General features: G+C 38.3%; 4 protein-coding genes and 1 long non-coding RNA gene across 7 annotated transcripts in view; 3 read left to right on the forward strand and 2 right to left on the reverse strand.

The window, feature by feature from the left end:
• The first annotated feature begins 13461 nt into the window (after positions 1 to 13461).
• On the forward strand, positions 13462 to 18277 carry LOC113527710 (homeobox protein HMX3-A). Its single transcript, XM_026915789.3, has 2 exons — positions 13462 to 14005; positions 17558 to 18277. The coding sequence occupies exons 1-2, from the start codon at positions 13750 to 13752 to the stop codon at positions 18172 to 18174; spliced, it is 873 nt and encodes a 290-aa protein (XP_026771590.1). The 5' UTR covers positions 13462 to 13749; the 3' UTR covers positions 18175 to 18277.
• LOC113527711 (uncharacterized) lies at positions 16779 to 17707 on the reverse strand. Its single transcript, XR_008302883.1, has 2 exons — positions 17618 to 17707; positions 16779 to 17020 (listed from the first exon to the last, which is right to left on the reverse strand). It is a non-coding gene; the product is annotated as an uncharacterized LOC113527711 (long non-coding RNA).
• Positions 18278 to 21409: 3132 nt separating the features above from the next.
• On the forward strand, positions 21410 to 28487 carry LOC113527709 (homeobox protein HMX2). The gene is made up of 2 exons (XM_026915788.3): positions 21410 to 22038; positions 25598 to 28487. Exons 1-2 carry the CDS (start codon positions 21702 to 21704, stop codon positions 26116 to 26118), a joined length of 858 nt encoding a protein of 285 aa, XP_026771589.3. The 5' UTR covers positions 21410 to 21701; the 3' UTR covers positions 26119 to 28487.
• Positions 28488 to 29349: 862 nt separating this feature from the next.
• On the forward strand, positions 29350 to 37572 carry bub3 (BUB3 mitotic checkpoint protein). Of its 2 annotated transcripts, XM_034309056.2 has the most exons (8): positions 29350 to 29501; positions 30876 to 31070; positions 31185 to 31254; positions 31917 to 32068; positions 32166 to 32324; positions 34562 to 34739; positions 34830 to 35046; positions 37238 to 37572. In XM_034309056.2, the coding sequence occupies exons 2-8, from the start codon at positions 30876 to 30878 to the stop codon at positions 37245 to 37247; spliced, it is 981 nt and encodes a 326-aa protein (XP_034164947.1). In that variant the 5' UTR covers positions 29350 to 29501; the 3' UTR covers positions 37248 to 37572. The 2 variants fall into 2 exon arrangements, with proteins under 2 accessions (XP_034164947.1, XP_026771588.1); XM_026915787.3 differs by lacking the exon at positions 37238 to 37572 and having other exon boundaries at positions 34830 to 35050.
• A 26295-nt stretch (positions 37573 to 63867) lies between these two features.
• Positions 63868 to 72089, reverse strand: part of si:zfos-911d5.4 (uncharacterized) — a 44075-nt gene continuing 35853 nt past the window's right edge. The window contains exon 7 of one of the 2 annotated variants that reach the window (XM_034309114.2): positions 63868 to 68586. In XM_034309114.2, coding sequence (XP_034165005.2) covers positions 68419 to 68586 — 168 coding nt within the window. In that variant the 3' untranslated portion in view covers positions 63868 to 68418. The remainder of the gene's footprint in view (positions 68587 to 72089) is intronic. The other variant, XR_008303072.1, reaches the window with a different exon arrangement.

A 72089-nucleotide genomic window follows, 5' to 3' on the forward strand; every position in this document is an offset into this window, starting at 1 on the left:
GATTTTTTGTTACCATTTATGATTGTAGACGACCATAACGTGAAATATACTGAATAAACATCTTACATCTGTGTGTGGCCTTTTAAAGAGGAATAAAATACAACTAACTGAAATTTATAAATGGATTTGTGTTCTGCGGAACTGCTGATAACCTGGATATTATTATTATTATTATTATTATTATTGTTATTATAGTAATTACATTTCTATATGCATAATATACAATAAATAAAATAATTAAAATAAATAAATAATAATGATAATAAATAAAACAAATAATGTATATTTCTATCTACATATTCTTCTTCTTCTTTTTTCTTCTTCTTCTTCTTCTTCTTATTATTATTACGGAGGGAATTTCTCACTCATTTCATTTCTCAGTGACTTTATGAGGTAAATAAATGAAACCGAGCTCCTAAATCTATATATTATTAAGAAAATAAATTGAGATTCATTTCCATATCAGTACCTTTATGAGGTAAATAAATGAAATTGATTTTCTGTAGTCTATAAGTAACTTTATTAGGTCAGTTAATGAAACGGGGAGAAAAAAATTAGGTCATAAAAAAACTGTCATGGTGAATTTCTGTATCAATGCGTGTTATTATGTTCTGTGTATAAAATTACACACTGTGGTGTGCTGTTACAGGAAAATAATCCACCCCAGGGTGGTGTGATGCTAAGCTGAGTTACTGTTAGCACCCTGAAGTTTTATTTTCCTGTAACAGCACGTCCTCACGTGTTTTATTTCCTCTTATACCACTGCAATGAGCCAAAAATGTGCCAAATTTTCATTTATTAAAGAATGACACACTTTTATTCTTTTTACAGTTACATTTCATGTTGTGGAACATTCTCAGAAGTTAGTTCCTGTTCTCACTTACGTTATAGCAGCTGTAAACACTCATTTCCTCACCAACATCTCTTTATTCTCTCTCTTCAAATTAATGAGACAAAAAAAATCATCAGCCGAGAAACTGCAGAGAAACGTAAACTCCTCTGTCCTGAAGATGTCGAAAAACGTAAAGTTACAGCTTTACCTCTGACTGTTACAAAGCGCTGACACTGGAGACTCCTTCCATTAATGTTACATAAACATCTCATTACAGAAAACTTCACCATATGAAGGATTACACACATTTTTAATTCTGTGTATGTGGAGCGTCCGCTGAACACGTCCCTGTGAATGAGCTGTTACTATAGAAACAATAACATAGTAGAACGATTGCATTAATATAAACCCGTGATCTCCAGCTGCACTACTGTCAGAGCTGCTGTTATAGAAAACTCATCAACACCTTCTGACCAATCATCAAGTGCAAACGTAAAAGCAAATGTACTAGAAAATGTTAAATGGAAATAGCGGAAATAGGATTCAGATTTTTGGACTGTATACTGTCATGTTTAATTTGGGATGTTTTAGGAAGTTCTCAGTTTTTGTTACGTTTTTATTATTATTAGAGTGATGTATAATTTACGAGTTTCTCTCGCTCTTTGTCCTCGTTCCTCTTTCTCTGATTTGCACCTGTTGGACCTCATGAGCTTATTCACTTCATCTGATTCCCATTTAGATGAGAAGTCTCTGAAAGCTCGTAAGTGTGTGTGTGTGTGTGTGTGTGTGTGTGTGTGTTAAACGGCTTCATTCAGGCCCCTGTTTGCACTCTCGCGCTGCACAAAACAAATCATTACCATGTGAAAAGCAACGAGGAATTAATTTGGCAACCGCCTGTGGTGTATTCGGGGCCGCATGAGGTGTGTGTGTGTGTGTGTGTGTGTGTGTGTGTGTGGACATGTTCTGATATATTTATGGGAGCCAAATGTCCCCACAAGTGTAGGAATATCTGATTTGACTTTGCGAGGACATTTTAGTCCCCGTGAGGAAAATTGTGTTTTTTTTGTACAAAAAAACCTGCAGCTTTTATTTAAAAAGCTGAAATGGCTATGGAAGAACCTCACAAGAATAGTAAGGCAAACGTGTGTGTGTGTGTGTGTGTGTGTGTGTGTGGGATATCACTCCTTGGAAAGTGTAGCTATAGTAACCGTGGTGCGCTCCATCATTTCAGGGCTTTAAAGAGGGCGTCATTAATTTTGCAGCTTGTACACGGACCCCTGCACGAGCCGAGTGAAAAGGAGTGTGAGAAAGAGAAAAAGAGAGAGAAAGAGAGAGAATAAAGGATTAAGGGATTAAGGTTTTTTTTTTCTCCTCCCCTTGTCCCCTGCCCACTCGACTCGCTAAGCTAACACACACCATGGCCAGGCTTAATGAGTGTAATTGCTGGCTTTGATGAAAATGGTATTATCCAGATCACACTTTAATCGCACAAACACACCGTCCCACCTCTCCGCCGCCCCTCGCCCCCCCTCGCCCCCCCTCGCCACCCCTCCAGACTCACACTCGGCCATTGAGCCCCTGATTACGCAGAGAATAAGTGTTCAGGAGAACAAGTGGGTGTTCATTACAGAAAAGCTGAATCCAGTCCTGCTCTCTGTGTCGCTTTTCTGCATTAATGATAAAACCAGAGACACTTAAACACACAGTCTTAAGCTACGTCTCTCTTTACTTTAGCACTTATAGTCACACTGATAAGATTTTTCTCTTTATAACACTGTTGTGTTTTCAAACAGTTTCTTTATTTTGCTTTATTCTGATAATCACATCTTACATTTACATGCCATGTCACATTTCACACATTTTTTTGGTGTTTGTAACAACTCAGGTTTTTATTTTTAACACTTTCAGGATATCGTTCACACACCGGGCCCTTGGAGAGTGTGTGAACACGGGGTGAAAGGACCTGAGTCGTTATAATGCAGTTTATTAGATCTGAACATCAGCCATGACAGAGAGACACATTACAGCAGTGAATTATAGCGGGTGATTTGTGACCTTTGACCTTTCATTGATCCAGTCTCCACGGGTGAGTGTGTGTGCACTGTGGCCTGGACTGACACTCGGCAGAGCTAGTTAGCGGTGTAGCCGTGAGCTATTGATTAGAGATGATGTCCTGATGATGGCTGTGCTGGACCTCCATCCATTACACCAACAGCACTGAAGGCCAGAGCACAGCGGCCCAGGGTTCAACACCAAACATCCTAAACACCATCCACACCAGGTCTGGTACGTAAGGGCACACACACGTGAGTGACGCTGCGGGAAATAAAGGAGTTTGGTATTTGATGGTGAGTGTTGGTGTTTAATGGAGAAGCTGGGGAGAAGGTTAGGGTTTGATGGTGAATGTTGGGGTTTGATGGTGAATGTTAGGGTTTGATTGTAAATGTTGGGGTTTGATGGTGAATGTTAGGGTTTGATTGTAAATGTTGGGGTTTGATGGTGAAGGTTAGGGTTTGATTGTAAATGTTTGGGTTTGATGATGAATGTTGGTGTTTAATGGTGAATGTTAGGGTTTGATTGTAAATGTGGGGTTTAATGGTGAATGTTGGGGTTTGATGGTAAATGTTGGTGTTTGATGGTGAATGTTGGGGTTTGATTGTAAATGTTGGGGTTTGATGGTGAATGTTAGTGTTTCATTCTGAATGTTAGGGTTTGATTGTAAATGTTAGGGTTTGATGCTGAATGTTGGTGTTTAATGGTGAATGTTAGGGTTTGATTGTAAATGTGGGGTTTGATGCTGAATGTTAGTGTGTGATGGTGAATGTTAGGGTTTGATGCTGAATGTTAGGGTTTGATGCTGAATGTTGGGGTTTGATGGTGAATGTTGGTGTTTGATTGTAAATGTTGGTGTTTGATTGTAAATGTTGGGGTTTGATGGTGAATGTTGGTGTTTGATTGTAAATGTTGGGGTTTGATTGTAAATGTTGGGGTTTGATGGTGAATGTTGGGGTTTGATGGTGAATGTTAGGGTTTGATTGTAAATGTGGGGTTTAATGGTAAATGTTGGGGTTTGATGGTGAATGTTAGAGTTTGATGCTGAATGTTAGGGTTTGATTGTAAATGTTAGGGTTTGATGGTGAATGTTAGGGTTTGATTGTAAATGTGGGGTTTGATGCTGAATGTTAGGGTTTGATGGTGAATGTTGGGGTTTGATGCTGAATGTTAGGGTTTGATGGTGAATGTTGGGGTTTGATGGTGAATGTTAGGGTTTGATGCTGAATGTTGGGGTTTGATGGTAAATGTTAGTGTTTGATGGTGAATGTTGGGGTTTGATGGTGAATGTTGGGGTTTGATTGTAAATGTTGGGGTTTGATTGTAAATGTTGGGGTTTGATGGTGAATGTTAGGGTTTGATGGTGAATGTTGGGGTTTGATTGTAAATGTTGGGGTTTGATGGTGAATGTTGGGGTTTGATGGTGAATGTTGGTGTTTGATGGTGAATGTTGGGGTTTGATGGTGAATGTTAGTGTTTCATTTTGAATGTTAGGGTTTGATTGTAAATGTTGGGGTTTGATGCTGAATGTTGGTGTTTAATGGTGAATGTTGGGGTTTGATTGTAAATGTTGGGGTTTGATGATGAATGTTAGGGTTTGATTGTAAATGTTGGGGTTCGATGGTGAATGTTGGGGTTTGATGATGAATGTTATAGTTTGATGCTGAATGTTAGGGTTTGATGGTGAATGTTGGGGTTTGATTGTAAATGTTGGGGTTTGATGGTGAATGTTGGGGTTTGATGGTGAATGTTAGGGTTTGATTGTAAATGTGGGGTTTGATGCTGAATGTTGGGGTTTGATGGTAAATGTTAGTGTTTGATGGTGAATGTTGGTACTTCATAGAGAATGTTGGAGTTTGATGGAAGATGTTGGTGTGTGTCAGGGAGAATTAGTAATTAGTAATTTCTGTGTTTCATAAAGAATGTTGGTGTTTGATGGTGTTGGTGTGTGTTGCTTTGTGTTTGTGGGTGTTTGATGGAGAACTATGAATGTTGATGTTTGTGTATGTTGGTGTGTGTGTTGGTGTTTGTTGGAGAGCATTGGTGTTAGTGTGTGTCGGTTTATGTGTGTATCAGTTTTTGATGGAGAATTATGAAAGTTGGTGCTTGATGGAGAATGTTAGTGTTTGATGAAGATCGTTGTTGGTGTGTGTTGGTGTTTGATGGAAGATTATGAATGTTGGGGCTTGATGGAGAACGTTAATATTTGATGGAGAATTTTGGAGTTTGATGGTGAATGTTGGAGTTTGATGGTGAATGTTGCTGTTTGATGGAGTATTATGAATGTTGGGGTTTCATGGTGTATGTTGATATTTAATAGAGAATGTATTATGGACTTTGGTATCTGAATGCAAATGTTGGGGTCTAATGGAAGGTGTTGGTGTGGGTGTTTAATGGGGAATGTTGGTATCTGATAGAAAGTGCTGGTGTGTATTGGTGATTTTCAGTGTGTTTTACATGATGTTGGGTTTTGTTGGTGAATTCTAGCTTTAATTCAGCTACAGTGTGTGGTGAACATTGTTGTCTGTTGGTAAGTTTTGATATTTATTGATGTTTTTAATGGTATATGTTAGTTTTTGACAGTAAATATTATGTTGGTTAGTGATGGTGTTTGATGATGAATGTTAGTGTTTTAATTTAAAAAAAGTTCATGCTTGATGGTAAATATTGGATGATTCTGTTTTGATGCAGAATGAGAGTTTGATGGCACTTTCATGGAGAATGTTGGTGTTTGTTGGTGTCTTTCTTTGAATACTGCTGGTGTTGGTTGAAAGGTTTTGGTGTATGATGGAATTTTTTTTTTTTTTATCAGTAGTGTTGGTGTTGTGGTTTGTGAACAATGGTATGTGTTGGTGAATATTAGTGTGCGTGGTTAAATATTGTTATTTTTGATGAATGTTGGTATTTATTCATGGTTAGTAGTTGTTTTATAAAACATTGCTGCTTCATGGTGAGTGTTGGCCTCGTGGAAGATGTCGAGTACAATTCTGCAGAACTAAAACCTCATCTATATGATCAAATTATTGATTATTAAATGATTATCAGTGATTGTACACACACCTTGAGCACTACTGGCATTAATGCAGCACACGATTGCACACTGATTAAATGGTTAAATAAAAACATTTTTTGAAAAACTTTATCCACAAATGTGCTGCAGTTATTATTACCAACATACAAACTGGATACAAAACACCTGATTATTGTTACAGATCTTTAGGACCAGATTTGTACAGCACACCAAGAGGAATCCCCTGCTGACAAATCGATCCATAATCGAGGTGTATGTGAGTAAAATTTATTGTTATAATTTTCCACAGTAATTCCCCACTCCCTCTCTCTCTGTCACTCTCTCTCTCTCTCTCTCAGCTACATTAATCAATATCCACCGAGAGAGCAAGAAACTGATCTGTGGTTTCTAATGTATTGCTCTTTGATTCTCAATTATATCTCATGACTTCATTTGTCTTCTGCTACTTAACCTAGTTGTGTGCAGTTCGCTTCTTTAGTTTCACGCTAAAGCTACAAGGCTAATGGAGCTAACAGGTAAAGAAAGCTTATAGCCTCCTGATTAGCATGTCTAACATTGCATGATCTCCTTAAACGACAGTACTTCAGTAACACCATTTGTACAAAAATCAAATATACAAATCAAGAGTTGTATTTGATGGTGAATGTTAGTGTGTGATGGTGAATGTTGGTGTTTAATGATGAATGTTAGTGTGTGATGGTGAATGTTGTTGTTTAATGATGATGAATGTTGGTGTGTGATGGTGAATGTTGGTGTTTAATGATGATGAATGTTGGTGTGTGATGGTGAATGTTAGTGTTTAATGATGATGAATGTTAGTGTGTGATGGTGAATGTTAGTGTTTAATGATGATGAATGTTAGTGTGTGATGGTGAATGTTGTTGTTTAATGATGATGAATGTTAGTGTGTGATGATAAATGTTGGTGTTTAGTGATGATGAATGTTAGTGTATGATGATGAATGTTAGTGTGTGATGATAAATGTTGGTGTTTAATGATGATGAATGTTAGTGTGTGATGGTGAATGTTGTTTAGTGATGATGAATGTTAGTGTGTGATGGTGAATGTTGTTGTTTAATGATGATGAATGTTAGTGTGTGATGATAAATGTTGGTGTTTAGTGATGATGAATGTTAGTGTATGATGGTGAATGTTAGTGTGTGATGATAAATGTTGGTGTTTAATGATGATGAATGTTAGTGTGTGATGGTGAATGTTGTTTAGTGATGATGAATGTTAGTGTGTGATGATAAATGTTGGTGTTTAATGATGATGAATGTTAGTGTGTGATGATAAATGTTGGTGTTTAGTGATGATGAATGTTAGTGTATGATGGTGAATGTTAGTGTGTGATGATAAATGTTGGTGTTTAATGATGATGAATGTTAGTGTGTGATGGTGAATGTTGTTTAGTGATGATGAATGTTAGTGTGTGATGGTGAATGTTGTTTAGTGATGATGAATGTTAGTGTGTGATGGTGAATGTTGGTGTATGATGATGATGAATGTTAGTGTATGATGATGAATGTTAGTGTTTAATGATGATGAATGTTGGTGTGTGATGGTGAATGTTGGTGTTTATTGATGATGAATGTTAGTGTGTGATGGTGAATGTTGGTGTTTAATGATGATGAATGTTAGTGTGTGATGGTGAATGTTGTTGTTTAATGATGATGAATGTTAGTGTGTGATGGTGAATGTTGGTGTTTAATGATGATGAATGTTAGTGTATGATGGTGAATGTTGTTGTTTAATGATGATGAATGTTGGTGTGTGATGATGAATGTTGGTGTTTAATGATGATGAATGTTAGTGTGTGATGATAAATGTTGGTGTTTAATGATGATGAATGTTAGTGTGTGATGATGAATGTTGGTGTTTAATGATGATGAATGTTAGTGTGTGATGGTGAATGTTGGTGTTTAATGATGATGAATGTTAGTGTATGATGATGAATGTTGGTGTATGATGATGATGAATGTTAGTGTGTGATGGTGAATGTTGTTGGTTAATGATGATGAATGTTAGTGTGTGATGGTGAATGTTGTTGGTTAATGATGATGAATGTTAGTGTGTGATGGTGAATGTTGGTGTTTAATGATGATGAATGTTGGTGTGTGATGGTGAATGTTGGTGTTTAATGATGATGAATGTTAGTGTGTGATGGTGAATGTTGGTGTATGATGATGATGAATGTTAGTGTGTGATGGTGAATGTTGTTGGTTAATGATGATGAATGTTAGTGTGTGATGGTGAATGTTGGTGTTTAATGATGATGAATGTTGGTGTGTGATGGTGAATGTTGGTGTTTAATGATGATGAATGTTGGTGTGTGATGGTGAATGTTGGTGTTTAATGATGGTGAATGTTGGTGTTTAATGATGATGAATGTTAGTGTGTGATGGTGAATGTTGGTGTTTAATGATGATGAATGTTAGTGTGTGATGGTGAATGTTGGTGTTTAATGATGATGAATGTTAGTGTATGATGATGAATGTTGGTGTTTAATGATGATGAATGTTAGTGTGTGATGATGAATGTTGGTGTTTAATGATGATGAATGTTAGTGTGTGATGGTGAATGTTGTTGTTTAATGATGATGAATGTTAGTGTGTGATGATGAATGTTGGTGTTTAATGATGATGAATGTTAGTGTGTGATGGTGAATGTTGGTGTTTAATGATGATGAATGTTGGTGTGTGATGATGAATGTTGGTGTTTAATGATGATGAATGTTAGTGTGTGATGGTGAATGTTGTTGTTTAATGATGATGAATGTTAGTGTATGATGATGAATGTTGGTGTATGATGATGATGAATGTTAGTGTGTGATGGTGAATGTTGTTGGTTAATGATGATGAATGTTAGTGTGTGATGGTGAATGTTGTTGGTTAATGATGATGAATGTTAGTGTGTGATGGTGAATGTTGGTGTTTAATGATGATGAATGTTGGTGTGTGATGGTGAATGTTGGTGTTTAATGATGATGAATGTTAGTGTGTGATGGTGAATGTTGTTGTTTAATGATGATGAATGTTAGTGTATGATGGTGAATGTTGTTGGTTAATGATGATGAATGTTAGTGTATGATGGTGAATGTTGTTGTTTAATGATGATGAATGTTAGTGTATGATGGTGAATGTTGTTGTTTAATGATGATGAATGTTGGTGTGTGATGGTGAGGAGCAGTATTAGGTCCAGTGCCACTGTCTGACAGTTTGATGTAACCACAAAGTGTCACCCTGAAATTTATATTGTGGATGAAAATACACTCATGAACACTAGGTGATTCGATCTGAGGCCAATATTATATAAATAAATATGACAGGATTAATACAGTCATCCTTTTAAATTCCACAAAAAGTTTTTTTTTTGCATTGAGCACAGCAGAGGAGATGTACTTGCATCAGGACAGGATTTTTACAGATAAAATTATGAATTAATGTATAGTGAGTGAGATGATTTATATATGGATATATGGTACACTAGGTTAAACTGGTAGCTGTAAACATCCATTACTTGTTAGCTAGATTAGCCTTATGTGTCTAGTGCAAAACTAAAGAAACAAACTTCAGACAAAAAAAACATGTCTTAGTATTATGAACATTTTGTTTAAATTTGAATTTACTTCAGTTACTTCAGTTTTTAATTCAGTTTGTAATATACAGTCTATCGTGTATCTGCTTTGGATCATCTTTTTACACAGAAGTCTCCATGTTATCCCAGGCATCACTGATATTGCTGTTCTGTGAGGTTGTTTTAGTACTTGTGTAAATATAATATTATAAACATATCAACAATAATCCTTTTAAAGGTTACATCTAGCAAATTTAGTAATTATATCAGTATTATAACACGTTTTATTGATTTTCTTTTTTAGAAGTATGAGGCAAACATCAGGAAGCAGGAAGCAGGAAGTAAATGGCTCTGGTCATGTGACCACATCAAAACATTCATATAAAATCAACAAAATCAACATGCTTTAGAGCTGTACAAGCACATAACTGTCCATGTCTCAGTATGTCTGGAGAAAATAAACAGAAACCTGTATAAACGCTCATAATGACATGCATCAAACTTTATAAAGCATGAGTGTATGACTTTATCATGTTATAACACATTATAATAACTAAAGAACATGATATGAACATTATAGTCATATTATGTTGTGTTTGAAGACATAATACTGATTACTTCTTAAAAATAATAAGTTAATGCTTCCTAAATAAATCCTGTGTTTGAATTATGAATGTGTTTATAACATGCTACATGATGTACATAATGCCTTATAATGCCTGATATACGATTGCAGAGATGCCTGTAGTTACACGCATAATGCTTCTTAAACACTGTAGGCTTGTGTTAGGTTTTGTAACATGTTATAATGCATCATAAAGGCTATGGATTGATAGGAAGTCATGTGAAAGTGTTGTGATGCACTGTAACACAGGCTCTGCTATTGTGTCTGTACTGAAGGTTATAACGCAGAGCACAGGTCGATGCGTCCGAACGTCAATACTGAGCTGATCTGTAGAGAATTTACGACCATAAGAGCTCATAAACCAGAGCTGCAGCTATGAAGCAAGCAGCAGAAGTGCTTTTCCAATGGGCCATGAAATGGGATTGGACTGTTGGTGAGTTCAAATATAATAATTCTTCAATAACAGATAAATCTATAGCTGTGCATTTCAGTTCTCAAGCTGTGTTTTTACTTTCCTCTGTTAGATAGATCACCGCTCGCTCGTCTGCGGTGGCGTTCGAGTGTTGTGCTGGAGTTTTCTGAGCTATTTAAATTGTCCATAAACTGATGAGTTAATTAGGTATCACCAAAATTAAAATCGACATTTATTTATTTGTTTGTTTGTTTGTTTGTTTGTTGATGAATTTACATGTAATCATTATGAGGTTTGAATGATGATGATGATTATTATTATTAGTAGTAGTAGTAGTTGTAGTGTTATTGTTGTTGTTGTTGTTAAAGACAGTGGTGATGATCACTGTAAACTGTTAATAAAGTTATTTGTTTATTTATTTATTTGTTTGTTTGTTTGTGAATATACATGTAATCATTATGATGATGATGATGATGAGTAGTAGTAGTGTTGTTGTTGTTGTTGTTGTTAATGTCAGTGGTGGTGATCACTGAAAACTGTTAATAAAGTTATTTGTTTATTTATCTGTTTGTGATAGTGATAGTGGTGGTGATCACTGAAAACTGTAAATTTATTTATTTATTTATTTTTATTTTTTCTTTGTCTGTTTGTTTGTTTGTTTGTGAATATACCTGTAATCATTATGGTGATGAATGATGATGATGAATGATGATGATAATTAGTAGTAATAGTATTGTTGTTGTTGTTGTTGTTGTTGTTAATGTCAGTGGTGGTGATCACTGTAAACTGTTAATAAAGTTATTTGTTTATTTATCTGTTAATAAAGTTATTTGTTTGTTTGTTTGTTTGTGAATATACATGTAATCATTATGATGATGATGATGATGATGATTAGTAGTAGTAGTAGTATTGTTGTTGTTGTTAGTGATAGTGGTGGTGATCACTGTAAACTGTTAATAAAGTTATTTATTTATTTATTTATATTTTTTATTTATCTGTTTGTTTGTTTGTTTGTTTGTTTGTGAATATACCTGTAATCATTATGGTGATGAATGATGATGATGAATGATGATGATAATTAGTAGTAGTAGTATTGTTGTTGTTGTTGTTGTTGTTGTTGTTGTTAGTGATAGTGGTGGTGATCACTGTAAACTATTAATATAGTTATTTATTTATTTATTTATTTATATATTTTATTTATCGGTTTGTTTGTTTGTTTGTTTGTGAATATACCTGTAATCATTATGGTGATGAATGAGATGATGATGATTAGTAGTAATAGTATTGTTGTTGTTGTTGTTGCTGTTGTTAATGTCAGTGGTGGTGATCACTATAAATATATTTATTTATTTATTTATTTATTTATTTATTACAGTTGACTATATTATGTATTAATATATTATGTGATTATTACTTATTGATTACATTCTAAACATTCTGTATTAACAGACCTTTTCCCTAGCTATATTAAAATTACACTTAGATTAAAGCTGATTTATTATTTACTTGTTTTTAAATTATTGAGCTGTAATTTTTAAAACCCCATTTTATTTAGATGCTAATAAATAATCAGTGAGTAATAAATACATAATATATAAATACATAATATATTCCAGTGTTAATAAAGTCATTTATTTATTAATTTATTTATTTATTACAGTATATTTAATTATAATAAAATTAAAGTAAACAATAAATCAGCTTTAATCTAAGTGTTATTTTAATAGAGCTAGGGAAAAGGTCTGTTAATACAGAATGTTTAGAATGTACAGTTTGAGGTTTTCATATGTGGAAAGTCCAAAATAAAATAAAATAAAATAAACTCTGATCACTTTAATGCATAAATATGAGATCCATCCTGAAATCCTGTCTCTGGAGTTTTTCTAGGCAGCGATATGAGCAGCAGGTGGCGCTACTGCGCATGCTCAGTGTTTCTCTCACACTGAGCGGCCAAATGGCGAGAATGTAAAGTGCATTAAATCTATAACCGTGTAAAATATAAATATTTAATAACGCCGCGAGGAAGACTGTGGCCTTGTTGATTAATTAGGAAAATATATTTAAAGACCTAATACACAGCTCACCTCATTTCCATTCATAAATTACAAAATGTAAAGTAAAGCTACAAAGATCTATTTCAATTCCAGTGTAAATGTTTAATCTGCACTTTAATATACTTTACATTATACTGCTAAGAGTTAAAGATGAGCATGGTTTGTCCAAACAATAATAGACAAAAATACATAAATAAACAATAAAACACGAAATTAAATTAAATATAGACTTGTACCAGAGACTGTTGATGATTTTCCTAAACTAGCATGTGTGAGTGTGAAATTACTAAATGAACATTTTTACAAAATGACTGGGTTTTAAATAATTACACGGATACAACAGTTAAATTATTTATTTATTTATTTATTTATTTTTGACCTGAGGGAAATAATATCTAAACATGCCAGTAAGTCTGTAATAAAGCATTCACACTAATCTCATTCATCACACTCGCTTTCTGCTAGTTTTAATCTCAAAGCAAGAAAATTCACTGGAATGAAAAATCGCTTGGATTAGACCTCAGACCCTGCCTTAAAAAGAAAAAGCTTTTAAAAAGAAAAAGCTTTAGAAATGAGCACTGTTTGTATGAGTGTGAAGTCTCTCGCCAGTGAGACCTGCAGCGTGACAGAGGCGCTGGAACTAAAAGAAATCGCAGCTGATTATTAATAATAAATTTATTTCCGTGTTAATGAGGGTGTTATAACGGTCACGTGGTCTTCTGTAGCCCAGGGTGGCGTCATGTCTGTTTAGGATGTAGTCTAATTGCTGCTGACTAATTTGTAGTACAAGACCAATAACACACACACAGGGCGGAGCATCACACACACACACACACACACGTCTCTCCTCCCTCTCTCTGTCTCTCTCTCTCTCTCTCTCTCTCTCTCAGCCGTGTTATTCCTCCTTAAATCCCATTTGCCATTGTGCTCAGAGCTCAGTGTCCGCATTTAACTTGGATGACATTTTGATTTCATCATTACCCTCCAGACGCGTCCATTCATCATCTATCTATCTATCTATCTATCTATCTATCTATCTATCTGGGTTTATCTTCTTGGCGTTATTTGGAGCGCGTGAGGAATCTTTAAAAGCTTCTTAAAAGCTTGATATTTTCCTCTCGAGACATTTCTGGAAAGAGGGACTGGGTGTGTTTTTATGGTGATCCAATGGCCGAGACAACGCCGGAGACTCGCCCGTTTAAAGACTCTCCGTTCTCCATCAAAAATCTGCTGAACTGCGAGAGCAAGCCCACTCTGATCAAACCCAAAGCCATCATGAACTCCACCAAAGGACTGCTGGAGCACGGCTTCTCTCTGGCTCGCGTCGGAGACTTGAGTTTTCCGCGGTTTGATCTGCCGGTGCAGAGGTTTGGATTAGCGGCTCACTGGTGGTACCCGTATGGACACTTACACAGAACTGCAGGTCAGACTTCATACACACCAGGAACACCCGGAATACACCTCACACTCATCCGAAACACCAGGAATACACCTCACACTCACCAGGAACATCAGGAATACATCTCACACTCACCTGGAACACCAGGAATACACCTCACACTCACCAGGAATACACCTCACACTCACCTAAACACCAGGAATACACCTCACACTCACCAGGAATACACCTCACACTCACCAGGAACACCAGGAATACATCTCACACTCACCAGGAATACATCTCACACTCACCAGGAACACCAGGAATACATCTCACACTCACCTGGAACACCAGGAATACACCTCACACTCACCTAAACACCAGGAATACACCTCACACTCACCAGGAATACACCTCACACTCACCTAAACACCAGGAATACACCTCACACTCACCAGGAATACACCTCACACTCACCTAAACACCAGGAATACACCTCACACTCACCTAAACACCAGGAATACACCTCACACTCACCAGGAATACACCTCACACTCACCAGGAACACCAGGAATACATCTCACACTCATCAGAAACACCAGGAATACATCTCACACTCACCTGGAACACCAGGAATACATCTCACACTCTCAGAAATAACAGGGTACTAGACTCTTTCCTTGACTCTGAGGTGGAACCATCAAGCGTTGCATCTTCGGTACCTTTAGTATCCTATATATCTTTTACCTGTAAGGTGCAGGTGCTGTACCTTTAATTAGTTTATTTATATAATATAATCATTTAATTGTTACACACCTAAATAAATTACACATGCATGCATCTTTGGTACCTGTCCTCTTCTCTGTGTGTGTGTGTGTGTGTGTGTGTGTGTGTGTGTGTGTGTTTTACCTGGAAAGGTGTACACTTTACTCTAAAGTGGTCCTTAAGGTCCAGTTATGTACCTTAAATCATTTTAAAGCTACACCTGTATACAGTAAAGGTACTAAAGATGCACCCAAATCAGTGACACGTAAAGGTCCAGTTTAGTGCTCTGTGTGTGTGTGTGTTTCCTGACTGTGCATTATATATTATAATTCTTATTATAATTCTTCATATTGTGTAGACTCTCTGAAAAAAGGTACTAAACTGCACCTTTTGGTACCATTTCACTTTAATTATATTTGTATCACAATTTTAAACACAATTTAAGAAACATAATTGGATCTTAAGGAGCACTTTAACACTTTATTCTACAAGATCATCTTTTTAAAAGCTACTCTCTCCACATGTCCAGGTGAAAGATAGATATTAAACATATAATGTGTACATAAAGGGTACAGAAGATAAAGGTACCACCCTGGTGACAAGGAAAAGTACAGTTTAGTACCTTTATTTAGTGTGATGATGATCTGAAGACTCTAGAAAAGACTGAAGTCTATTCTAAAAGACCACACTGTGTTACAGTCTCAGTGGAAAAAGGGTACTACACTGTACCTTTACTTGTCGTTGGGGATGGTACCTTTATCTACTACACAGTCTGTATCTTTAATATCTTTCTTTCACCTGGAAATGTGGATGAAGTACCTTTTTTAAAAAAAAAAAAAGATTTAAGGTACATAGACCTGAATGCGCAAAACCAGCGACAGGCAATGGTTCCGTTTAGTACCTTTTTTTCAATTCATCCTAATGTTGCATTCTCCAGTCTAAAGTCTTCAGTGGCTGTCTGGATCCATTATTTAAAACAAAAATGAAAAAGAGAAGAAATTAAAATGTAGAATTAAAGACGTGGGAATTTATTATCGCAGCTGAAATGAGACTAATTCCAGAAACCCTGCAAAATCACGTGATCAGAAATCTAACAGTTTAGCTGTAAAGTGTGAAATATGAATGCGCGTGAATTGTTTTATTTATAATAATAATAATAATTATAATATAAATTCAACACTTTGCATGATCTCTCACACGTGTGTGTGTGTGTGTGTGTTACATCAGCTTTTCCACCTGCAGTGTCTCCGTGTCCAGTTTTTTTTTTTTTTTTCCTGTCCGTGTGTTAAAATGTCGCGTTTTGATTAATTCATTATTAATTTAATCAAATGTAATAAATGATGCGTTAATTACTGACAGGGATGTTAGAGATAACCAGGTGATATTAAACAGTCAGGACAACATATTAACACAAGCACAGGCCGCCGTAATTAGCGGCTAATATTTATTTACTAGCTTCTCTACATTTTCTGAGATTTTCTTCACTAAATTTGATCACTATATTTTTTTAAAACTGCTTTGTGAATACTTTAGGCTTTTGTATTGTTGAGTGGAAAATATTTTATATGTTTTATTGTGTTTTAAATCATCCAAAATCGCTGACAGCTTTTTGGATAAATATTTAATATTTAAATATTTAATATATAAATCAGGCAAATTAGCATCAACAATTAATGATATATTTTTTTAAATCATTGGCTCCTAACATTTTGGATGAAATCAGCACTTCTTAGTTGAGCTTATGATCATGAAACACCAATTTATGCCTCAACTGAAGTGGCTAAATATATATATATATATCTAAAAATAGGCTTGGCTAATAATTAAACACTGATTATATTTAAAATGTCTAATCGGAGATATTAGTAGGTATTAATTCAAAACATGATTAGAGTCAAATTTACACTGAATATTTTTAATTAAATTCAACAATAAAGCAGAAGAAAGTAAAGAAACCCCTTTTTAATGGCGACTGAATTGCAGTTTTGGAAACAAAAAGGTTCCTTTAGAGTTCTGTAGATGGCTGAAGGGTGAAGATTTAAAAAGATCCTGCTTTTTAAACAACATTTCCTTTATTTTCTGAACAGATTTTATTACAAAACAAAACGCGTTTAGTTGAAATGAGAGAAACTTCCTCTGCTCTGTTTCCCAGAGGAACAAACTCGAGAACTGTGTAATGCACCTTTTTTAAATAGAGGTGTGGTGTTCTTGATGTTGTTTTAGGAGCAATTCATGGAGCAGAACATGAGCAGAACAGATCCAGGATCTCTGCTGGACAATCTGTAGGCCGCACTGTCAGAAATAAAGACACCAGTCAGGACCTGAGCCTCAGAGAGAGAGAGAGAGAGAGAGAGAGAGAGAGAGAGAGAGAGAGAATCTGGTGCTTTAGTGTCTGTCTCCTAGCTTTGGGATTAAAGTTTCATCACATGCACCTTCTGATTAAATGTGAAAAAGGTGAAGCTGAGAATGAAGAGTGCAGTTTGGTGCCTGTGTTTGTGAGCTTCTGTGTTTGTGAGCTTCTGTGTTTCTGTGTTTGTGAGCTTCTGTGTTTGTGAGCTTCTGTGTTTGTGAGCTTCTGTGTTTGTGAGCTTCTGTGTTTCTGAGCTTCTGTGTTTGTGTATTTTTTGAGCTTCTCTGGAGGAACCGACTGCAGAAAGCTTCAGGGTGATAATTAGATCATTTAGTTCATCTATCAGGAGCAAAACCTCCTGAATTGGCGCTGATGCATCAGTCTGAAGTCTCACACTGCATGTCCGTGTGTCCGGAGCGCGCAGTGTGTAGCTGCACTAACATTCCCTGTGTGTTTACCGGGTGTGTGTGTCGTTGCAGTGACAGAGAGGCCGGCGGTTAGAGACTCATCCCCGGCGTCCGGTACAGACAGAGACTCACCGGAGCCGCGGCTCGCGCTAGAACCGGACGCCAAAGACGACGAGGAGAGCAAAAGCGTGGATGAAATCCTGCTGGAGGAAAGCGACACGGACGAGCCGAAGCGGGATGACGCACCGGAAGCGGCGGGCGCGGCGGCGGAGAGCTCGGACAAGCGGCCGCCGTGCCGGAAGAAGAAGACGCGCACGGTGTTCTCGCGCAGCCAGGTGTTCCAGCTCGAGTCCACCTTCGACGCTAAACGGTACCTGAGCAGCGCCGAGCGCGCGTGTCTGGCCTCCAGCCTGCAGCTCACCGAGACTCAGGTGAAGATCTGGTTCCAGAACCGGCGCAATAAGTGGAAGCGGCAGCTGGCGGCGGAGCTCGAGGCGGCGAGTCTGAGTCACACAGCCGCGCGCCGCATGGTTCCGGTTCCGGTGCTTTACCGCGAGGGTTCAGCCGGTGACACCGCCAGCGCCGCGTCCAGCCACGCCACAGCCGGCCAGCCGCTCCTCACCTTCCCACATCCGGTCTACTATCCACATCCGGTGGTCGCCGCCGTGCCGCTGCTCAGACCCGTATGAACACCGCGCGCGCGCTCGCGCTCATCATTCATGAACGATTTATAACGCGCCACCGTCATCTAATGTTTCTAATGAAATAAAATAAAGAAAGGAAGAAAAAAAAACAACAACAAAACAATCGCTTGTATTGCTGAAAAAAAATCAGCTCAGGAGGTGCAGTCATTATTATTATTATTATTATTATTATTATTATTATTAAATGAGAGCTCCAGAATCGGTGATGGAAGCATTTCTCTTTTTTCTTTCTTTTTTTTTTTTTAAGTATATACATGTTTTTCATTAGAATTTGTCACTTCAGTGTGTGTGGAAGCTCTGCTCGGTGTTTGGCCGCGTTTATACACACACACACACACACACACACACACACACACACACACACACACACACACACAGAGTCACTGCAGTCAGAGCTTGAGTGTGTGGACAATCACTGATTAACACACCTGTCTTACACCTTTATACCAATGACGTCATGAATCTTGCGTTAAAACCATCCACTTTGCGTTGTTTTGTTTATTTTTATTTTTATTTTTATTTTTTTTTGGGAAGCCCGGTTCAGTGTACATATTTATATATAGATAGATATAAAGGGTGTTGTAAATATACATAAATCATGCTGGTGAGAAATGCAATGTTGTGTATATGAAACAGATTTTGATATTGTATTGCTGTAATAAAACTGGTTGATTGAATTTTTCCGAGTGTGAGATTATTATTATTATTATTATTATTATTATTATTATTATTGTTATTATTATTATTCCATGTCGAGAATTATATTTCACAACCATGAAGCTGAAATAATGAAAATAAGTCTGTTTACAAATAAACATACATCACTCATAGAGTTCATAATGACCTGCAACAAAATTATTATTATTATTATTATTATTATTATTATTATTATTATTATTATTAAACAATGTCCTCAATTTTGTAGAAAATTTAGAAATTTTGTTTTAATTAAAACACTCAAGTATAATGATTCACTTTGACTTCTGGTTATATTTTGTTGTTTGTGTGTCTCAGTTATAAAGAACAGATTAAATAAATAAAAAAAAATAAAAAAAAAAAAGAGCAAATAAATAAATAAATAAATAGTTAATAAAGTAATTTCAAAAATAAATAACCACATATGAAAAAAATCACTTAATCAATAATTTATGATGTTGTGCTATATGGTATTTATGCCTAATAAAAGAAATAACAGTGTAATAATAAATGTAATGTGCAGTTTTGTTATTACTGTAATTGTGTATATTTGATTTAAAAAAACATTTCTAATCATGTTTAAATCGTGTGTATGATCTGAAGATTAATATTTCACAGGAGTTATGATCATTGTGTTTGAAAACAGGAAGTTCATTTTAGTGTATTTGAGAATTATATATTATATATTATACATTATGATGCCCATGAGTCGAGCAACAACAACAAAAAACAACAACAAAAAACAACAACAACAAAAATGTTGTTTTTTTCTGTATAAAACAAAATCTATATAAAGTATAAAAATCAACTCATGATCAAACCTTCACTTTATCAAACACTTTAACATTTTAAACTGAAACTGTCAGTGAAAATAAAAACATGAGTGTTAAACAAATATTTAGATTTTTTTAAAAATATATAATTAATGACTTTTCCTCTTTTTTTTCTTTTTTTTTTTTTTAACACACAGTCACTTAAGTATAAATTTACCTGCAGGTTATAATGAGTGTGTAATCTGTGTTTGACTGAAAACTGGAGCTCCACACACTGAGATACTGAGATCAGTGTATCACACACACACACACACACACACACACACACACACACAGCTGCTGCACAGATATTGATTTCTGGACTCTAATGTGCATTTTCATCTTGTCTCCATGTTGCTCACTGAAGCTGTTTATTCTGTAAATACAGAACCACATCAGAGAAATCCACACATCTACACACCTCATAGTGCTATAGCCTAAAATATTAGCTTTAATCATCTTAAAATATAAATAAAATAAACACATTTGGCTCAATCAGCTGTAAGTGATGCATAAAAACACTGTAATTCCATCTTGTTGTTTGTGTGAAGAGCTGAAGCTGAATCATGGATGAGATTCTTTATGGTGGAAAAATTCTGCTTCAGGAAATAAATATAATAATTTATAATAATAATAATAATAATAATAATAATAATAATAAAACAGAAACTAGCTAGAAGGAAGAAACCTTTCTGCTGATACAGAGACAGCAACGAGCTTTACTGAGTTTTATTTCTAATGTGTTTGATTGTAATATATGTGTATATGTGTTTATTTATTCATACAACAACAACAACAACAACAACAATAATAATAATAATAATAATAATAATCTCCCATTTATTTCTTATTGTTGCAAGAATTCACTTTAAATCCTTCATCTAGTTAAAATTTCATGAGAGACCAGTTGTGTGTGCTAAAGTTTTTTTTATTTTAATTATTTGTTTGTTTGTTTGTTTGTTTGTTTTTATAATTTATGTATTTAGATATTTATAGCCTATTATCCAATGAATTTGGAGTGCGGATTCTCTCTCTCTCTCTCTCTCTCTCTCTCTCTCTCACACACACACACACACACACACACACACACACAGTGTAATAATAATAATAATTAATAATAATGACCTACGCGCGTGTTTTAATTGGGGGCGGTTTATTTTTATTCATCTGTGTCGAGAGGATTTGATCTTCAGGGCTGAAAATAAATAAATAAATAAATAAATAAATAAAGACAAAAACAACAAGAGCTTGTGCACTCAGGATGAAAACTAGCTTGTTTGCTGTTTTAATGAGTTAACTTGGACATTAAATAGCATGTGAGAGGTGTGTGTGTGTGTGTGTGTGTGTGTGTGTTTCAACTGAATTTTTTTTTATGAGATTTTGGGAAGCTTTAATGCTTTAATCACATTTACAGCAACATTTCTGGAGGCATTTTAAAGGATCTACAGGAAGAAGTCTTTCCTCGTGCAGGTTAAAGTGTTCATATATTTACCTTTTTATTTTATTATGTATGTATTTTACATTTATTTATACATTTAGAAGACATCTTTAGCAGCCGTGCTAGCTGTGCTGAAGCAGATTTGTGTCCTCATGTTGTCCTTGCATGAAATCCTCCCTCGGGTTGAGCTTTAAAGCGCGTTGATTGGCTCGTGCTTGGAGGCATTCCATGTTGCGCATTGCTTTGCATTGCATTTATCTACCTACCTACATGCATGCATGCAAAAAAAAAAAAAAGAAAGAAAGAAAGAAAATGAAGCATCACACACACTCCTGAGTCGGAGTGGAGAGACGGAGAGAAGGAGAGAAGGAGAGAAGGCACGCGCTCAGGAGGAAGAGATTCTCCATCCGGAGTCACGAGGATTTAGACTGAAAAATAATAATAATACTAATAATAATCATCTAAATCTCAAAAACGTATTTTTAGTTTTATTTTGTTTTGATTTATTTTCATCTTAAGTAGAAATGAGCGCGTGGTGAGTGAGCGATGAGGCTGAAGTGGTGGAGATGGTGATGGTGGTGGTGGTGGTGATGATGATGATGATGATGAGGATGAAGATGATGATGATGAATCAGTCTCCAGCCCCGAGCTTCACCATCCGCTCCATCCTGGGCACCGCGGCGGAGAGCGCGAGGCAGGACGGCGGAAGCGGAGGTGGAGGTGCAGGTGGAGGTGGATCGCGTGCAGCAGCAGCAGCATCAGCGGCGGCGGTGGTGTCGGTGGCGCAGAGGAGGCGCGCGCTCTCGGTGTCCTCGGACGGCTGCAGCGCTGAGGAGGAGGAGTGCAGCGGCACCGAGTGTTTCTGCAAACTCCAACACACACTCTGCTCCAAAACCCGCCCGAGTGAGTGCTTCTGATATTAATATATAAAGCAAAAAATATTCTGTTCTTTCAGTTCTTTCAGTCAGTGCGTTTTCTGTTCCATACACACACACACACACACTCTCTCACACACACACACACACACACACACTCGGGTGATTTTTACGATTTTCACCCCGACACTAAGATCCAAAACTCTGAGACCTTTTGCATTCTTTTCATTAGAAACGACCCACATTCACACCATCAGCTGAACAGAGTGAAGGAAAAGTAGAAGCTCTGAAATATTTACACCAATTTCAGAAAGGATTTTGTTTATTCTGTTGTTGTTGTTGTTGTTGTTGTTGTTGTTGTTGTAGTGACAGTGTGAACTCGAGCTCTACAAGTTTGTGTGAAACTCTGATATTAGATCAAATCCCCGAGTTTCCAGATGAGATAAGAGTCTTCAGATCTTAAAGGAGTTTTCATGATCAATATCACACACTTACTTTGATTTAAAAAAGAAAAAAATGCACAGAAAAACACAGAAATAGTGCAGAATCATGAATATTACATGTTTTACATATACAACAATATGAATCATTTCATTTCTTTTCATTTAATTGTTTAAAATTAGTAAAAATTATTTTTAAAAAATTCAAAATTCTGAAACTCTGGTTGTTTTAAATGAAAGAAAATCTGCAGATTTGTGTCCACTGTGTTCTATATATATTGTTCGTATTAAATGTAAAATAAATTCCTCAGATCCCCTAAACACAGATTTGATTTTTAAAGAAAATAATCCAACTTTTCAAATATGTTCATTATTTAAATATCTACAATAACAAACAATAACATTCTAACTACTTCCTGAAGCCAAAGCCAAACATATCAACATATCAGGTCTAATTATTTACACATTATTTATAGACTTGTTTTCGAGTTCTTGAGATTGAGATTAAACTCTTTCAGTTTAAAAGATCTCAGTAATAAATATATTAACGCTGATCTTCCGCCCGGTGATTTCCATCACTGGAGCTGTAACTAAATGTATAAATCACGGACCCCCTGGCTGTTCGGACCCTCGGGGTTCCCCGGACTCCACGTTGAGAACCAGTGCAGTGTGGAAGAGGAATTTTTTACATCGAATCCTGATCCGAAATCTCGGAAACCACAAAGAAATAGTTTCAGTTTTAGGAAAAAATTTAGTTTTAAGAAATAATTTGTATAAAAAAGTGTTTCAGGATTGTCAAGTTGGTCCAGACATACATGGTAGAGTTACCACTGTTCATAAAGCACACACACACACACACACACACACACACACACAGTTTTAATAGTAAGTAGGAAACTCATCACTCTTTAGAGAAATGCTCTACTTTGAATTGTCTGTTTTTGTTTATTTGATAGAATCCTCACTTGTTTTAATTCTGTTTTCAAAACTTACAAATGTGATATTATTATTATTATTATTATTATTATTATTATTATTATTAATAACATTCATATTAATAGCAACATGATTCTGGTGATCACTGTAAAGTGCGCTCTGAGTAATAAAGTTACTAAACTGTACTTTTCCTCGTCTCTAGTTCAGGATCATCAAGTGTAAATGTTTAGTGTGTATCCTTCACCTGGGAAGGTGCACGTGGTGCTTTTAGAATAAAGCTGTAAAGGTTTAAGCATCTTTACGCTCCAGTTAAGTACTTTAAATGACTATTTGTGGTACATTATATTCAACTCTTCTTGGTAAAACATACACACGAGCAACAAGTACTTTAGCATCAGGGACTTTATTTCTGAGAGCGGGCCATCAGCAGTCGGGTGTGGTTCACTTCCTGACTCAAAGCTCAACAATTTACAAACAAAAACCACATAAACAATATAAACGTGAATCTAACTGTAAAGTAATTTTAATAAAACTAGGAAAAGTGTTGATGGAAGATCTTCAGATCTTTCCGGAGTAACTGGATTGTGTTCTGTGAGAGAAAAAGATAATAATATTAATGATCAGGTTTTATTCAGAAAATAAATCAATTTGTAGTGCAGCAATAAAGAAGTTTAATTATTTAATCTTTAAGTACCAGTGAAACATTTGTATGGTTTGTTCTTTACTAATTTTTTTTTGCTGCCACGATGAACTAAAGGATCTTTTCCCATCGTAAATGTTCACATTACAATGAAAAGCTTTTCATGGCAAAGACAAATACGATTAAACAAAGCTGCACTGAAATGTTGTTTAAGAAACGAAACACTGTCAGTCTAAAGAACTGAAGAGGTACGAAATTAAGATTTCACTTCACCGAGTTCCCAAATCATCATTAAACACTAGCAGGCTGATTATCCTTCAGTTAAATACTATTTCTTAAAAATTTTTTTACTAAAAATGCAAACTGATTTTCCTAACAGTAAAATTAAACCACCACTTTTAGAGACGAGAATCATTCTCTAACCTACAACACGATATGTGGGACATTTTAACCCTGAAAAAAGTTCTAAAAGTGTTAACTGTGAAATTATTATCAATTTGTTTCCAATCTTTAAACGGTCTCCATTTTGACCGGAAATGATCATTTTGATCCTAATTTTAAAATAATTACGGTTAAAATAATTATATTGCTATAAAATCTAAAATCAGCTGGACTTGTGGTGATTAAACAGAACTGTAACAGTAACAGTGAGTGCTGATCGAATGTCCAAAGTCCTCGAGTAAACTGGGGACCAAAAGGGAACTAGTACCCAAGAAAGGGAACTAGTACCCAAGAAAGAAAGGGTACTAAAGCTGTATCTGTCCTTGTCACTGCGGTGGTACCTTTATCTTTTGTACCTGTGACGTGTAGGTTTACCTTGTAGAGTAACTCTACGTTCACACTCGCTGCTCGTGTCGCTTGTAGTTTGGCTCTTGTGGGCGTGAACTGACTGCTACTTTTGTCGCAAGTGGGCGTGGCCTGTCTAACATTTTCTTAGTTCAGACGAGAAATGGTTGTAGCTATACATAGCTTCCAAAGCTAATTAGTTAAAGACAAATTAAAACTAGTTTGATTGTGTTAGTTTGTTACGTGATCATCCTCGTACTAGCTTCACTCTCCAACAAGCTGACTATACTAGCTACATACACTCACCATACGCACAAACGATCTCTGCTACTTCCTTCCGAACTTTTTTTTTCTTCGTAATGTCTCTGTACACATTTAACGAGAGATCAGATATGACAGGAGAAGATTAAACTACCGTTATTCTTCCATTTTTATGGGAACTAATAGCAGGGGAATTGAAGACTACACATGACACATGACGTAGCATCAGTCCGAGGAATCGCTCGAGCCGATTGTTTGGATTTTGTCGCTTTACAGCGTCACCCCTAATCTGCGTAGAATAGAGAAAATCGCATGTTGTTTTGTCGCCCCCTGTAGTGTAAAAGTTGTAAAAGTTGAAATCTATGCTACATGTACCTCTCTAGGTAAAAGATTCGCTCTAAAGGTGCAGTGCTGGAGCTGAAATTTCTACTAGCGCCCCCTGGTGTTGTTGAACATGCAATAAATTTATAAAGACATATTATTAGCCTAATTATTTTTTTTTATTTCCACATCATGTCTCCTAGATGCTACAGTAAACAAACCCTCATCAGAAGGGAAGGAGCACACGCTGCACAGCTGCACCAACAGTAATAAAGATGACCAGCGATCAGCGAGTCCGTGCAGTGAGAAGCGCGCTGACGGCGGCGCCGATGACAAATCCAGCGGTGGAGACACAGCGAAGAAGAAGACGCGCACGGTGTTCTCGCGGAGCCAGGTGTTCCAGCTGGAGTCAGCGTTTGACGCTAAGCGGTACCTGAGCAGCGCTGAGCGGGCGTGTCTGGCCTCCAGCCTGCACCTGAGCGAGACGCAGGTCAAGACCTGGTTCCAGAACCGGAGGAACAAGTGGAAACGGCAGCTCGCCGCCGAGCTCGAGGCCGCACACGTGGCTCACGCGGCTCCTTCAGCCGCTCGGACTCTGGTCGGGATGCCGCTGGCTGGATTCGGTGTTCCCATGCCGAGATCTGCTGCTTTTCCGATGTATTATCCCGGAAGTAATGTTCCAGCATTTCCTCTGTACAGTCTTTACAGTAACATTGACTGCTGAGGTGGACGTTTGATGGATGCTGTGGTGAAGAGGGTGTGTCTGCAGACAGAGACCAGTGGGCGTGTCTTTGAGAGGGATCGATGGGCGTGTCTTTGAGAGGGATCGATGGGCGTGTCTTTGAGAGGGATCGATGGGCGTGTCTTTGAGAGGGATCGATGGGCGTGTCTTTGAGCGTGACATTTGCCGTGTCTTTTAGTGGGACAGGTGGGCGTGTTTGAATGGGAGACAGATGGGTGTGTCTTAGACTCGGAAAAAGATGACGCGTCTTTGCGCTCACGTGTGGACTCATGGATAAACCTTTCAAAAAACATTCTCTCAGGTCACGAGGTTAGCTCATGTTAGCTAGTTGGCTAACAAAATGTATACATGCGTGGCAATGAATACTTGAAGACTTCAATATATGGACACGCCTACATTCTCACCTATAGGTCTTAAAGACCGCCCACTCAGAGCTGCCCTCAATTCCATATATGGGCTCAAAGACACACCCACATCTCCACCTATAGATCTTAAAAAACCCGCCCACTCAGAACTCCCATTTTTCATATACGGACTCAACGACACGCCTTCTCTGGTCTAAGATTTGCAGACACACCTTATGGGCCATGGTTGCCAGGCAACCATGATGAACAATATAAAAAAAAAAACATCTAGAATATAACTAGCAACTCTACTTACAAAAATCATACCATCTTTAAATATGTTATAAATAATGGCTCTTTTCTGTCACTGTATTCAATTTTTAAAAATATTTTGAAGACATCTCACGCTACACCCCGTTTACACCACTCGGTGGGACGATCCGTTTCCATGGAAACAAAGAATCCGATGATTTTGTAAAAATGAAGACAAAAAGAAAAGGCTCATACTTTAGCCCCGCCCCTAAAGCTAAGCTTTACCTTTGTAAATTGCGGATTATTTTAATCAGACGAAATTCAGAATATTATAACAATAAAAGATATTTTCAGCAATAGTGTAGCCAGGAAGGATTCAGGAAACACGAAATAAAATCAATTCGTGATCTGTAATAATTCTATCGATACAAATTTGATCATTATTTAAGGCGTGATCTAGCGTCATAGCGTCTCACTATCTTAATAACGGTGCTGTAAAATAAATCTCTGTTACAATTATATTGGAAATGATTCGAACAAGAAGCTAGGAAAAAGAATTTAATCAGATAAATGAGATAAATCTTTTCCTCGTCCTGCATTTCATCAGCGATCACCTGGACATCGCTGAGTTCGGAGTGTAGCTAGCTAGCTAGCTAGTAGCTTAAAATGCATGATCCTGATTGGCTGATTCTGCATCTAGCCAATAAAGTGTGATTAAACGATATAAGAGACGTGACGTCCCTGGATCTTAAACGTGGACAAATTGTAAAGATGACTACGTTAACCTTTTATGAACTTGTAACATTATAGCGCAATTGCTGCGCAAAATGTTTTTTTTAAACACGTGCAGTTTGTGTGTAATTTTAAACAACTACAAATAAACATTTGGAAATAAAAACATAAAGTATTTGAGGATGATTCAAACCTGAAATCTCCCTCACTGACTTCCAGCGATTATATCAGCGTCATCTACAGATAGCTAGCCTGTTGTAGTTTAGCTTAGCTTAATAACATGGTAGCTAATGTTAGCATAGTTAGACTTAAGGTTCAAGTCAATCAGTATTGACTGATGCATCATTATAACAAGCTTATATATTTGATATATATTTATATATTGTGTGTTTGGCTGGAAGTTAACGTCACTAATAAATGACTTACTCTCTAAAAAATGGTGAAAATGAAATTTCCCGTGGCGTCAGTACCGCGTTCTCTCCACTCCAGGACGTTCTCACAAACACAGGAAAGGCGAAGCTCCTTGGATTAAACACTGAAATAATCTGTATTACGCTAAATCTGTATTATCTGTATTACTAGCATAAATACATCTCACCTCCTTTTATGCATTTTTTCTCTACATAAACTCATCTGTGTCTCGAATCACACACACGTGTGTCTGACACACAGACGCGTGTAGTGCAGGAAAGACGTTTCTTTGTTTTTTACATTCTCGCTTTTTACATAGTTCAGTGCTTTAAAGTATTTCTATATACTGATCTTATAGCTTAGCATTTTCTACATTAGCACTTAGCCTTCCAGATTACAGCCTTTAGGATGGTGGGATTTGAGACACAGTTCATCACGACGTAATATATTTTATTCTTAAAGCATGACACTTCCTTATATCCTCACTTTTATTATTATTATTATTATTATTATTATTATTATTATTATTATATACCAAGCAATATACAGCTTTAAATGCTCATTTGTATTTGTTATGTTACTAATCTGTAAATAAATCTGCTTTAAGAAGTATCAGGACTGTGTGTTTTATTCTTAACAACAGCTACAATGAAATAAAGAGTGTTCACAAGGTCATGTGACGTGTGTGCAATCATTACAAACAACCTTTATTTATTTATTTATTTTTACATTTTTTTTTTCATTTTATTATAATTTATTTTGCATGTCAGAATCAGTTGAATATTTTTTTTTGTTATTAAATTTACCATAATGCCCTAAATTTTGTAGGGAAAAAAATATAGTCTTTTTTTTCTTTGAATTTTTTAAATTCTTTTTTAAATTAATAAATTATAATTAATGGCATGTCTTAAATCTTCATTTATTTTTATAAAACTTTCAATTTAATTTTTATTTTTTAATTCTATTTTATTTAGTTTCAGATTATATCAAAGTTGGTTTATTTATTTATTTAGTTAGTTAGTTAGTTAGTTAGTTTTATTGTCATTTATTTTGTATATCAGTATCAGTTTAATTTTTTTTGTTACTAATTTTACCATAATGCCCTAAATTAAAAGTTAAAAAATGCCCTAAATAGGGAAAAAATACTATTTTGTTTTTTTTATTACATTTTAAAATTAATTAATTAAATATTTAAATTATAATTAATGTCATGTCTTGTGTACACATTTATTTATATAAAGTTTTTAATTACATTTTTGTTTTATTATTCTATTTTATTTAGTTTCAGATTATGTCGAAGTTGGCTTATTTATTTATTTATTTATTTATTTATAATACTCATTCTGTGTGTCTTATCTATCTAGCCGTTTCTACATGTTTCTCTGCGAGACCTGACGTAATAGGAAGTGGAATGTTTTCAACCAATCAAAAGCGCCGCGGCTACATTCAAATTTACAAACTGACCAATCAGGACGCGGTTTGGTTTTCGCCGCGTGAGACAGGGGCTTAACAGACACAGTAATACGGTTAGCGACGCGACTAGCCGCTGGAGCATTAGCTTAGCTTTACTGTTTTATTAATTCTTCACATTTTTAAATAGAAAATCTTTTATTAGGAAGTTCAACGGTGAGTAATGTATTACTGAAATGTGTGCTGAGACCGGAGTGGTGATTATTTATTTATTTTTTTTACAATTTTGTAGTTATGCTACCGGTTTGTTTTAGCTAGCGTGCTAATGCTAGCATAACCAGCTAGCAGTTACAAGCAGATGTTGACTAAAGCGTTGGATTAACCGCGATATATTTTTAAATATCTTTGTTATTTATCACAAAATTAGACAAAGAATAAATAACCACCAGCTGTATAGCCTGCTATCTACTACAGCTAGCTGGCTAAAGCTAATCCAGCTAACAGACAGCCATTTTAACTCGCCTTCCTGTATTCAGTGTATATATATTTAAATGTATACTACTTTTATTTTATAATTTTAAGTGTTTTTTACTCCATATTAATCCTGTGCACAATATATGTGCATGTGTAACTAATAATCAGGTAATTAAACCTGTTTTTTGCTCCTCTTTTGCATGAATCAAGCTTTAAAATATAATATTAGTTACAGATACAAACACAAATATATATTTAAAGGAGAGAAAGTTCTCTGTCTATCTATCTATCAGTTTATCTGTTAAATATAGTGATTATACACCGATGAAATGTTTTCTGCTTTTTATTTTGGTGTATGTTTTTCTTTAAAGTGGCCCTGCAATCAAAATCAGTGTTTATTATTTTATTTAATCATCATCGTATATCTAACGAAAGAGTTTGAGAGAAATCCTCCGATTAATATATTTGATGACTCATCCTGTACTCGTCTTGTGACCGTCCAATCAAATGCTCTCTAGAAGGTATATGTCCCGCCCTCGGGGGCGTGTCTTGCTCTACAGCAACAGCGCTAGTTTGTTTGCACGCTGTTCGCTTTTCCAGAAGGGGATAAATGTTTCATGCGTAAGAGGAATATCGCTATCGTGTTTATACACCGTCTCCGTCGTTTAGAGTCAGTAACGTCGTCGTAGCTACCACTCGGACGCGTCGGATCTCTCCCGGCGATGATCCTGCGGCTCGGACACGTTCGCCGTAACTCTGTAAAACGCACGGCATCTCGTCGTTACGAATATCGTCCTGGTTAAAGCGTGTAAACGAAGACGCCCGTTATAAAATGTTTAGATGTTTCGTAGCTCGGGTTTGTTTGGATTCCGAGACGAGGGGGTGTGGCTTGGCGTGTCTCGAACGCTATTGGCTGTTTTTGTAAATCAAACCCGATCACTCTGACTTCCTGTTTCAAAAGGTATCGCGTCAAAATACGGAATTGAATCGAACCTCTCGAGACGTTACGAAGAGGATTAAAAATGACTAACGCGATCGTACTGAGATTAACGTTTCCTCAGTACTCGTCGTGAGTTAGGGTTCGATGATGACGTTTCTTTCGTCCTGGTGTTCTAGATGACGGGTTCGAACGAGTTCAAGCTGAACCAGGGACCTGACGACAGCATCTCAGCCGTGAAGTTCAGCCCCAACACCTCTCAGTTCCTCTTGGTCTCCTCCTGGGACTCCACCGTCCGTCTCTACGATGTCGGTGGAAATTCGATGAGAATGAAGTACCAGCATCTGGCGCCGGTCCTCGACTGCGCTTTCTACGTAAGAATCCGGGTTTTCTCGGGTTTTTATGGGTGCAAAGAACACAAACAGAAAAGAAAAACCACACACACACACACACACACAGGATAAACTGACGTGTTTTTTTTGTTTCAGGATCCGACTCACGCGTGGAGCGGCGGCCTCGACAATCAGCTCAAGATGCACGACTTAAATACAGACCAAGGTACGTTATTATTTATTATTATTAATAATGTTAAAAACCGTCCATTTAAATGTAAACAAATATTAAAAGAGTAAAGAGTCGATCTGATACTTTGGGGTTTTTTGTAATAAATAAACGACCCAGGTTTAAATTGGCGGTGTTGCCTCTTTAACGCTCGAATCGCATAGAAACCAGAGATGTTTACAATTTCTGGACCGGTTGCCATGGCAATACGGGAGACACCCGAACGCTACGGAGAAAAACGTTTAGCCGAAGTGAACGCTTCTTTAATCAGACTTCTAATCAACGTTTTAAAAAGAGTTCCACACGCAGCACTGACATTATTTATTTAAACGTTAGTGTTGGGTCGTCGTCGTCATGGCAACTAAATGACTCCACCCCTAAACCCTAAAAACAGTTGGACGATTTTTGTGAAAATTTTTTTTTATATAAACATATACATGTATATATTTTTAGGTTTAAACGTATTAAAGTATTGTTTCTTCACGCCGATCGTTAGTGTTGCGTTGTTGCCATGACGACCCAAACCGTTTTCGCGGCTTAGGCTAACAGATCTAGCTAGCTAAGTGAAAGTATCGAGGTGTGTGTGAAAGCATGGTGTGTCGTACTGAAGTCACTCTGAACAGCGTATTGTGTGTTTGTTTTTTTTCCCCGCGCTATAGATACGATCGTCGGGACGCACGAAGCCCCTATACGGTGCGTGGAGTATTGCCCGGAGGTCAACGTCATGGTAACGGGCAGCTGGGACATGAGCGTGAGGCTGTGGGATCCACGGACGCCGTGCAACGCCGGGACTTTCACCCAGCCAGAGAAGGTCCCGAACGTTCTCAGATCTCAGATCAGCAGGTTCTGTCCTTCACTCTTCCACTCCTCCTTCACTTCACGCCCGCTCGCTGTGCCGTGTGTTTCAGGTTTACACGCTGTCCGTGGCCGGCGATCGTCTCATCGTGGGTACGGCGGGACGCAGGGTGCTGGTGTGGGACCTGAGGAACATGGGATACGTCCAGCAGAGACGAGAATCCAGCCTCAAGTATCAGACGCGCTGCATACGAGCCTTTCCCAACAAACAGGTCAGAGCCGAGAGCGTTAAACAGAACGGAAAGCAAGGTAGCGTAGATTATAAGCAGAGATCGCACGCCGCCGCTTTTATTTACCGACACCGAAACACCGAGTATCAGTCGATTAGGGCTGCAGCTATCGATTATTTTAGTATTCTACCGATTATTCAAGTAATCGGATAACAAGTAATTTGTTTTTATTAAAGAGCAATACTAAATATACAAGAGAAAATAAGATAGGTCTCTTAAAATAAACAACTGAGAGAAAGAGAATCGACGTGAATGGCGCTTAGTCATTCACAAAACATTGCTAACTTAGGGACATCATAAGTAGCCACTAAATTGATTTACAGTCTTAAATAGTCACAATCAACATACGTTTTTTACGGGCCTTCATTTCAACTAGCCGTCGTATCGATTCAGGGTAAATGTGAACGCCGATGTCGCCTGGTGTCGAGTCCGCTCCGTGGATTTCGGTGTTTTCGGACGAGATGTCGAAGCATCGAACTTGTACTGCTGTGTTACGCCAGTTCAGTCTTACAGTAAACACACTGTACGGAGTTTTCTTTCGGTTTTAGTTTGAAATGATCCCAAACTTTGGAAACTTTCTGCCATTTTCTTTGGCCTGAATCTTCTCCTCCGCGCCCCTCGCTGTTTTCTCGCCGTTCCTCCATTTTTCATTCCGCCGCGTCTTCTGTGTTTACATCACAAGTCCAGCGTTTATCAGGTTGTGCGTTGAGTAATAACGGTCCGAGCTGAGACGCACAGAGAGAGCGAGCGAGAGAGAGCGAGCGAGAGAGAGCGAGCGAGAGAGAAGTTGAATATCTACCTATCTATCTATCTATCTATCTATCTACACACACACAGTTCTGTGCAAAAGTCTTAGGCACATGTAATGAAATGCTGTAGAGTAAAGACGCCTTCAAAAATAATGAAATTAAATGTTTCTACATTTTAAAAAATCCTATAAAGAGCAGTAAACAGTAATAAATGAAACAAAGTCAGTATTTAATGTGACGATCCTTCACTTTAAAATAAAGCAGTATCTGAGGTGCAGTGTGTGCAGTTTTATAAGGAAATGAGCTGGAAGTGTTACTGAGCATCTTGCAGAAGCAGCCACAGTTCTTCTGGAGACTTTGACTGTCGACTCGCTTCTTATTTCTGCAGCGAAACCCAGCAGCCTTCATTATGTTTTTATCTGAAAAGTGTCTCTTATGGAATCTGCTGCTTTCTTTACTGACATACATACATACCGTCTCTAAACACAAGTACGTGTTTTCTTTTATATAAGCAATTCGTATTCGTCGAAACTGACGTATTGAACGAATCTGCACCTGATTTCATAAACATCAGAAATAATGCTGCAGCTGTGAGGAAACAAGCTCCGCCCACTAGTCACTTATTTGCATATTCTTATACATACAACACCCCAGTTTACCCTCCTATAGATCTAATTTTCTATCTAATCTATCTATTTTATATCTAATTTATGTAGTTTACGTACCGAATAAAAGCCACGCATTCAGCAGGATGTGGAAAAATACATTTCCGTGAAGTTAGTGCTGCGTTTATTACTGCTGTTTGTGGCCACAAAGAGGAAGAAACCTCACCTGCAGATAGTTAGATGTTTCTGTGAACTGTATTTATCGCTCGATTTATTTCATTTAGGTCAGTTTTACTCGTACAGCTGGAGCGAACACGTAAACAAATCCATATTTCATACGAACCAAACGCTGAAACAAAGAAAGAAAGACGGAAATTAAAAACACATTAACGTGATCCGTGGCACAGACATGAGTTTCCGCTGCACGTAATCGCATCAATACAAACGTGATCATTTATTAAGCGTAATACAGAAGTACGGACTGTAACACTGCAGCGTAGGACACGAAGTTTGGACAGAATTATTAGCTTTTAATTTATTGAAGAGCATGAAATTTTATTATTTTTTTTTTCTCTCTTGCATTATACACATAAGCCAGGACACAGAGAAGTTCAGATCAGACTGCTGTTTAGTCACATTGAGATCATTTTATATAAACAAACAGATAAATAAATAGATAAATAAATAAACTATCAGAGTGTGCAACCAAAGAGGCAGTTTAAATATATGAATAAGAAATCTTTTAGAAATCGCTAAGTCGCTAGATTAAGTATCTCCATCGTTACTACTGTACTGTAGTCTGAGGAGTAAGTGTGGGTGTGTGTGTGTGTGTGTGTGTGTGTGTGTGTGTGTGTGTGTGTTGCAGGGCTACGTGCTGAGCTCGATCGAGGGCCGAGTAGCCGTGGAGTACCTGGACCCAAGTTTGGAGGTGCAGAAGAAGAAGTACGCCTTTAAATGCCACCGTCTGAAGGAGAACGGCATCGAGCAGGTGTATCCCGTCAACGCCATCTCCTTCCACAGCATCCACAACACCTTCGCCACAGGTCACACCTCTTAAACATACCTCTGTGTGTGTGTGAGTGAGTGTTTGAGTGTGTAAATGACCTTGACATGACCTTGACTTGTCCCCGCAGGTGGCTCCGACGGCTTCGTGAACATCTGGGACCCGTTCAATAAGAAGCGTCTGTGTCAGTTCCATCGTTACCCGACCAGCATCGCTTCCCTGGCCTTCAGCAGCGACGGCTCTCTGCTGGCCATCGCCTCCTCGTACATGCAGGAGCAGGGCGACATCTCGCACCCGCCCGACGCCATCTACATCCGCCAGGTCACCGACGCCGAGACCAAGCCCAAGTAAGCGCTCACACACACGCGCACACACACACACTCGCTCACACACACATGCTCTGACATTAAACCAATAACTAAACTATAATGTAATACATAAAGGTCCAGGAGAGCAAATGAAACTTAAGAGAGCCCAAATCTGGGACTAGAACTCTTACACAGGGACGGGAAAAATATTTTTGGTACTTTGGGAACTCTTCTTTATGTATATATGTATATCCCTTAAAAATAATTTTAGGACTAGAAGAGTTCCTGATATAGACTAGATAAAATGGGTGCTAAAAAGAAATCCTGCGTACAGACTAGGAAAAAAAAAAAAGTACTTTTGGAATCCTTTGGGATATAGACCAGGAAAAAATCTTTGGTACTTTCTGAGTACTCTTGCATGGGAACTAGATCAATGTTGGTACTTTGAGAGCTCTGAAATGTGGACAAGAAGGAAGTGGGTACTACAAGAATTCTTGAATAAGAACTAAAAATTTGTAATTTGAGAACTTTCCTAGTAAGGAATAGGAAGGAAACTGGTACTAGAGGAATTATTGATATAGAGGGACTAGATTATCTTTTGGCACTTTGAGAACTTGCTTGGGAAATAGGGGAAAATGGTACTAGAAGAGTTCTTAAATAATGACAAGAAAAAAATTTGGTCCTGTGAGAACTCTTGTATAAGGACTAGAAACAAAATCTGGTACTTTGAGAACTCGTGTAGAGGTTAGAAAATATTTGGTTCTTCGGGAACCCTTGTTTCTCTTTGTAACTCTTGGATATGGACTAGACAAAAATGGTACTAGAAGAACTTTTGAATAAGTAAAATAGGGGGAAAAAAGTATTTCAGGACTGCTGTTTCCCTTGTACAGGGACTAGAAGAAAAAACTGGTACTTTTTAGAACTTGTGTGTAGAGAGTGGAACATATTTGGTACTTTGGGAACCCTTACTTGCGTTTGTAACCCTTGAAAAAGTTGGCACTAGTGGAACTAATGAATAGAGACTGGAGAAAATGGGTACTTAAAGACATTTTGCATAGAGACTAGAAAAAAAAATGGGTACTTTGAGAACTCTTGGATATGGACTAGAAGAAAATGGTACTTGAGGACCTCTTGTATAGGGACTAGGAAAAATGGTACCAGAAGAACTCTTGAGTAAGGGCTAGAAAACAGTGTGATATTGTGGGAATTCTTGGAAAAAGACTATAGGTTAGGGAAAAAATAAAGTGGAACTTTGAGAACTCTTGGATATGGACTAACATTAGGGCCTTTCGCACCGCTTTAGTTCCAGAGCTAAATTTACGGTACTAAAGTACAGGGTGATTTTGCGCGAACTATTTCCCAGTACCGTTTAAAGGGCTGCATTCGCACCGACAGCGGGCACTAGGAAGTGACGTAAGCCGGTCGACAGCGACGTCGTTTCTGCGCGGCGTTCAACAACGGAAACAAAGAACAACAACGTAAACAACTGGAGGATGGAGGACGCTGTGATCGGAGCTGTGTGTTTGTCGTGTCTCGCGTCCATCTATCGCTGTTCTCCATACTTGCGGAATAAGTCGACACTACAGTATGTTTACGTGGCGTTTTAAATCATAGCGGGTGAGGGCGTTTTCGTACGCGTTTGGCCAATCAGCGTCTACTTACGTCACGGATAGTACCAGTTGTGCTGGTTAGACCCTGCTCCGGAGTAGGAGCTAATGTGGTTCTCGAAAAAGGCAGTCGGTACTAAAATCACACCCAGTTCCGGAGGTGCGAAAACGCCAAAAAGTGGGTAGTTCCACAATTAGTTCAGGTACTATGAAAAGGTTCCCGCAGTGCGAAAGGCCCTAATAGGTACTAGTACTCTTAAATAAGAACTAAAATCTTTGGTACTCCTGTATAAGAATAAGATAATAGTTTATTCGTCCCAGCAAAGGATAGAGACATAATACTTATAATAGTAATTATATACAATCTGATTATAAAAGATAAAGACGCTGTCAAGATATAAAGATATAAAAAATATACATATATATTTAAAAAAAAAGAATAGAGTATTTATCTGGCTGAAGGTGAAGATGATCAGGACGGTGGTGGAGTTTGCTGTTTGGATCTGGGAGATGATGTGAACAGTGTCGCGCCAGTCGCTGCTTTCAGACCGCGTTTAAAGGATTTCATACAGATTTCACCGTGAAAGTGCGTTTATTAATAACGCTGTTTGTTTTGTTGGCAGGTCGACCTGAGGCCGTGTTCAGGATCGAACGCTCCCGAAGTGTTACCCTGATAAAGTTCTGCTGGTATCCAGTTGTTCGTGTGTGTGTGTGTGTGTGTGTGTGTGTGTGTGTGTGTGTGTCCACTTTTCTTCCCCTTTTCTACACCTTCTCCTTTTCTCATCTTTGTTAGTAACAAGTATCCATTTTTATGTGTTTCTTTTCTCCACACTGTGTAATATTTCTTTCCTTACCGTTTAGTTTATTCCTGGATTTTTTTTGCATCACCAGATAAATCCAGCTGAGTAAATATTCCTGTTTAAAAATAAAATAAAATAAAATTTGCTTTGATAAAAGATTTTATGAGCGTCGTCTTCTAGTGAAACGATAAACACACAAAGCTTAACTGTGTTTTTTCCTGATGTCTGAATTGTAGTGTTGCTTACGTTGTCAATCACAGCAGGATAACGGCAAATAACATGAAACTGAAAAAATCACGATTGATGCCTACTGATTTATTTCAAACGCTATTCCATACACTGCAGTATTCCATATAATTTGGTATTCCATACACTATGCAATTCAATACACTTTGGTATTCCATATACTGCTGTATTCCATACAGTACGCTATGGTATTCCCTACACTACACTATTCCCTACGCTATGGTAGTCCCTACACTACACTATTCCGTACGCTATGGTAGTCCCTACACTACACTATTCCGTACGCTATGGTATTCCCTACACTACACTATTCCCTACGCTATGGTAGTCCCTACACTACACTATTCCGTACGCTATGGTAGTCCCTACACTACACTATTCCGTACGCTATGGTAGTCCCTACACTACACTATTCCGTACGCTATGGTAGTCCCTACACTACACTATTCCGTACGCTATGGTAGTCCCTACACTACACTATTCCGTACGCTATGGTATTCCCTACACTACACTATTCCGTACGCTATGGTAGTCCCTACACTACACTATTCCGTACGCTATGGTAGTCCCTACGCTACACTATTCCGTACGCTATGGTAGTCCCTACACTACACTATTCCGTACGCTATGGTAGTCCCTACACTGCACTATTCCGTATGCTATGGTAGTCCCTACACTACACTATTCCGTACGGTATGGAACTATGGACACTACACTATTCCGTACACTGCGGTATTATGTACACTATGCTATTACGTCCACTTTGGTATTCCATACACTATGGTATGAAGTACACTACGGTATTCCGTACATTACTATATTCAGTATACTTTCTTATTCCATACACTACTGTATTCAATACACTATGGTATTCCTTACACTTTGGTATTCCATACTGAATGGTATTCCACACACTACAGTATTATGTACACTATACTATTATGTACATTTCGGTATTCCATACAGTACTGTATTCCTTACACTATGGTATTCCTTACACTACGGTATTCCGTACACTACATACATTACGGTATTATGCACACTTTCCCTAGAAAACATATCAACTCACGTACTGGGATTCGGAACCGGTGTATGATTCAGTATCCGTGCACAGTAATAAATCCGGGACTAGAAGAATATGAATAGTGGCATTGACAGTAGACACATGCAGCTGTGTTCAGATTTTTATCTCCACATCGCTGATGATGGACAGACGCTCACAGAAGGAAATCTGTCGTTCTTCTGTACTCGTTTATTGCAGCAGTTCATCATCATCTTCTCCTTTAAAAAAATAATCTCTTACCTTCAAGGTTAAAGTTTAACTGTATGAAGGAATTATTCTCTGGACTTGTTCAGCACTCCAGCAGGTGAAACAGGTTTCGCATTGGGCTTATTTTAGTCTTTAAGCTCATATTTAAATAGAAAATAAAATACAAAAAAACTAAATAATATCAAAGTTTAGGAAATGGGACATTAAGAAAAGTTAGAATTTATTGTCCAGAGATTTTGTTCACTATTACAGCTGAACAGTTTAATCATATTTTAATCATGATCATGATGTAATTTGAATTTAATTAAACAAACACATCTGTAAAATTAGTGTTTATTGGCTTTGAATTTTTATTCGAATCAGTATTTCAGTCTTTTCACTTGTATTTGTTCATTTGTTCGACATTAGGAGCGGCACTGAGGCTGGATTAGATTGCTGACTATAACTTGAAGAGAATGCGTCACTTTGTTATGAATGTGATTTTTAAAAAATTCATACGTAAAGTTTGTTAATAATAATTTTACAGTGTGTGTTTGCTGTGAGCAGTGTGTGAGGAGTTAAACGTGGATCAGCGGAAGAGACTCAGACGCTTTCGTTCTGAAACAATCGACATTCATAAAGACAGGCAACTCCGCGGACCTGTTTCAGTCTTAAACCTGATTACCCAGAATTCCTAACTGAGTTTCCCTGCCTGTCTCGCCGATGCAGATTGGAGTTCATTTGGCACAGAAAGACCAGTTTAAGTCTCCTGCTTTATATCAGAGCAGGGCAGACGCATGGCCTGGAGCTCTAATGCTAACGATGTAGCGGCAGCATTTCATTAGCACGCTGAAGCGCCTGCAGGAAACGTTAGAGAAGCGACCGCTGCCTCTGCCGTCAGACCACGTCGAAAGGTTTTAATACAAATAAAATCACAACGAAGGCGTACGTTTATTACTAACGCTGTTTAACAGGTTTTGATTTGAAATGATTTTAGAAATGTCTTCTAATGAAACCATTAACATTCCACTGTAAGCAAAAAGCAAAACTGAATAAAAAAAATCCACTAAGAAGTTATTTTTAACCAGAAAAAAATGTGCACATGCAAAAAAAAAAAAAAAAGGGTTAAAACCAATATTCTAACTCTTCTTCTTCATTCTTGTGTTCCAGCATCAACGTAACACAGTGTGTGTTGTGCTGTTACAGTAAAATAATCAACAACGGGGTGGTGTGATGAACCCTGAGCACCCTGGAGTTGATTATTTTCCTATAACAGCACGTCCCTGAAGTGCTTTATTCCTCTTACACCACAGTGATTTGCCAGTAATTACAAGTTTATATTTATTAAAGAGCATGTCTGACTTTTTATCCGTTTGTAGTTGCATTGAATGTTATGGAACGTCTGCGAAACAAGTTAGTTCCTGTTCTCACTTACGTTATAGCAGCTGTAAACACTCGTTCCCTCACCAGCCTCTCTTTCACGCTCTCTCTTGAAGTTCATAAGACAAAAAAAAAAAACGCAGCTTGTCATGTTACAGAGAAGCCGCAATAAACTCCTCTGTCCTGAAGATGTCGGAAAACTTAGTCACAGCTTTACCGTGATGTTGATCCAAAAACATTTGCGAGTTTAGAGACAAGACGTAATAAGCGAGTGGGCTACATGCAATGGAAAAGGATGTTAATTACCCAGGAAGAGGGATTTCAAAATTCTGGTCAGGAAGAGTTAGGGACGATTATATTTTTGTTGTTAAAAATATTTTGTTGTTTACTCATTTTTTTGTTCCTTGAACCAGTTTGGAGTTTTGCTATGAATGAACGGCACTTTTCACTATACACTCTTAGAAAAAAAATCAAATCTAGAAACCTCAAAAGTTCTTCAGTCGTCCCTCTGGACAAGAATAAAACCCTACAACAGAGTGTTTCTCCATCACAACTGCTCCAAACTGGAGCCTGTTAGGAACCTACATAAGAACTATATAAAGACCTGTACCTATCTGGAACTATTGGGGGCGGAGCTTGCCGTATTAAACGTTGCTGATTGGTGAAACACAGTCTTCACAGAACCACCAACTTTATTATCTGCTATTTAAATAAACAGTATTAATCTGACAAGCAAATTACTGAAGAGAGTTTTATCTCATCACACACTTCTAGTGGCAAAACTGGGTGTTGATACACACACACACACACACACACCAGTATCATCATGTTGTGGTTCCAGGAATTTTACTGGATTTCTACAATAATTACTCACAACCAATAGACGTCTACTTTGAGAAAACGTCCATATTTTTGCCACATCACTGTAAGCTGCAGCTCCTGCTAGAACTCAAAAGCTTTTTAATAGTCAAAAATGATGATTTGACTTCATGTATCAGTTTTAGTTTTCTTTTTGAGTCTGTTTGAGTCACACTAACTAACTGCAAATCTGTTAAATTCCCACATTTCCATCCACCTGTTATATGCAAATTGATTTTTTTAAACTCTAGATCTTCTTTCTTACATCCTAATTTTTTAATTAAGAAATAGATTTTTCTATTTCTCTATTGATGCTTTTCTGCAGGTGATCGCCATCCAGTATCATTAAAAAAATATATTTTTTCTCTTACATGAGTTTATTTAGATAAAGAACCAACACCTCGTATATAACTAACGCTATTAAAAAAAAAAATAGGATGTAAGTCTGTCCAACAGCTTCTTTCTTTCTTTCTTTCTTTCTTTATGTCTGTCTGTCTTTCTTTCTCCTCCTAACGTCATCCTAAGTGTTTTTCCCGTATAACCCCCCTCCTTCTCACTACAACACACACACACATACACATCCATTTCTCAGTGTGCAGTGAGAGCAGATAAAGACTGTAATTATTAAATTAAAGAGCTGCGCTTCTATCTAATGGCTGCTGCTGAAGAGCAGGCCGCTTCTTCAATATCCTGGAAATTATTTGTGTGTTTGGTTAAATGATGTTACTAATTCCCCTGATTACTAGTAATGACTCTGTCTTTCTCGTTTTGTCGTGGCTTCAGCTTAATATGAAATGGCATTTATTTTAGGCGTAATTACCCTCCTAAGCCAGAGAAGGGAAGAGAATCGACTCGCTCCAGACGGCGGTAAATTGCCCTGTTTCCTCTAATCTTTGCCTTCGCCAAATTAGAAAATTGAGTTCCTCGGCCGGGTGCAACAATTGGTAGGTGTACATCACCGTCATTAGGCCTGCCGTGCTGCTGCGGGGAATAAAAAAAAGGTCATTTCGCAGACGGCCTGCTGCGCCAGATACATTATTCTACATTGTAAACCGCTCACATAAGAAATGGTTTTGCTCTCTGCGGGAGGCGGACGAATAGCAGAAGAGCCGAGAATCTCTGAATGGACAGAGCCGTCGATAAAACGTGGAGCTAAATTGAAAATCTAACGCATTAACTGTGTAACTGGAGAGAAAGAAACTGTTTTGTGTGTGTGTGTGTGTGTGTGTGTGTGTGTGTGTGTGTGGGAGGGTGGCTGAAAGACAGCGAACCCTGTGCACATGGTCATCAGTGAATCTGCAAAAGGAACAATAGAAAAAACACAGGTTTATATATTTATATTGCTCTGTTCGTATGACATCATCAGTGGACTTGGGAAGGATGTGTGCAGTAATAACCTGTAATACAGCAGTGCAGAGAAACATCCTATTACATGACCATTACTGATGGAATAATTCGTTTTTTGGAATTATCTTTCCACTATTATGTTTCAGCTGCAGTTTAATAAATGAAACACACAATGTATAAATAATAGTTATTATTTAAAGCCCTAGCTTCTGAGACAGAAGCAAGCTGAATGGCAAACTCTGAGGATCAGCAACAAGTTTTTATAAATAGCGAATATAAAAGAGACATTTCAAAATTCACAGCTCATTATTATAAAGACTGAAACAAAAGAAGCGTTCAGAGTATCAGAGACTGAGACGAACCAGGAACAAGATCACTAAGACTGGGATTAATGAAGAGTCACAGCCTTAAAGACTCAGACTAGTGAAGTGTTACAACCCTAAAGATTGAGACAACCTTATGAAAAGCCAAAGTCCTAAAGACTGAGACTAATGAAGAGTCACAACCCTAAAGACTGAGACTAGTGAAGAGTCACAACCCTAAACACTGAGATTAATGAAGAGTCACAACCCTAAAGACTGAGACTATTGAAGAGTCACAACCCTAAAGACTGGGACTAGTGAAGAGTCACAACCCTAAACACTGAGATTAATGAAGAGTCACAACACTAAAGACTGAGACTATTGAAGAGTCACAACCCTAAAGACTGAGACTAGTGAAGAGTCACAACCCTAAACACTGAGACTAATGAAGAGTCACAACCCTAAAGACTGAGATTAATGAAGAGTCACAACACTAAAGACTGAGACTAATGAAGAGTCACAACCCTAAAAACTGAGATTAATGAAGAGTCACAACACTAAAGACTGAGACTATTGAAGAGTCACAACCCTAAAGACTGAGACTATTGAAGAGTCACAACCCTAAAGACTGAGACTATTGAAGTCACAACCCTAAAGACTGAGACTAGTGAAGAGTCACAACACTAAAGACTGAGACTAGTGAAGAGTCACAACCCTAAAGACTGAGACTAGTGAAGAGTCAAAACCCTAAAGACTGAGACTCGTGAAGAGTCAAAACCCTAAAGACTGAGATTAATGAAGAGTCACAACACTAAAGACTGAGACTAGTGAAGAGTCAAAACCCTAAAGACTGAGATTAATGAAGTCACAACCCTAAAGACTGAGACTAATGAAGAGTCACAACCCTAAAGACTGGGACTAGTGAAGAGTCAAAACCCTAAAGACTGAGATTAATGAAGTCACAACCCTAAAGACTGAGACTAATGAAGAGTCACAACCCTAAAGACTGGGACTAGTGAAGAGTCACAACCCTAAAGACTGAGACTAGTGAAGAGTCAAAACCCTAAAAACTGAGACTCGTGAAGTGTCAAAACCCTAAAGACTGAGATTAATGAAGAGTCACAACACTAAAGACTGAGACTAGTGAAGAGTCAAAACCCTAAAGACTGAGATTAATGAAGAGTCACAACACTAAAGACTGAGACTAGTGAAGAGTCACAACCCTAAAGACTGGGACTAGTGAAGAGTCACAACCCTAAAGACTGAGACTAGTGAAGAGTCAAAACCCTAAAGACTGAGATTAATGAAGTCACAACCCTAAAGACTGAGACTAGTGAAGAGTCACAACCCTAAAGACTGAGACTAGTGAAGAGTCACAACCCTAAAGACTGGGACTAGTGAAGAGTCACAACCCTAAAGACTGAGACTAGTGAAGAGTCACAACCCTAAAGACTGGGACTAGTGAAGAGTCACAACCCTAAAGACAGACTAGTGAAGAGTCACAACCCTAAAGACTGAGACTATTGAAGAGTCACAACCCTAAAGACTGAGACTATTGAAGAGTCACAACCCTAAAGACTGAGACTAGTGAAGAGTCACAACCCTAAAGACTGGGACTAGTGAAGAGTCACAACCCTAAAGACTGAGACTAGTGAAGAGTCAAAACCCTAAAGACTGAGACTAGTGAAGTCACAACCCTAAAGACTGAGACTAGTGAAGAGTCACAACCCTAAAAACTGAGACTAGTGAAGAGTCAAAACCCTAAAGACTGAGATTAATGAAGAGTCACAACCCTAAAGACTGAGACTAGTGAAGAGTCACAACCCTAAAAACTGAGACTAGTGAAGAGTCAAAACCCTAAAGACTGAGATTAATGAAGAGTCACAATCCTAAAGACTGGGACTAGTGAAGAGTCACAACCCTAAAGACTGGGACTAATGAAGAGTCACAACACTAAAGACTGGGACTAGTGAAGAGTCACAACCCTAAAGACTGAGACTAATGAAGAGTCACAACCCTAAAGACTGAGACTAATGAAGAGTCACAGCCCTAAAGACTGGGACTAGTGAAGAGTCACAACTCTAAAGACTGAGATTAATGAAGAGTCACAACCCTAAAGACTGAGACTAATGAAGAGTCACAGCCCTAAAGACTGGGACTAGTGAAGAGTCACAACTCTAAAGACTGAGATTAATGAAGAGTCACAACCCTAAAGACTGAGACTAATGAAGAGTCACAACCCTAAAGACTGGGACTAATGAAGAGTCACAACCCTAAAGACTGAGACTAATGAAGAGTCACAACCCTAAAGACTGAGACTAATGAAGAGTCACAACCCTAAAGACTGAGACTAATGAAGAGTCACAACCCTAAAGACTGAGACTAATGAAGTGTCAAAACCCTAAAGACTGAGACTAATGAAGAGTCACAACCCTAAAGACTGAGACTAGTGAAGAGTCACAACCCTAAAGACTGAGACTAGTGAAGAGTCACAACCCTAAAGACTGAGATTAATGAAGAGTCACAACCCTAAAGACTGGGACTAGTGAAGAGTCACAACCCTAAAGACTGAGACTAATGAAGAGTCACAACCCTAAAGACTGAGACTAATGAAGAGTCACAACCCTAAAGACTGAGACTAATGAAGAGTCACAACCCTAAAGACTGAGACTAATGAAGAGTCACAACACTAAAGACTGAGACTAATGAAGAGTCACAACACTAAAGTCTGAGATTAATGAAGAGTCACAACCCTAAAGACTGAGACTAGTGAAGAGTCACAACCCTAAAGACTGGGACTAATGAAGAGTCACAACCCTAAAGACTGAGACTAATGAAGAGTCACAACACTAAAGACTGAGACTAATGAAGAGTCACAACACTAAAGACTGGGACTAGTGAAGAGTCACAACTCTAAAGACTGAGATTAATGAAGAGTCACAACCCTAAAGACTGAGACTAATGAAGAGTCACAACCCTAAAGACTGAGACTAGTGAAGAATTAGCACAAAAGGTTGAAATTTATTTTATAAGGTAATGTATTATATTTCTTATACTAGTATATATGTATATATTATTTTTTATATATTTTTAACTGTTTCTCTTCCCCCCATAGCAATCCGTTGCTCTGAGTAGACACACACACACACACACACACTATCACCTGACAGGTAATTACAGGCTCAGGTAGTAACTCCATTTTAGAGTAATAGATCACTGTGGAGGGAAGGAAGCACCTGGAGGCCGACCTGCGGGTCAAACTCCATAAACACTTCAAAACCCCCTTAGTGAAGTGCACACTTTCTGTTTTACACTTTTCCTAAACAATTCTAAAGTGAAATGTTTATTAAGAACCAGGATTTCCACACAGAATTTCACTCGTTAAATTCTGGATTGTGATTGGTCAGAAGGTGTTGATTAATTTTCTATAACAGCAGCTCTGACAGGATTATATTAATGCGCTCGTTCTGATACGCTATCGTTTCTATAGTAACAGCTCATTCACAGGGACGTGTACAGCGGACGCTCCACATAAACGGATTAAAAATCTGTGTTAATCTGTGAGGAGATGTTTATTATGTAACATTAATGGAAGGAGTCTCCAGTGTCAGCGCTTTTTGTACCAGTCAGAGGTAAAGCTGTAACTTTATGTTTTCCGACATCTTCAGGACAGACGAGTTTACGCTTTGTGCTTTCTCGGTAACGTGACATGTTGGTGAGAGAACGACTGTTTATAGCTGCTATAATGTAAGTGAGAACAGGAACTAACTTGTTTCACAACATTAAATGTAACATTAAATGGATAAAAAGTATGATGTGTCATTCTTTAATAACCCCAAAAAAAATGAACTGTTGGCAAATTGCTGTGGTATAAAATGTATAAACTACTTTGGGGATGTGTTGGTATTGGCAAATAAATTGGCTAGTATTGGGGTGGTAAAAGTAATTGTGACACACACACACACGCACACACACACACGCACGCACACACACACTCGTCAGGTCCATGAAGCCCCTCAGGCAGGTTTTTAAGAGATTTAGGGAGCGACACAACACCTCTTCAAAAGAGCAGTGCTAACATTAGAGAGTCATTAGGTGCTGCCTCGAGGCTCGGGGTCTAAACACACTCACACACACTCACACACACTCACACACACTCACACACACTCACATTGCCCACCTGAGACCAGAGACACACACCTTTCACACCTGCAGTGAATACATCAGACACCTCACACCGACATACAGGACGATCCAGCCACGCCCAGTCACCTGATCCACTCACTACTCACATCAACTTATTTATTTATTTATTTATTTATTAATTTCACTTATCCAATAAAAGCACTCTGAGCACGTTTCAGACGCATTCCTCATCAGCTGCAGCTCTATTAGGTGTTTCACTAAATTATTAAAGAACTGCTGCCATGGCAACAAATAACAGTGATGTCATTACGATCCCACTTTCACTGTTAAAGCACACACTTTGTGCAGCACATTTCCCTCCCTGATGCGCTTTCACACTGAGAAATCGGTTTTGATTTGACAAACGAACAAACAAATAAATAAGTAAATAAATAAATGAATAAATTAAAAAATTCAAGGCAAAAAGAAAAAATTAACAACGCTGAAAATAAAAATAAAAAGAAAACCAGTAAAGAAAGACCAGAATGGACGAAAGAGAAACATTTCTACATTTAAAAACAAAATTAGGACAAAATGTAGGGAGAAAAAACAAGTAGTAAGTAAATAAATAATATTTAGGGAAGCAAATAGGATGAGATCAAGTATCTAATATATAGAAAGAAAGAAAAAATAAATAAAGAAAGAAGGAAAGTGTAGAAGTTAGTAAAGACATCTCTCGCTCCTGCTCTGTGATCTCAGCTCAGATGTCTCGGGGTGTAAAAGTCTCTAATCTATCACACACTCCGTTTCCTCACAGGTGAGAAAGTGCAAAGTGATGCTCAGGTGTGTGTGTGTGTGTGTGTGATCGCCCGGAGAGACAGATACACATGTTAATCTCACCCTGACCTCACACACACACACACACACACACACACACACACACTCTCCCACTGACCAATTGCCCAATTAGAAAAGCAACACTATCAAATTCAGAGCCAAAGGGGCAGAAGGCGTGGATCAAACACGCACGGCATTATGGGAAGGCAACAGGACCACTCAGTGATGGTATCTGTGAAACACGAGCGACGTGATTGGCTGGTTTGCGGGAAGCCCGGTGGTGTCAGCGCTCAAGGGGAAGACAGAAATTAAGAAAGACGACATGATGAGCAAATTCTCGCGACATGGTATTCATTGAGGTCAAAGGTCAGGAGAGATCAGGTGATGACGGGTCAGTGACCTGAGGGAAAACGCCACGGCTCAGTGACCTTGGGAGGCTCAGTGACTCTGGTTCACATGCGTCTTTAACAAATGTCCAATTAGGTCAAGAGGAGACGCTTCTTCTGCGGGACGGGATTTACTGTAGACACAGAGAAAGTGAAAAAACTACTAATACTACAAATAATAATAATAATAATAATAATGATAATAATAAAAGAAGTATAAAATGTTCACTCTGTTAGCTACATATGTTAAACTCTTTTCCTTAATACATTATATTATTTCTCTTTTATTATGGCATTACTAGGTATTTATACAAAATATTTTTCAAATACTGCATTAAAGGAAATAATTAAGTAAAGGAAAAAAAAATAGAGACAGAAAATTTAAAAATATAAAAGTAAGAAAAAAAGAAAAAAGCAAAGTTGTAAAAAAGAAATAAACAAAAGGGGAAAGACAAAGGAAAGGAAGAGAATAAAAAAGAAAAAACTTGAAATAAACAGGACAGGATGAACAAGAGAAAAAAACTGAAAGAATGAAAAGGAAATAAGAATAAAAATAAAATAAATAAATTAAAAAAACAAATCTGGATTAATAAATAGAAAAAAGAAGAAAGAAAAAAGTGAATGGAAGGGAGAAAAAATGAAATCATATAAAATATAAAACATAAAATATGATATATACACAAAAAATATGGCAAAAAACTGTAAATAGTTGAATTCACATATTTACAAATTTTTTTCCACATATTTAATAAATTCACATATTTACAATATATTTTTTAATCCATTTATTTCTGTAAAGCTGCTTTGTGACAATGTCCATTGTTAAAAGTGCTATGCAAATAAAATTGAATTGAATTGAATAACAAATTAAAAAAAAAATCATGAGGAAGAAAGCAAGAAAGAAACGAAAGTAGGAGATGAAGAAATATCTAAGAGAACAAAGAAGAAAAGAACAGGCGTAGACTGGATGGTCTGGAGCTCTGCAAGGAGACCAGCTTCTGGTTAATTCTGTGATGCTAAACACACAGAGAAAGTTCAGGAAACTCTTCAGGGAAGAAAATATCGTGTGACTCCTAAACTGATCTGTTAATCGCCTGTACATGCGAGAAGTGCAGTACAGTAACCGCTGACATTCATCTTCGATTCATGTGAGAAAACGTTTAACATCTCAAATTGTCCATGATTGCTTTTAAAGAGGCCAAAAAACCCAGAGGACTGCGTTTGTGTCGTGCGGAGTTCACCTGATGCTCCGGTTCCTCTGGGAAACACTTGTGAGGAACACCTGAGAAGCACCAGCGGCCATTTCTGCACCGCTTGAGATGGCTAATTCAGATTGAAAACTCTATAACCGCGCATTGTTTGGACGATTCAGGCCGAGTTCGTGAATGGCAGCTGGTTTCTATGTGCTGTCATCCGATGTCACGGCACATACAGAGGGGTGGGCGGGGTGACCGCTGGGGGGCGGGGATGAGGGGGGTTTAGTAAAACATTCGTTTGTTAGCCTCCTTTAAACTGTACTCAGATTGCAACCCTTTTTAGGACAAGCCGCTTTTTGTGCCCCAGTCCACGGCTGCAAAACTGCCCCGGTGTTAATTCAATGGGTTCATGACCACAGGGCAAGGGTTGTCGCTTGTTCCTTCCTGCAATTAGCTGTCATGGTTAGCTTAGCAGAACTAATGCTACTCGTCTCTGAGGCTCAGGTTGCGCAGTTTGGTGACTGCGGGCTAGAAAGAACTCAGGCTTCGTATCAATTACGCACCGCATTATGAGCCTGTTATTGGTAAATCCCCTCCAAGCAGTGTTCATAAGCATTACTACCTACAGCGCTACTACATCACGCACAAGTGTTACTACAGCACTACTACATCTCACACAAGTGTTACTACAGCGCTACTACATCTCACACAACTGTTACTACAGCACTACTACATCTCACACAAGTGTTACTACAGCGCTACTACATCACGCACAAGTGTTACTACAGCGCTACTACATCACGCACAAGTGTTACTACAGCGCTACTACATCTCACACAAGTGTTACTACAGCGCTACTACATCTCACACAAGTGTTACTACAGCGCTACTACATCTCACACAACTGTTACTACAGCGCTACTACATCACGCACAAGTGTTACTACAGCGCTACTACATCACGCACAAGTGTTACTACAGCACTACTACATCTCACACAAGTGTTACTACAGCGCTACTACATCACGCACAAGTGTTACTACAGCGCTACTACATCACGCACAAGTGTTACTACAGCGCTACTACATCACGCACAAGTGTTACTACAGCGCTACTACATCTCACACAACTGTTACTACAGCACTACTACATCTCACACAAGTGTTACTACAGCGCTACTACATCTCACACAACTGTTACTACAGCACTACTACATCTCACACAACTGTTACTACAGCACTACTACATCTCACACAAGTGTTACTACAGCGCTACTACATCACGCACAAGTGTTACTACAGCGCTACTACATCATGCACAAGTGTTACTACAGCACTACTACATCTCACACAAGTGTTACTACAGCGCTACTACATCTCACACAACTGTTACTACAGCACTACTACATCTCACACAAGTGTTACTACAGCGCTACTACATCTCACACAACTGTTACTACAGCACTACTACATCTCACACAAGTGTTACTACAGCGCTACTACATCTCACACAAGTGTTACTACAGCGCTACTACATCTCACACAAGTGTTACTACAGCACTACTACATCACGCACAAGTGTTACTACAGCGCTACTACATCTCACACAAGTGTTACTACAGCGCTACTACATCTCACACAACTGTTACTACAGCACTACTACATCACGCACAAGTGTTACTACAGCGCTACTACATCACGCACAAGTGTTACTACAGCGCTACTACATCTCACACAAGTGTTACTACAGCGCTACTACATCTCACACAAGTGTTACTACAGCGCTACTACATCACGCACAAGTGTTACTACAGCGCTACTACATCACGCACAAGTGTTACTACAGCGCTACTACATCACGCACAAGTGTTACTACAGCGCTACTACATCACGCACAAGTGTTACTACAGCGCTACTACATCACGCACAAGTGTTACTACAGCGCTACTACATCACGCACAAGTGTTACTACAGCGCTACTACATCACGCACAAGTGTTACTACAGCACTACTACATCACACACAAGTGTTACTACAGCGCTACTACATCATGCACAAGTGTTACTACAGCGCTACTACATCATGCACAAGTGTTACTACAGCGCTACTACATCACGCACAAGTGTTACTACAGCGCTACTACATCACGCACAAGTGTTACTACAGCACTACTACATCACACACAAGTGTTACTACAGCGCTACTACATCATGCACAAGTGTTACTACAGCGCTACTACATCATGCACAAGTGTTACTACAGCGCTACTACATCATGCACAAGTGTTACTACAGCACAACTACATCTCACACAACTGTTACTACAGCACTACTACATCGCACACAAGTGTTACTACAGCGCAATTACATCTCACACGTTACTACAGCGCTACTACATCACGCACAAGTGTTACTACAGCACTACTACATCGCACACAAGTGTTACTACAGCGCAATTACATCTCACACGTTACTACAGCGCTACTACATCTCACACAAGTGTTACTACAGCGCTACTATGAAAAAGTGTACTGAAGTTCTGAACCAGCGTCAGTTTCTCTGTGAACACATGATTATATAATAAAGGCCTGGAATACAAAAAGTGATTTGAATATATGTGAAATGAATATAAAAACAGTGAGGGAGGGAAGGAAGGAGGGAAAGAAAGAAAGAAAGCTTCAGTCACCAACTAAGAGGAATATATCAGAATGTAGTGTGTCTGAAATGTTGATTCTGCGTTTTTTTGTTGTTCAGATTTTAACCCTGTTCTTTTCTCCCTCTCTGATATTGTAAAGCAGAAATCTGAACACTTTTTTAACTCAGGACACAAATGATCTCATGGACCATTTCAGAAAAAAAAGAAGAAAACGGTGGAGTTGCTTTTGTTGGATCTGAAGAATGTAAGGATGATCTCATGGATCTAAAGTGACAGCGCAGGGCCGAATACCTTCGAGCAATACTCACACGACTTTCTGAACGTAGTGCGATCTGAGGAATGGCCCCGCTCGCAACACGAGGCATCAGCAGCGCAGCTTCACCTGACTCAGGTGAGTCACTCTCTCGTTACCTTCTGCTCCCTCTTTTATGAAGATGAGATATAGATAAAATTTCCACCCTGTTTATATTCCCAGGAAAGTCTGGGCCATAGGTGGGCTAATTAAAAATATATTCTGGATTGTGATTGGTCAGAAGGTGTTGATTCATTTTCTATAACAGCAGCTCTGACAGTAGTGCAGCTGCAGATCACAGGTTTATATTAATTATACATTATCGTTTCTATAGTAACAGCTCATTCACAGGTTCTTGTACAGCGAACGCTCCACATAGACATGTTAAAAAACCATTTGAAATCGTTTATCTGTGAGAAAACATTTATTTAACATTGATGGAAGGAGTCTCCAGTGTCAGCGCTTTGTAACAGTCAGAGGTAAAGCTGTAACTTTAAATTTTGGACGTCTTCAAGACAGAGGAGTTTTTTTTCGGCGTATTAACTTCAGGACAGAGAGAAAAAAGAGGTGTTGGTGAGAGAACCACTGTTTATAGTGACTATAATATGAAAACTAACTTGTTTTATGTATGTTCCACAACATTAGATGTAACTATAAATGGATAAAAAACTATCACATCATTCTTTAATAAAATATAAATCTCCTAACTTTGATTATATTCCTATAACAACGTGACACCGTCCTATAAAACCACGACCCTGCCTAGAGGAGGCCATCCACCAAAATTAAGTCAGCAGGTAAAGATGGAATGAGTCAGAGAAGCAACAATCTCTCTGCATGATGCTACCACCACCACGCTTCACAGTGGGGAAGATTTTCTCAGGGCAATGAGCAGGATTATGTTTTCACTAAACTTAGTGCTTTGTGTCTTTTGATCTCATCAGACCTACATGGCTTTTGGCAAACTGTAAACAGGAGTTCATACGGCTCAACACTCTTCCATAAAGCCAGCTCTGTGGAGTGTGCAGGCTACGGCGGATCTCTTCAGGTCCTTCAGAGTTAACTTCAGGTCCTCTTGGTTACTTCTCTGACTAATCTTCTCTTTACTCTCTCGCTGATCTTTGGTGGACAGTTGTTGCATAATCTTTACATTTTTTTAATAATGGATTTAATGTCACTTTGCTGGATGTTCAAAATTTGGGATATTTTTGGTAACACAATTGTCATTGATACTTCTCCAGAACTTTGTCAGGGACTTGTTTCGAAAGCTCCTTGTTCTTCATGATGCTGTTTGTTTAGGTATGTTCTCTGGGTTCCTCCAGGAACAGGTGTGTCTATATTGACTTGATATTTACAACTTTTATAGTTCTTTTATACAAATAATTTTTGTGGAGATTCATGACATCCCAATTAAATCCATTTCACTTCCAGGTTGTAACAACTCCAAACTGATAGTCCACTTATTCAAGGTGCTGTAATATTTGAATGAACAAAAAACTTCCTCGTGTTTGTGTTTTATCAGAATTAAGTTGATTTCTCACATCACACCTGATCCAGCCACCACTGAAATTTGGTGAAATAGAACTTCGAAAGATGGCGGTAACCTATAGAAGGTATAACATGCATCCAAGACCACAAACGCATCTGCGCTCAGATCACTGATTCATTCTCTAGTGTGTTGTAGATGATGTTTTATCACTTATTCTAACAAAGAAAATCATCTACAACACACTAGAGAATGAGTCAGTGATCTGAGCGTAGATGCGTTTTTAATTTCTGTGTTTCTGGACTCCATCATGTTTACACAGCGTTCATTCATTCTGAATGTGAAACACTCTGAAGTCTGGCTCATACAGCGAGCGAGGGGCCATAACTCATTACCCAGCTCTCTCTGTGTTATTATTGAGCCTTTTGGCCTTGGGCTGATCCATTTATCCGTGTGTGTGTGTGTGTGTGTGTGTGCGTGTGACAGCCTCCAGTGTGTGTTTGCTGCCCGGCAGAGCCGGAAGCACAGCATGTTTTTTATTTATCGATCTTCATACTTCGCAATAGTCTGACGTGTGTCACATTGTGAAACATTATGCGTGTTTAATGAAGCTGCTGTAAAGATGGATGCCGCCTGCTCTCGGGGCTTTTTTTTGGTAAATGGTCTGCTTTGAAAAAGACCTGTCCAAACACCACAGTTCCTATTATGATGTATCGTCAGGTTTAACTGGAGTTGTCTGATGTTCTTATTCACATATCTAGACAATTTAGTGCTTCACCTTCTGCCACACCTGACACATAATCTTCATAATTAAATGATGAAATTCTACTAATATTTATTTATGATGCACATCAAGAGGAAGTCGTTGAAACCCCTCGCCCGTCAGATACACATGGGAGCATGCTGCGTATGCATTATATACTGTATATACTCTATATAAAAACATATACAGGGGCCGAGAGGCCACGCCCACTTCACTGGGACTGACAGGTATAGAGTTCTGGGGTTAAAATTTGTGAGAACAAATTTGTTGCTAGGCAACTGTAAAGTACGCACGCTGAGCACAAACTAGCTAATAACTAAGGTTAATGATTTAACTGTTAAGTTCATAGCTATTAAGTCTATTATATGAACATAAATCGTCCAGAATATCAACATTTCCCTCAGATGTGATGGTGAATTACTAAGAAAAGCCTCCATATGACTCACAACTATGACTTTTTAATGTTGTGAATATCGCAAAAGCAGACTGTTCATGTGGAATCGTCCCATTAACACAGTAAAAAAATAACCATATTTGACTGTAATGCTAACTCTAGACTATGGCTAAAATTAAGCTAGCTAGCACCTCATGTTTTAAATATGTCTTTATAAAGATAGTATAAAAATACAGTGATGGTGGAAACGATTAAAAAAACAATCCGTGATATCAACATTTACCTCAGATGTGTTGGTAAATTACTAAGAAAAGCCTCCATACAACTAAAATTACAATGGAATTACACTTAGCATCAATTGCTAACTCAAATTACAACTCTTTCAGTGGTGTTTTACGAATACCGTGAGAAAAGACTATTCCTGTGGAATCTTCATGTTAATACAGGAAGCACATAATTGCATTTGACTATGCAGCTAGCTCTAGGCTAAAGCTATTACGCTAATAAGCTAGCTAGGACTTAAAGCTTTTAAATGTCTAAAAAAATTTACATACAAATATAGTGACTGTGGAAATGAGAACAAAGCACCTCGGCATATCAACATTTACCTCAGATGTGTTAGTAAATTACTAAATTAGGTAATTAATAAGTAAATAATTTTTTAAAGTTGTGAATACCTCAAGAGAGGAAAGTTCATCACAAATATAAACGCATATGCAATATGTTTACGTAAACACATAACCATATTTCACTGTACTGCTAAGTCTAGACTGAAATGAATAGCTAACCTAGCTAGCACCTAAGCCAGTATACAAGTACAGTGACTGTGGAAATAAAAAAAAAAAAAAAACAATCCAGGATATCAACATTTAATTCAGATGTGTTCGCAAGTTACTAAGAAAAGCCTCCATGCAACTAAAATTACACTGTAATTACACTTAGCATTGAACGTTAACTCAGATTACGACTCTGTCAGTGTTGTTGGAAATTTCTGACTTTTAAAGCTGTGAATATTATAAGAGCGGACCGTTTATGAAGAATCTTCATGTAAACACAGTTAACACACCATCATATTTGACTGTACTCTAAAGTAACACTAATAATTTACCTCAGACGTGTTGATAAATGACTAAGAAAAGCCTCCAGACGTCTAACATTATGCTACAATTATACTTAGCATCGAATGCTTGGTTCGGTTCGGCCATGTTGAACTGATATGTAGTTACTTGAGGTAATTTATTTTACACTGACTGTGTTCTCTGTTCAAATGAAGAATACGAAGTGTGGGATAATAGGACTCCATCGCTAAGTCTCTCTGTGACTGTACTTGACCTGTTTACCAGGCCGAGCGATCGCTTCGTGACCCGCTGCCTCAATTAACGGCTCACTCTGTGTGAGCCACAATGAGCAGGATGTGATCGCAAAAATGAAACGGCAAATAAAGAGCAGTGAAAAATGGCCGAGCGTGAAGAGCGAGTCTCACTGTGAGGCGCTGAGGAGGAGGAGGAGGGAGGTGGTGACGCTGAATAGAGCTGTGAAAGAGGCTTTCAACAACGGCCACGAAATGAGCTTCATAAACGAGGCCTCTTCTGATCCATAATGCACTGCACTCGAGAGAGAGAGAGAGAGAGAGAGAGGGAGAGAGGGGTAGAAAGAGAGAGGTAGAAAGAGAGAGGTTAAATGTGGAAAATAGAAAGAGGGAGGAAAAGAGAGTGACAGTGAGAGACAGAGAGACAGATAATGAGAGAGATAAATGGAAATAGATAAAGAGGAAGACAGACTGAGAGAGAAATAAAGTAAGACAAAGAGAGGGAGATAAAGTGAGAGAGACAGGTAGAGACAGATAAAGAGACAGACAGACGAAGAGAAAGATAGCGAGGCAGAGAGAGAGAGAGAGAGAGAGAGAGAGGTTGAATGGGGAAAACAAAAAGAGGGAGGAAAATAGTAACCGTGAGAGAGAAGGGGAGAGAGAGAGAGAGAGATTCAATTGGAAGACAGACAGACAGACAAATAAACTAAGACAGTGAGAGGTCAGACAAAGACAGAAATAAAGCAAGAGAGACAGATCGACAGATAAAGTGAGACAGACAAACAGAGAGAAAGATGAAAAGAAAGACAGAGACAGAGAGAGAGGTAGAGAGGAGGTTGAGAGAGCTAGAAAAGAGGGGTTGAATTGGGAAAATGGAAAGAGGGAGAAAATGAAAGTTACAGTGAAAGAGAGAGAGAGAGAGAGAGAGAGACAGAGAAATAGAAGCAGATAAGGAAGAAGACAAATAGTGGGATGAATAAAGTGAGACAGAGAGACATACCAAGAGAGAAAGATAACGTGAGAGAGACAGAGACAGATTAAATATGATAGATAAAGAGACAGACAGATGAAGAGAAAGACAGCAAGACAGAGAGATAGAGAGGAGGTGGAGAGACAGAGACAGAAAAAAGTGAAAAGTGTGAGAGAGAGTGGCAGAGAGAGAGAGAGAGAGAGAGAGAGAGTAGGGTGGAGAGAGGAGATTGGCAGAAGATTGGCAGACAGAATATAGAGGAAAATAGAGTGATTAATGAAAGAAATGAAGAGGAAAGGCAGTATGGATGAAGGACAGACAGATAAATGGACACAGATAGACAGATGAAAAGATAGCCATCTAGGCAGACAGATGGGTACAAAGATATAGAAAGACAGAAATTCTGACAGAAACATGTGTGTGAGAGAGATAGAGAGGGATAGACAGAGAGACAGAGAAAGAGAGGAAGAAGGAGTGAAAGAGAGACAGATGGAAAGAGAAAAGGTGGAAAGATAGTATAGAAATGGAATGGAATGAAAGAGGCAAAAACAGTGATGAAAGAAAGAAATGAAGGGGGGGGCAGTGAGGCACAGAACAAGCACAGAGGGAAGGATAGATAGACAGAGAGTGACAAAGAGAAACAGATAAAGTGGGACTGATATAGAGAGAGACAAAGAGACAAAGATAAAATGAGACAGGGATAACAAGAGAAAGACATAAAGTGAGACAGAGTAAGTTAGACAGATAATGTGAGACAAATAAAGACGGAAACAGAGAGAGACAGATAAAGAAAGATAAAGAGAGATAGATAAAGTAAGAGAAACAGATGGATAGATAAAGAGAGGGACAGACAGATAAGAGAAAGACAGATAAAGTGAAAGGCAGATAGATAGATAGATAGATAGATAGATAGATAGATAGATAGATAGATAGATAGATAGACTTTATTGATCCCCAAGGGGAAATTTGGGTGCTACATCAGAAAAATGGATAAAGAGAAAGAGAAAGGCAGAGATATAGATAAAGAGAGAAAGAGAGATAAAGTAAGACAGAGACAAAGCGAGACGGAGACAAGCAGATATATAAAGATAGAAAGATAAAGAGAGAGCAACAGATAAACAGAGAGAAAATGAGACAGAGACAAAGAGTGATAGAGACAGACAGATATATAGAGATAGACAGATAAAGAGAGAGCAACAGATAAACAGAGAGAAATTGAGATGGAGACAGAGATAGACAGATAGAGTGCGACAGATAAATAGAGAGAGATAAAGCGAAACAGAGAGATTGAGACAGTGATACAGAGAGACAGATAAATAGATAGAGAGAGTGAAACAGAGAGCGTGAGACAGCAAGAGAGTGAAACAGAGAGAGTGACAGTGAGAGAGTGAGACAGTGAGTGAGACAGCGAGAGTGAGACAGAGAGTGAGACAACGAGAGAGTGAGACAGTGATTGAGACAGCGAGAGAGTGAGACAGTGATTGAGACAGCGAGAGAGTGAGACAGTGAGAGTGAGACAGTGATTGAAACAGCGAGAGAGTGAAACAGAGAGTGAGACAGTGAGAAAGTGAGACAGTGAGAGAGTGAGACAGAGAGTGAGACAGTGAGACAGTTAGAAAGCGAGACAGCGACACAGAGAGTGAGACAGTGATTGAGACAGTGAGAAAGTGAGACAGAGAGTGAGACAGTGAGACAGCAAGCGAGTGAGACAGTGAGAGAGTAAGTCAGCGAGAGAGCGAGACAGTGAGAGAGTGAGACAGAGAGAGAGTGAGACAGAGAGAGAGTGAGACAGCAAGCGAGTGAGACAGGGAGAGAGTGAGACAGGGAGAAAGTGAGACAGGCTGGTGGGGAGGAACACAATAGAGCTGAAAACTGGGCCTCATTCAGTGCAGTAATTGGCAGAGTGGCTTCATTTCACACACTGATTTGCTGCCTCTTGTCCTGCGAAGGCTTTAACAAGTTTGATGCGTGTAATAGAGGATGGAGGGGCGTCTATTCTTCCCCTGAGCGCCCGCTCTCTTCCCCTCATTCTCTCCTCTTCTCTCTCTTCTTTCCTTTTTAATGCTGCATTAACCGGATTCTCTACTCTTCTTTGTAAACACGCAAAAAAAAAAAGCCCAGCTCCTTTAATCATTCGTCTGCTGGATGAACAAGTTCGTGCTTTTTTCCTCTCGCACAATGGGAGAAAAGGTGGAGGTGAGACAAAATTTAGTCACATCTGTATCTAAAAGCCCCTCTGAATGCTTTTGTTGGCTTTAATGAAATGGCAGCGGTGTGCGATGGACGATGGGGTGGTGGTGGTGTAGGGGGGAGAAAGGCTCGTCATCTTTCATCAACCCGGCGCTAGATGGATCAGAAGGAGGGCGTAAAAAGCCTCCGCCAAAATCACTGCATTTCCCCACAATAGCACACGTCCGTGCAGGGAAAATACATGAAAAGGTGTTTTTGAAAAGGAAGGCACATTGTAATCATGCATTACTTAGCCCATAACCTTTTAATAAATCCATTTAGGAGAGAGAGAGCTGTGCACTTAGCAATGGTGTCGATTTATTCCGAGCCGTTTGGTGGAAACCTGTCAGGACTTAGCGTTGATTAGCCCAAGTGTGTTTTTTACTTTTGATAAATCTAGTCAGGTTTTTAGGATGGTGTGGCCTACTTACTGCACTAACCTAATACTCAGACAGGATTGTAGCTTTGGGTTTAGAAGAATTAAATTTATACCATTAACCCCGTTATACAAATATAGACAACCTGCCAACCTGCCATTCTCTGAGGAGATGTTTATTTAATATTTATGGAAGGAGTCTCCAGTGTCAGCGCTTTTTTTCTGACATTTTCAAGACAGAAGAGTTTATGCTTTAGGGTTTGCTGGTAACAATGACAAGCTGCATTTTTTTTGTCTTCAAGAGGTAGAAAAAAGAGAGTCCAGTGAGGGAACAACAGTTTATAGCTGTCAATGCTTTAATGTTAATACTTTAAACATCAAAAGATTCAAATATGCCAGCTATTTAGCTGTGCTGAAATAAACCTAGCCAGTGATGCCCACGTTCTTCCCAGAGGAACCCAAAGACCATCGAACCAGTTGTGTTTGACCGACTGTCGACATCTCCGAAAGGTCATGACACCGAGCAGAACGAGTGTGGATAAAATCGCAGAAGGTCATCTGCATAGGTTACCTGTGAACTCTAAAGTGATCCGTTGTGTCCACTCTTTCACATCTGGCGTGTGAGGAAGACTCCAGACCAGGTTCAGTCCTTCTGTGGTTCAAGTGCCAGGTCTTCGCTGGCCAGGTCAAGGCGGTGACCTTTGACCTTAGAGTCAAGAGTGACCATTTGCGCCATGCCAGACCGGGTTCAGGCTTCCGAGGTCATGAAATGGGTCACGAAGGGGTCACTGATTTGGGACGGGACCGAAAGATAGGAGAACCTTTCTCACCTGAATGTGTCTCCAATGACTGAGTCATGGAAGTAGCGCTCTTGATTTTATTTTGTTAGTTATCAAACACAAAATTGTACTCAGTTTCATGGTTAAAGGCGAGCATTAAAGTACAGGGATGTACTGGCTAAACATCAGAAACTCAGGAGATCCTTTTAAAGTCTTGAGATGTCTAAGAATGTATGAAGTAAACTGTTTAGTAACAATCTTTTTAGAAAATTCATCCACAAATACAAACCATGAAGAGATCTCTTTCCAATAATGGCACTGGACTAAGAATTTTGGAGTGGACTGTGTCCACTGATGCAAACCGGTGCACGTGTAACAACATGCCTCAAAGAAACGCAGCCACACAAGAAAGCAGAAAATGAGCCTTTGTAGCTTTGAAGTTCCATCGACATGCACTGAGAGTCACGTTTGGGACAAAACCGTGTGCAGGGGTCAGATGGGGTCATGGAAGGACGCTGATTGACCCTATTTTAGCTCAATATCCTGTCTGAGTTCCTCCATGAACAGAGGCAGCCTTGATCCAAACTCCGGAATCAGATTGATCCTTGGTCCGAATGCGGATCGGATTTCAGCTTCGCTTGTTGCTCCTGCGTTTGCTTCTGATCTCAGGTGACATTTCGTCCCTTCACCGACGTCCTGTGCTGGACCCTACAGAGTCGCCTTTGTCCCTGAAATCACTCAGCCCTCAAAATTTGGGCTAATAGAAATATGGCTTATTTAAGAAGCAGACATTCCCCGAGCAGGACAGACCTGCTGATGGACAGCTTGGATTCCTCTCAGCTAGGCATATGCTGATAACGAATTCATTTCACAAATACTGGCAAACCATTTATCAAGGGTTATGATATAATTACAAAATAATAATATGGTTACGTATATATATTTTTACTTATATTTATATTATAGATGGGACAACTTGTACTCCTTAGTCAGGGGGGGGAGTTTCCTACAAACAGAATGAAAGAATTCCCTATGTTGGGAAGAATACGGGTGGTGTTGCCTTCAAATATGGTCAAATTTGGTCAAAATAAGGAACCTTAGAAGACAGATGCCCTCAAGCTTCTTTCCAAATGACACACATAAGTAGACCCTAGGGATGGACAAGAGTACTTGAGCACTCACAATAGACAAGAATGATCAATTACAACAACCGAACGAATGAGTGAATGAACATTTATCTTGCAAATTTATTAATTACATTTTATTGCGGGATTCATTGCAAGATCAGCCAACCACCACTTCCTCTGGGAATTTGGCAAATTCACTCATTTTCTTTGTCAAATATTTGCCAAAACGCACCCCCCCCAATCAGACACAATATTTGATGGTCATGGTACACCACATGACTGATTAAAGGCACTCAACAAGTTCCTCAGATCACAGTTTATCCTTGGTGTTTATGGATAAAAGTCCAATTTTAATTGGACACGCAGGGATTGGAATATGAGTCATTGACTGACATTTATCACCTAAACACTTAGGTCCCTGAATTCCAGACCTGTCGTCCTCTGAGAAATGTCCAGCTCTTACAGAGTCGCCTTTGTCCCTCAGCTCACTCAGTCCTCACAATTTCGTCTGACAAAACCAGACACTCTCTGAGCTCAACAAAGCTGCTGATGGACAGTCTGGATTCCTCTCAACATTCATCAGCTCCTTCATAACACAGTCTTTATCCACAGGGATTCAATTCTAATCTGACTGATGGTTTTTCACTTATTCTACTCTACTTAATTCTTTCCTCACTGCATTGTGGCAATGTGAGCAACTTTCGTTGAGTCACGAGAGCGAAACTTTCTCACTGTGTTTGAGGTGTAGCAGGGCAATAAAGCTGCAGGTCTTCAACAGCAACGTCAAGTCAGTCCTCCTTTAGTGGTCAGAAACCTGGAAGGATGATGGGCAGTTTGTATGTCTTCTCCTAATAAGCCATGGTTTCAAGGCAGGTATTAAAGATGGACCTAGGCACTTGTTGATGAAGATCTACTGCTTTTGGCTGAGAAGGTTGGTGACCTTTGAGGTCTCTCTCTGTGTTGGAGGTATAGTGAGTAGGTAATAAATATGGACTATCATTAAATATGGCTATAGACTCTACACTTAGCAGGGCAATAAAGCTGCAGGTCTTCAACAGCAATGTGAAGTCAGTCTTCCTTTAGCAGTGAGAAACCTAGAAGGTTGATGGGCAGTTTGAAGGTCTTTTCCTAATCAGACATGGTTTCAATGCAGAAATTAAGGATGGACCTTAGGCACTTGTTGAGAAGGTTGGTGATAAATATGGACTATCATTAAATGCGGCTAAATGACTCTACACTTAGCAGGGCAATAAAGCTGCAGGTCTTCAAAAGCAATGTGAATTCAGTCCTCTTCGACTGATGAGAAACCTTGAATGTTAAGACATTCTCAACTAAAAGCTGCAGGTCTTCATTAACAAGTGCCTAAGGTCCATCCTTAACACCTGTTGGGCCTGAAATCACTGCAAACACCAATCTTAAGGAGAAGATCCAAAAACTGTCCATCAACCTGCAAACCAGCAAAGTTACGGAAAAGTTCTGTCAGTGTGAGAATTTCAGTTAAAACCTCAGAGTGTGAGCGCTGCTCGAGGCTTGGCGATGGTAAAACATAAACAAAACTTGCTAATGGACAGAAAAAAATCTCCTTGTTACCTCAAGCTCACTTTGAAGAATGTGTTTATGCAAGCCTGTTTTCTGCACAAGCGAATCTACGCATCGCACTGATTGATGAAACGAGCAGAACGTAGTAATATACTTTAAACACAGGTCTATCGTTAGAGGGTCTTCATCATATAACCTGACACGGAGAACACACGTTATTACACAGTCTGTTATAGGATTCAGCTGAGACGTTTATGGCAGCCATGTTGGATTTTGTTGTTTTGGTGGATCAGTGATGTGAGGTAACGGATGCAGATTCGTTTATTGTAATATGTAGCGTTCAGTTAGTTAATAGATAGACAAGCACATGGTATATGGTCAGAAAATATAGTACAGAGTTCACATTTCTATACACAAACAAATCCTGTGCAACAACTGAACCTCTTCTGGGAAATATAGATGGAGGAACGTGTGAGATTAAATTGGATCAGTCCACCTGTTTCAACTTATCACATCATTTATAAGCACTTCACAACTGTGTTAAAACTGAACAGCCCATAAATGTGCACAATGTTTAATGCAAATTCATCCTGACTATTTTCCACAACAATTTTTATTGATTTTTTTTTATTTTATTGCCATGCACATACATTTCCCAACAGCATGCTGTCATTTTGTTGTAATTTATTGAAAAGTCACACAAACACACAAGCATATACACTTCAGTCATACATATATTAGCAAACCATAGAAAATACAGTAAAAATATGCACCCAAGTTTACCACACGAATAAACAGTATTGTGTCTAACAATACAGTAATATCTGTTTAAGTATAACACAACAGTTTTCTAAGTTTAACAGTCTTGAGAAATGAAAACTTTGTAAACTCAGCTAATTAAAATTTGATCATCAGATACCCGCAATTCTTATGTCTGTAAACAGTTATTGCTAAATATTAAAAAAACAGAGCATTCAAAGCCAGGTCATTTTTATTTCCAGTGTTTTGCCTGAAAATGTAATAATTTTCATGCATAGTAACAACATATTGTGGAAAAAAAACATTTTTATGTAAATACAAACCCATAAATGATCTGTTCAAATAAGTAGAACCCGGTTACAGCCAGGCCCAAAAGTCCACTTTAATCAGTTTATATAAATATTTTTTTAATTTAATCAGTTATAAAAACAAATACAGATTCTAATTATATTTTTCAAACTAGATTACTTCCTTTTTCACCAATAAAAATCTGGATTGTTTTCTTGTTTTGCACCAAATGGAAACAGTGGTACTTGGGGGGCGGGGCTAGCAGCCCTACTTGCTGCTGATTGGTTACGTGAATTACGTGATTGGTTACGTAATATTTTGCATTCAAAGGTGAAAATCCACATTCCAATTTTTAAGATCTCATATTTTACTACTAATCACCTAACACAAGTATACAGAAATACAGTTTGGTTAAATGACCTTGTCACGTGACTTAGGAAAAGCGGAAACGTTCATTCTGGCAAACGTCAAAACTTACGACAATTTTTCCATCTCGTTAACACAGCTGCTGCTAAATCATTGGAAAGCCCTACATGTAAGACTGGTAAATTAAAATAATAAACGTGATGACATAATAACTCCTGAACACCTGAAATGCCACACGTGGAAACTGATTCGATTAACAATTTCACTCTGAACTCTTCGTCCATGATGATCTTAACAGTGTCATCACTGTGACTTTTCTAATTGTCTCAGAAATTATCGGAAAATATGCTAGAGTCCTGCTGTTTTTTTCTCGGGCTGTTTTTTTTGGGGGAAAAAGCTCCGGTGTGTTCTTACTAACTGAAAACAGCAGCAACATAAATATTTAAATGAAATATAAAGCATAGCAAAGGTTTATGTTCATTTTTGATACCTGATGGAAGATACAGTAGTTACAGAAGATACAGGAATCGTGGAGTCAGACGTCTAGATCTTTCTTTGCAGTACACACAGTTTCCAATTTAAACAAGCTTTGTAGAGAAACATATAAAGTATTTTCAAATTTATTACATTATATATATATATATATATATATATATATATATATATATATATATATATATATATACAGTTCTGTGCAAAAGTCTTAGGCACATGCAAAGAAATGCTGTAGAGTAAAGACGCCTTCAAAAATAATGAAATTAAATGTTTCTACATTAAAAAAAAAATACTATAAAGAGCAGTAAACAGTAATAATTGAAACAAAGTCAATATTTGGTGTGACAATCCTTCACTTTTTAAATAAACCAGTATCTGAGGTGCAGTGTGTGCAGTTTTATAAGGAAATGAGCTGGAAGTGTTACTGAGCATCTTGCAGAAGCAGCCACAGTTCTTCTGGAGACTTTGACTGTCGACTCGCTTCTTATTTCTGCAGCGAAACCCAGCAGCCTTCATTATGTTTTTATCTGAAAAGTGTCTCTTATGGAATCTGCTGCTTTCTTTACTGACATACAAACATTTCTGTAACATTTCATTTTGTGCTGGAAAACTAATGTTTGGAATCGAAAATGTTTTTGTACTGAATCAATAATGTAGAAGTCAGAAAATAAACATCTATAACAAAGTTTGTACTAAAAAAAAAAAATAGGGTTTTAAAAAAGTAAAAAATAAAAATAAGACTTTTGCACAGTACTGTATATAAAATTTATGGTATGTTCATATAAAGTATACAAGGTGAGATTGTAAAATTGTAAAAATCATTTATGATCTTAACTCTGTCACAATGATTTCCATCACAGCTCACATTCATAGCTAAAACTTTATTGAGGTATTTTGTACTCGCTATACATTAAAAAGGAAAACCTGAGCCCTTATCATATGCAGTCATACCTCACTAAAGGAACCGTTACGTTTCCGTCACCCCATGGCTATGCGATGCTTTTCACCGATAACACAGCCATCGGATAACACGATGTCAAACCTCAGAGCTCCCACGGACACGAAATGTCCTCCAGGGTAAATTCATAAACAGCCATTTGTGAAACTTGAGTGCAACATAATGCAGTTTGAGCCTCGAGAGCCGCCATTCACAAAGATCCGAATCTCTGTGTTAGCTTAAGGCACTCACGCTACATCTATAACAACTCCATTAGAGCCAATACCAGAGACGCTAAATGGGACTGTTAGCTGTTAGCGCTGGTGGTAAGAAAGAAGTACAATGCACTGAGTGAAAAAACCCTGTGAATGGGTCAACAAATAAGACCAATTATTCCTCCGTAATAATAAATCCTCATAATAAACTAGCTAGCATAACATAGCTGTTAGCACTGACAGGAAAAGATAATGGATTAAGCAACATAAAAATCTCAGAGGCATGAAATGAGACTGCTAGCTGTTAGCAATAACGTTAAAAGAAGAGCACAATTCAGTGATTAAGTCACAACAAAATAATGACCAATCTATAAAATCTAGAGATAAAAGTAAACAATATTTCTTGCTAAACTAGCGTAACACACCAGAACGGCGTTGTTAGCCATTAGTACTGACATCAGTTTGAATCAATTTTATCTCTTTCTCGATTCATCTGGTGGTGAAAACTAGCATAACATAGCACGGATGCTAAACAGTGTGAAGAATCAATGCTAAGAAGAAAAGTAAAATGGCTGTAAATGTTATGTTTACAAGTTTTTGATAGAAGGAAAATAAAGAGTATAGCATAAAGGAATTAATGAAGGAATTGTTAAGACTCTGATGTGAACAAAAAAAACTTTGCTAACTGTAATCTTGTCAGGATTAAAAGAGGTCCAGAGAAATCTGAGTGAAACTCCATTCAGCTGTAATAAATCCAGTTCAACTTTATGGAAAAAAAAACTTCTAGACCATTCTACAGCTCAACATAACTCTTCACTCAGCATCAATCAGTCCCAGTTCCACACCTGCATCAAATTAGCATTAGCGCTCACTCCTTGAACGAGTTCAGCGACACAATCGCTAATTAATTTGCCGCTTCAAAGCATGGGCTGACACTAGACTCGTCATCCAAAACAAGAGAAAATGAGCCACGCTAATTAGCCGAACCGTCACCATTTCCATAAAACGCCAGCGATTCCCATTGTGCTTGGGTGCAGGAGTGCAGTTGTGTCACGAGTCGAGTTTAGCGCAGTTTACGTAGCTTGTGCTCCAGCCGCTGCTCTCGGAGAGCTTTAACAATGCGCGAGGTCGCAAATGGATTCGGTGTTGAAAAATGTGTCAAGATGAGCAGCCGCTGTTTTGTTGAGTGAGCAATTACAGCCGTCATAAATCGTGTAGTTGTTAAACAAGCCGACATGCGGACGATCCAAACCCGATCTCACACAAAAATGAGGGATTTGATGTACTACGTACACGCTGTACATGCTGTATGGTAAAAAAATAAATTAAAAAATAAATAAATGTGCTTTTATGAGTAAAGGTTCTTTAGAATGATGCTATAGAAGAATCATCATCATCGTAGTAACTAAAAAAATTTATATGAATGTAAAAGGTTTATATTACGGAAATAAAGTCCAGATTTTCACTCTTAAAGCGTAAAGTTTCCATTAGGCACAAATTCAAATCCAAAATGATTCCGGTTAAATCCGTGTGATGTCACGGAGAACTACTGAGCATGAGACGCAAGAACGTTTCTCATAATGGAAGTTGAGGGTGCCAATACTTTAATAGAAAGCTTGTTCTTATGAAGAAGGTTATTTGTGGAAGAAAGTGATTATTTAGTTTATTGTGTAAACAGCAATCGTTGGACTGAAGGGACCTGAATGGAAACAAAATGGCCGCTGAATGAAAACAAAATGGCTGCTGAATGAAAACAAAATGGCTGCTGAATGGAAACAAAATGGCTGCTGAATGGAAACAAAATGGCCGCTCTGTGGTGTTGCTCTGAAGGCAATCTGTGTATTTATGAGTGTTAAGAAAGTGTTAAGGGTGAGAATTCTTACGAATCGTTAAAAATTTTAAAAATCATCATTATCATTTTGACAAATAACACATTTTCTCAGAAATATAGAACAAGACAGGAGAGCATGATGGTCTGCCTAACTGACTAATCACTTCAAACACAGTCGAGAGTTCATTTAGAGTCATGTGAAGTCGTTACGTTTGCTAACGTTTACCTGGAGATTCCTCTCATTCTCTCTCTCTCGCTCTCTGTCTGTCTTTAGATGCTAAGTGTGATGGTGTGGATGCTGTTAGCCGGGATCTTGGCGTCTTTGTCATCGCCGCTGATGCGGAACACGATGTGTGTGTTGGATGGGATGGTGGCCGTCCCGCTGAGAGGTTTTCCCAACCAGCTGTGAGCTCCACGCTTGTACATCCTCACCGTCACCTACAACAACCAGAAATAATCACTCTCAGCACGCTAACATCAGTACGCTAACATCAGAACTCTAACATCAGCACGCTAACATCAGTACGCTAACATCAGCACACTAACATCAACATGGTATCATCAGCACGTTAACATCGGCACGCTAACATCAGCTCGCTAACATCAGCATGCCAACATCAGCACGCTAACATCGGCAAGCTAACATCGGCACGCTAACATGCTAATATCAGCATGCTAACATCAGCTTGTAAACATTCAACTCAGATCCTTAGTACCTGCAAGAGAATCTGATTCAGATTCTGATTCTAATTCTAATTCAAATCCAGATTCAGATTTTGATTCAAATTCAGATTCTTATTCTAACTCAGATTCAAATTCAGATTCTAATTCAAATTCAGATTCAGATTTTGATTCAAATTCAGATTCTAAATCTAATTCAGATTCTGATTCAGATTTAAACTCTATTTCTGATTTTGATTCTAATATAAATTTTGATTCTTATTTTAAATCTAATACAAATTCTGATTCTAATTCTGCTTCAGATTAAAATCCTGTTTCTGATTCAGATTTTAATTCTAATTCCAAATTAGATTCCGATTTTCATTCTGAGTCTAATTCAGATTTGATTTCTGATTCATATTCTAATTCAGATTTCAATTCATATTCGAATTCGGATTCAGACTCTGATTCTAATTAAGTTTCACATTTTGGTGGAGTCTGATTCAATTTCAGATACAGATCCAAATTCTAATTCAGACTTTATTTCCGATTTTGATTCTGATTTAAAATAAAATATTCTGGTTCAGATTCAAATTTTCACTCATACTCTAATTCACATTCTGATTCATATTCTGATTCTGAGTTATGTTTCTAATTCAGATTCTTCCTCTTGATTTTTGATTTACAAACATTAGTCATCTGTAACACTTTTATTTCATCTTGATTAACACATTTCCCCTGAGCAGCACAAATTTTTCCCAGCAGCTTCAGATGAAAACATCAGGATTATTTCATAAAATTTAATATTTCAGAGTTGTTTTTATTCATAATATACAATAAGAGAACTGATGCACTTTTGCACATCCTGCACTAATGCACACTTAATGTCTCTGTTTTATTTTCCTAAATGTTTATATTTATGCTGATAGGTTTCATAGCTTTATAGTTTCTTTATATTTATGCTTCTCATTTCATAACTTTCTCTTCTCTCTTTTATTTTCTTATCTTACCTTACATTGTTTATTATTTTTACCTTATTAATATTATTTTTATTTCTCGTATTTTACTGTTATTACTAAGCACCAGTACACCAAGACAAAGTCCTTGTGCATGTAAACCCACGGTACTTGGCATTAAAAGTGATTCTGATTTTTTTTAAAAAAAAAATTAGATTCAATGATAAAGAACAGATTTTAGTGACCTCTAGAGGTCATAAAGGTCACGACCCTGACTGAGACCTTGTCATATCTGTCTGGCCCTCTCCGGACATCCGTGACCTTCATGTTTGACCTTTGCAGGCCAAGCTGTTGCTCACAGGCTGATTCCGATTCGATTCAGTTAGAGGCCACCTGGACACGAGCATCATCAAAATCTCAAAGCAGAGATAGAAATAATTCTGAAATAAATCAGACGATGAAGCGGAGCTACTTTTACCACCTTGAAATTGATTATTTTCCTATAACAGCACGTCCCCAAGTGTTTTATTCCTCTTACACCACAGCAATATATTGCAATATTTTATTTATTAAAGAATGACGTTATACTTTTTATCGATATCGATTTGTAGTTAGATTTAATGCTGTGGAACGTCCATGAGACAAAGTCTTTCCCTCACCAGTCTCTCTTTTCTCTCTCTCTTGAAGTTAATAAGACAAAAATAAAACGCAGCTTGTCACGTTACTAAAAAAACCGCAAAGCGTAAACTCCTCTGTCCTGAAGATGTCGGAAAATTTAACCTTACAGCTTTACCTCTGACACTGGAGACTCCTTCCATAAACGATTACTAAACACCTCCTTACAGAAAACTTTACCACATCAACGTTTATGTGGAGCGTCCGCCGTACGAGTCCCTGTGAATGATCTGTTACTATAGAAACAATAACGTATTAGAAGGAGCGCATGAATACACACCTGTGATCTGAACCAGGCTCTGAGATGCGCTGTTCATCAAGAACTCAACAATAAGGTTTGAGTTTACGCTCAGGAGGGATGTTATATGAATCACTCTGGAGTCTGTGATTACATTAAATAAGAGGTGAATAAGCTGTGATTTGCGTCAGTGTGTGTATTCACGTCCCGCTGTGTGACTCACTGATTCAGTGATTCAGTGATTCAGCAGGACACACACTTCAGCATCAAAGAGAAAAGCAGTGTATCTTTGAACAAGCCAAGATTGGACTCGGATTTCTCTCGCTCTCCATCCAGCTTAACGAAGTGTGTACTCAGCATGACACACACACACACACACACACACACACACACACGCACACACACACACGGTTATCCGGCTGGACAATGGCCGCCTTAATGAGATTTGCGTGGCCGGATAATTGAACTCTGTTCCATTTCAAAGGAAAAATCTGCAGCACTTCTGCTGTTTGACGCGCCTTATACACGAGATTAAAGTGTACAACCGTGTCCACCTCCACAACACACACACACACTCTGCGAGAGATGTTTTTTGTTATAAACATGGACAATTTTTTTCAATTATGGTTTGTGTGAGAGCGGCGTGTGCCGGTGAGGGTGTTTGGCTAATGGCCGCAGGTCGAGGTTCAGCGAGTGGAGCTTATTGCAGACGCGCGCCGAGGCTTTTATGAGCGACACATCAAAAGGTAGATAAACTACCGAAAAGAGGAAAGATGGAATTGAAATTTTCATCTCCATTTCTGTAAAAATGTGTTTTAGTCTCTTTTTTGTACCAGAAAATGTCATTTAAACAGCAGAAAAGCATATGTGTGTGTGTGTGTGTGTGTGTGTATGTGGTACAGGAGATACTACTTCATATCATGTGGCTTTTTTAATGAAAAATTTTGGCCTCGGTACCTGTCAGTCTCAGTGAAGGAGGTGTGGCCTCTGTACCTGTCAGTCACAGTGAAAGAGGCGTGGCCTTTCTACCTGTCAGTCTCAGTGAAGGAGGCGTGGCCTCTGTACCTGTCAATCTCAGTGAAAGAGGCGTGGCCTCTGTACCTGTCAATCTCAGTGAAAGAGGCGTGGCCTTTCTACCTGTCAGTCTCAGTGAAGGAGGTGTGGCCTCTGTACCTGTCAGTCTCAGTGAAAGAGGCCTGGCCTTTCTACCTGTCAGTCTCAGTGAAGGAGGTGTGGCCTCTGTACCTGTCAATCTCAGTGAAAGAGGCCTGGCCTTTCTACCTGTCAGTCTCAGTGAAGGAGGTGTGGCCTCTGTACCTGTCAATCTCAGTGAAAGAGGCGTGGCCTTTCTACCTGTCAGTCTCAGTGAAGGAGGTCTGGCCTCTGTACCTGTCAGTCTCAGTGAAAGAGGC

Source organism: Pangasianodon hypophthalmus, chromosome 12, assembly GCF_027358585.1.
Source record: "Pangasianodon hypophthalmus isolate fPanHyp1 chromosome 12, fPanHyp1.pri, whole genome shotgun sequence".
Taxonomy (NCBI): Eukaryota; Metazoa; Chordata; class Actinopteri; order Siluriformes; family Pangasiidae; genus Pangasianodon; species Pangasianodon hypophthalmus.

What these genes read in the sequence shown, in the direction of transcription:
- LOC113527710 (XM_026915789.3), top strand. Translation starts at nt 13,750, where the DNA reads ATGGCCGAGACAACGCCGGAGACTCGCCCGTTTAAAGACTCTCCGTTC. An exon ending in ACACTTACACAGAACTGCAG is followed by an intron (nt 14,006 to 17,557) that starts GTCAGACTTCAT and finishes GTGTCGTTGCAG; the next exon opens with TGACAGAGAGGCCGGCGGTT.
- bub3 (XM_034309056.2), top strand. Translation starts at nt 30,876, where the DNA reads ATGACGGGTTCGAACGAGTTCAAGCTGAACCAGGGACCTGACGACAGC. An exon ending in TCCTCGACTGCGCTTTCTAC is followed by an intron (nt 31,071 to 31,184) that starts GTAAGAATCCGG and finishes TTTTTGTTTCAG; the next exon opens with GATCCGACTCACGCGTGGAG. An exon ending in CTTTCACCCAGCCAGAGAAG is followed by an intron (nt 32,069 to 32,165) that starts GTCCCGAACGTT and finishes CGTGTGTTTCAG; the next exon opens with GTTTACACGCTGTCCGTGGC.
- LOC113527709 (XM_026915788.3), top strand. Translation starts at nt 21,702, where the DNA reads ATGGTGATGGTGGTGGTGGTGGTGATGATGATGATGATGATGAGGATG. An exon ending in CTGCTCCAAAACCCGCCCGA is followed by an intron (nt 22,039 to 25,597) that starts GTGAGTGCTTCT and finishes CATGTCTCCTAG; the next exon opens with ATGCTACAGTAAACAAACCC.